Source organism: Erythrolamprus reginae, chromosome 4, assembly GCF_031021105.1.
Source record: "Erythrolamprus reginae isolate rEryReg1 chromosome 4, rEryReg1.hap1, whole genome shotgun sequence".
Taxonomy (NCBI): domain Eukaryota; kingdom Metazoa; phylum Chordata; class Lepidosauria; order Squamata; family Dipsadidae; genus Erythrolamprus; species Erythrolamprus reginae.
In genome coordinates, this window is record NC_091953.1 from 59,163,335 (window position 1) to 59,234,936 (window position 71,602).

Sequence of the window (71,602 nt, forward strand, 5' to 3'; positions counted from 1 at the left end):
AACCATACATTAAAAAAAACACTCCTGCATGAACCATTGCTGTGGAAGATAATCTTCTAAATGAGCAATTATTACTTCCCAACATTTCCAGTGAGGAAATAGTAAGTTAGACATCCATGAAGGAATGGCGATGGCATTATGGCTGAAATTGCTGGCCAGGGGGCAGATCTTGGCTGCAAAATCAGGATAAAAAAGATGTTGTGAAATCACCCACTCCTATTCCAAGTACTGTAGCTGCTACTCACAAGGAAATGATAGCAACTGTCATTGTGGTCAGCTGATGAAATGGCTGGGAATTGAGAGATTACAATTACACCCATTCATAATGTGGTCTACCTGGATATAAAACTTGGCCGAGTCTCATTTCTTAATCACTTTCAAATTTACTTATTCACTACTTTTGAAATATTAAGCACTTTCGGAATGGCAAGTTTGATGGCATACACTGGGGGAGTTTCCTTTAATCCTTGATGAAAGACTTTTCAACTATGTTTAGAGAGTAAATTTGGGGAATAAATGGAAAAGGATGATTAGACTGTTGTTTCTGGAAAGATATAAGCATATTAAGGATCTAGATGGATTTGAAATAGGATTTTTATATTAATTGAAAGAATCTTACCCGTAGGAATTAGTTGGTGTTTTAATTTCTGGAAAATAAAGGTAGGTGGGATTTTGAAAGTTCGACACTAGAGGGAACCATAATGAAGTACATTTTTAATTAAAAAAGAAGAACACTTGTTCAATTTGTGAATACAAGATGGAGGAAAGTACTTCAACACTGGATGGACTGAAGGATATTTGTGAATCATTTTTTAAATTTTCTATTCTTTCTTTGTTATTTCCTTTTCCCCTACCTTTATTTTTATATTATTTATATTTCTTTATTTATACTTTTATTTTATAGTTTGGACAAATTATATATTATTAAAAATATATATTCAATATTAATATCATATCTACCCTCTTGCTCACCATCTCCTGCGCCACCTCACCATTACACCTTGCTACACCATTGACACGAAAGCCACAAACATTACACTCGTACCAAGCATCTCAACATCTCAGCTCGTATGGACCCTCTCTGCACCCTACACAGCTGCACCAATACCAACCCTACCCCTCACCTTACAGCCCTCATTGAGAGAGTCCAGAAATATTTCACAAAAAGAGTCCTCCATTCCTCTGCTCACTAGACTTGAAAATTTGGGCTTACATAGCTTCAAACTTTGTTGCCATCGATCTGATTTAAATGTAATTCATAAAAACTACAGAAAATATAGTTCATAAAAAATCCAAGAACCTTGGTGGTCCAGTGGCTAGCTGCCAGCAGTTTGGCAGATTGAATTTCAGTCAAGGTTGACTCAGCTTTCCATCCTTCCAAGGTCGACAGCGGAACGCTAAATTGCGCTCGCCACCGCGGCTCGTAAGTTCTTGCGGGACCAGTGGGATTTTGCTGCTGCACCTGTGGAGGTAGCAAAATTGTGCCCGTGTTTCGGTGAGGTTTTACATGCGGGTCCATGCGCAGCACAGGCGCAGCAGCAAAATTGCACTGGTCCCGCAAGAACTTACGAGCCACGGCGGGGAGCACAATTTAGCATTCCAGCTCGTAGCCCACCGCTGTCAAAACTGTATGTACTGACTAAAATTTGGACAAGTTTGTGATCAGACCTCCAAGTTTGAAGACCATCATAGAATCATAAACCCAATGGGTTGTAAAGCACCCATCCCATCATTATAAATGCAAGTCACCATTAAGCAACAAAAACTATGTATAAAGGTTGACTGCTTCCTTATTTGCAAGCAGGAAATTTCAGAGGTATGATGCAATGGAATCACAGCCTAGTCAAAAAGCTAGACTAACATAGGAGGAAGTAGAAGGCAGATATAGTTTAGCTGAGTGGTCAGGTCCAACATATAATAGGAATGTCTCTTGCAAAGCTGCACCAGGGCAAGATAAAAAAAAAAACTCTTGCTATAAATAAGCCTCAGCTCAGTGGCGCCAGATTAACATCATTGCTAATTTTTTGTAAATCCTGCAATCCTAATTCCATAAAAATTACTTGGCTTGCTGTATAATGTATGGGTTCCCTGGTGAAACCTTGTGCATGTAAGAATGCCTGGGCAATTTTCTATGGTTGGGGATTACAATTAACTATTTTCAGTGGCCTAAGGAACATGTGGCAACCAGCTATCAAAAAGAGTGAAGCGGATGCTATAAAATACCAGCTTCTGTGCCACGTAAATCTGCAAGAATGAAGTTAATTGGCTTTTGGGGGGAAATTTTATAAAAATTACTATTTTAGAAAACATGTATTTGTTTCTTCTACCTCCAATGATAGACAGCTGCATCACCAATTTTCAGCAATACAGATTCCTAACCTTTTAAAAAGAGTCTTATTTGAAAATGTTTGAGAATTTCTTATCCAAGATCCACTTTTTGTGTCCTAATGGTGTGGATTTTGTGCAATCTGTGAAATTAGATAGGATAATAATAATAAGGGTTTTTTAGTTACTTTAAATATTAGATTTGTCATACATTGTTTTATTATTGTTCTGAGCCGCCCCGAGTCTGCAAAGAGGGGCGGCATGCAAATCTAATAAATAAATAAATAAGTGAACAGGTAGTGATTTGGGTGGAGAGTATAGTCAAGAGCCATTAGGATGTACAGTGATACCTTGTCTTACAAACTTAATTGGTTCTGGGACGAGGTTCTTAAGGTGAAGAGTTTGTAAGACAAAACAATGTTTCCCATAGGAATCAATGGAAAAGCGATTAATGCATGCAAGCCCAAAATTCACCCCTTTTGCCAGCTGAAGCGCCCTTTTTTGTGCTGCTGGGATTCCCCTGAGGCTCCCCTCCATGGGAAACCCCACCCCCGGACTTCTGTGTTTTTGTGATGCTGCAGGGGAATCCCAGCATCGCAAAAACGAGTGCTTTGCTGGCAACGGAAATCCGGAGGTGGGGTTTCCCAGCGAAGGGAGCATCAGTGAAATCGCAGCATCGCAAAAACACCGACTCCTCGAAACCCCACCTCTGGACCTCTGTGTTTTTGCAATGCTGCGATTCCCCAGTGAAGTGCCCGTTTGTGCGCTGCTGGGATTCCCCTGCAGCATCACAAAACACGGAAATCCGGAGGTGGTGTTTCCCATGGAGGGGAGCCTCAGAGGAATCCCAGCAGTGCAAAAACAGGTGCTTCGCTGGCAATGGAAGTCCGAAGGCGGGGCATCCCAGCGGCGGCGGTGGGTTTGTAAGGTGAAAATAGTTTGTAAGAAGATCAAATTAGAGGAGATTCCATTGTCTCTTCATAGCACTAGGAGTTCAAATTTTGCTTACAAGCAAGCGGCCAAATAAGTATGTTTTCACAATCTATTCTCTACTCAATTTCTATTTTGGTGATTCATTTTAATGTATCATATTTCTATAATTTAGAATAAGAATAGAATAGAGCTGGAAGAGACCTTGGAGGTCTTCTAGTCCAGCCCCCTGCTCAAGCAGGAGATCCTACGTCATTTCAGACAAGTGACTGTCTAGTCTCTTCTTAAAAACCTCCAATGATGGAGCATCCACAATTTCCGAAGACAAGATGTTCCACTGGTTAATTGTCCTCAGTGTTAGGAAGTTTTGCCTTTGTTCCAGGTTGTTTCTCTCTTTGATTAGTTTCCAACCATTGTTTCTTGTCCTAACCACCAGTGCTTAGGGGAATAATTTGACCCCTCTTCTTTGTGGCAGTCCCTCAAATACTGGAATACTGCTATCATGTCACCCTTAATTTTTCTTTTCTTTAGTCTAGCCAAACCCAAAACTTGCAGCCATTCTTCATATGGTTTAGTCTCCAGGCCTTTGATCATCTTAGTTAGTTTGCTTGTTTGTTTGTTTGTTTGTTTATTTATTTATTAGATTTGTATGCCGCCCCTTTCCGTAGACTCGGGGCGGCTCACAACATAATAAAACAATTCATAACAAATCTAATAATTTAAAATTTAAAGTAGTTAAGAAAACCCCATTTTTAAGCAGACATACCTACAAATATACCATCCATAAATTATATAGGCCCGGGGGAGACATCTCAATTCCCCCATGCCTGACGACAAAGGTGGGTTTTTGAGGAGTTTACGAAAGGCAAGGAGGGTAGGGGCAGTTCTAATCTCTGGGAGGAGCTGGTTCCAGAGAGTTGGGGCCACCACAGAGAAGGCTCTTCCCCTGGGGCCCGCCAACTGACATTGTTTAGTTGACAGGAGCCGGAGAAGGCTGACTCTGTGGGACCTAATCGGTCGCTGGGATTCGTGCAGCAGAAGGCAGTCTCGGAGGTAATCTGGTCCAATGCCATGTAGGGCTTTAAAGGTCAGGACCAATACTTTGAATTGTGACCGGAAACTGATCAGCAGCCAATGCAAGCCACGGAGTGTTGAAGAAACGTGGGCGAATCTTGGATTCCCCACGATGGCTCTCGCGGCTGCGTTCTGCACGATCTGAAGTTTCCGAACACTTTTCAGAGGTAGCCCCATGTAGAGAGCATTGCAGTAATCGAACCTCGAGGTGATGAGGGCATGAGTGACTGTGAGCAATGACTCCCTGTCCAAATAGGGCCGCAACTGGTGCACCAGGCGAACCTGGGCAAACGCCCTCCTCGCCACAGCCGAAAGATGATGTTCCAATGTCAGCTGTGGATCGAGGAGGGCGCCCAAGTTGCGAACCCTCTCTGAGGGGGTCAGTAGTTCCCCCCCCCAGGGTAATGGATGGACAGATGGAATTGTCCTTGGGAGGCAAGACCCACAGTCACTCTGTCTTGTCTGGGTTGAGTTTGAGTTTGTTGACACCCAAACCCAAAACTTGCAGCCATTCTTCATATAGTTTAGTCTCCAGGCCTTTGATCATCTTAGTTGCTCTTATTTGAATTTTTTCCAGTCTCAACATTTTTTTGAGTAGTATGGTAAGCAAAATTGGCTGCAGTATTCTAGGTGCATCTGTTTATACAAACCAGGATTGTATTAGCCTTTTCTGGCTGCATACTGTTGGCTCATATTCAAGTGATCATCTACTAGAACTCCAAGGTCCCTCTCACAGTTACTGTTTTTGAGCCAGATCTTGCCTAATATGTACTTATACCTTTGATTTTTCCTAGTTAATGTAAAACGTTTTCTCCACATTAAAAATAATTTTTTTGGATAGGGCCTATTGTTCAAGTTTGTCCAGATCTTTTTGGATCCTAAGCTTGTCTTCTGGGGTGTTGGCTATTCCTGCCAGTTTAGTATCATCTGCAAATTTGATGAGTTCCCCTTCTATTCCCTCATGTAAGTCATTAATGAAGTTATTGAAGAGTACTGGGCCTAAGATGGAGCCTAGTGGTACCCCACTGCTCACTTCTCCCCATGTGGATGTAATACTAAATTCCTTATTGAAAACTAAATGTTTTGCCCAGGATTTTGCTGGTCTACTAATTTAGTGACTTTATCAAAGAATGAAGTAAGATTGGCTTGGCATGATGTTTTAAAAAAACTCATGCTGGCTACTAGTTAAAACTGTATTTGCTTCTAGTTGTTTGCAGATGTTTATTTTATTATTTTTTCCAGGCTCTTCCCAGGTATTGATGTTAGACTGATTGGTCTGAAGCTTCCAGGAATGGGACTTTTTGCCTCCGCCAGTTGGATGAAGCTCTTTCCTCCGCAGTAGCTAATCGGCTGCTGCCTTCACTCCCTCGCCCAAAGGCCCCTAGCTCTTGGCCCCAGCCCTTTGGCCACAAAAATCCAAATTCAGCCACAGCCTTTTGGCCACATGGGACACTTCGCCACCATCCAATCAGAATGGTTGTTACAAAATGCTACTTTTGGAAGGAAAGAATGGGACAGTTTGCTCTTTCATACACAAACACACACATTGAATGATAGAGAGGGAAGGGACCTCGGTGGCTATCTAGTCTGACCCCCTTCTCATTCAGGAGACTTACAGAATGATAGAAAGGGAAGGGACCTTGGTGGCCATCTAGTCTGACCTGACCCACCTTCTCATTCAGGAGACTTACAGAATGATAGAGAGGAAAGGGAACTCAGTGGCCATCTAGTCTGACCCACCTTCTCATTCAGGAGACTTGCAGAATGATAGAGAGGGAAGGGACCTCAGTGGCCATCTAGTCTGACCTGACCCACCTTCTCATTCAGGAGACTTACAGAATGATAGAGAGGGAAGGGACCTTGGTGGCCATCTAGTCTGACCCACTTTCTCATTCAGGAGACTCACAGAATGATAGAGAGGAAAGGGAACTCAGTGGCCATCATTTAGCGGAGGCTAAATGTCCTAAACCCGTAGCTTCCTGGGTCTGTTTCCTCGCCCCCTCCTTCTTGAAGATGGGAACCACATCAGCCTTTTTCCAAACCTCAAGTACTTCCCTGGTGCTCTAGGATTTTTGAAAGATGTGGTACTATGGCTCTGAGAGAACACCTGCCAGCTCCTTCACAACTTTAGGAAGTAATCTGTCAGGTCCCAGTGATTTATATTTGTCAGGGTCAGATAGGTGTTCTCTTACCATTTTCTTATTTTAATGGTTATTTCTGGATTGTCTTTAACTACAGTAGTGTTTCTGGTATGGTGGGCTATAATTTCTTTTTGTGTGAAGACTGATGCAACAAATCCGCCACTGGAAACAGAATACCCTATGAGACTAGACTTTCAATCCTGGGCCTAGAAAGTTTAGAACTAAGACGCCTTAAACAAGATCTAAGTATTGCCCACAAGATCATATGCTGCAACGTTCTGCCTGTCGGCGACTACTTCAGCTTCAACCACAACAACACAAGAGCACACAACAGATTTAAACTTAATATTAACCGCTCCAAACTTGACTGTAAAAAATATGACTTCAGTAACCGAGTTGTCGAAGCGTGGAACTCATTACCAGATTCCATAGTGTCATCCCCAAACCCCCAACGCTTTACCCTTAGATTATCTACGGTTGAGCTATCCAGATTCCTAAGAGGTCAGTAAGGGGCGAGTACAAGTGCACTAGAGTGCCTTCCGTCCCCTGTCCTATTGCTCTCCTATATCTCCTATACCTTTCTTCTATTCCTATATCTCTTCTTCTTTCATTGATATGTTCTATTACTATACCTTCTTTTCTATTCTTTCTTAGATATATTTTACTATGAGTATCTCCTCTATAACCTTCATCATGTATTTTACTATGTGTATATAGATATATACCCACTAAAACCCTCATTGTGTATTGGACAAAATAAATAAATAAGTTAAGGTGCTGTTTTCTCCATACTGCCAGTTACTTCCTTGCCATTCTCTCCCTTTAGTGAACCTACTATTTCCTTGACCTTTTTTTTTTTTTTTGCTATTAATATATTGAAATAAACTTTTTAAAATTATCTTTGACTTTTACAGGAAGCCTTAATTCGTTCTGAGCCTTTGCTTTCCTGACCTCATCTTTGTATGTTCTGACCATCTGCTGATAATCAGTCTTAGTTATGTATCCCTCTTCCCATTTTTTGTGGTTGCCCCTTTTGTCTTTTTTTGTGCAGCCATGCTGGTTTCTTCTCGAATTTCTCATTTCCTCTTTTTCAGTGGTATTGTTCTGCACTGGGCTTTTTTCAGAGTTTCCCACGCTTCTTGAGTTGTTTTCCTCTTTAGGATTTTCATCCATGGAATCTTTCCAATGTTCTCTCTGGAGTTTGTTAAAATCAGTTTAAGACAATGGTTGGATTATTTTCTATTGCTTGTGTTTGCATTATATTGAAGTCCAGTATGATGTGGTCACTTTCACCCAGAATTGCAGCAACTTCCACTCCCTCTATCACTTCTTCTCTATTAGTAAGAATTAGGTCCAGTATAGCTTTACTTCTAATTCTCTCCTCCACCCATTGGATAGAAATCTGTTCTCCCACTCGCTCCTAGTTAAAGTCTCCCATTACTACTCCAGTATGCTTCCTACATTCATTTGTTAACTGGTAGGCAAAGAGTTCATTTCTTCTGATTGGTTGGGTGGCCTGTATAATATACACCTATAGCAATGTCACTCCCCCCCCCCTTTTATATTGACCGATATACAGTCTGGAGAGGTTTTATCTTTGATCATATGCATTTCTGTAGATATATAGTGCAGGGATAAAATCCACTAACCTTCCCTACCGGTTCACAAATTTGTAAGTGCCACCCACCATTAACCACGCACGCACAAAGCCTTCTGTGAATGTGCAGAAAGTGAAAACCATCCCAAAAAAGGGGTGTCATGACATCAACGTGGGTGGGCAGAGCTTTGCTTGGTTGGCCATACCAGCCAGTGTGAGCTGGTTAGAGCCAGCTGCATTTCACCCTGGTGTAGTGGTATCTCACATACAGGTGAAACTCAAAAAATTAGAATAGTGTGCAAAAGTTAATTTAGTTATTCAACCTAAAAGGTGAAATGTAATATATGAGACACTCATGATATGCAAGATAGTTCAAGCCATGATGTGTCATCATTGTGATGCTTATGGCATACAGCTCAAAATCCACAATCTTAGAAAATTAGAATATTACATTCAATCGATAAAACGTGGGATTGTACATAGAACAGACTGTGGAAACTTCAAACTGGACTTCAAGAATCTTGCAGTGTGTTCTTCTATACTCTGGGACCTTGGTTTCAAAATGAAATGCAAAAGTTTCCACTGTGTTGATTTGGGGAGCCATGTCATCTGCTGGTGTTGGTCCACTGCGCTTCATTAAGTCCAGGGTCAATGCAGCCATTTATGGGAGATTTTGGAGCACTTTATGCTTCCTTCCAGAGATGAACTTTAAGGAGATGCTGTCTTCATTTTCCAGCAGGACTTGGCAACTGCCCACACTGCCAAAAGCACCAAACCTGGTTCAATGACTGTAGGATTACTATACTTGATCCCCCCCCCCCAAGGTAATGGACGGACAGATGGAATTGTCCCTGGAAGGCAATACCCACAGCCACTCCGTCTTATCAGGGTTCAGTTTGAGTCTGTTGACACCCATCCAGACCCCAACAGCCTCCAGGCACCGGCACATCACTTCCACTGCTTCGTTGACTGGACTTGGGGTGGAGATGTACAGCTGGGTATCATCAGCGTACAAAGCCCACTGCAACAATATAGCCAAGAAGGCTTCAAGAGTTGTAAACCTAATCCTATGTAGCTTCTGCTCTGGCAATCTCACACTACTTACCAGAGCTTACAAAACTTTTGCCAGACCCATCCTCGAATACAGCTCATCTGTTTGGAACCCATATCGCATCTCAGACATTAACACCCTTGAAAATGTCCAAAGATACTTCACCAGAAGAGCCCTTCACTCCTCCACTCGAAATAGAATACCCTACGAAACTAGACTTTCAATCCTGGGCCTAGAAAGTTTAGAACTAAGATGCCTTAAACAAGATCTAAGTATTGCCCACAAGATCATATGCTGCAACGTCCTGCCTGTCGGCGACTACTTCAACTTCAACCACAACAACACAAGAGCACACAACAGATTTAAACTTAATATTAACCACTCCAAACTTGACTGTAAAAAATATGACTTCAGTAACCGAGTTGTCGAAGCGTGGAACTCATTACCGGACTCCATAGTGTCATCCCCAAACCCCCAACACTTTACCCTTAGATTATCTACGGTTGACTTATCCAGATTCCTAAGAGGTCAGTAAGGGGCGAGTACAAGTGCACTAGAGTGCCTTCCATCCCCTGTCCTATTGCTCTCCTATATCTCCTATACCTTTCTTCTATTCCTATATCTCTTCTTCTATTCTTTCATTGATATGTTCTATTACTATATCTTCTTTTCTATTATTCCTTAGATATATTTTACTATGAGTATCTCCTCTATAACCTTCATCATGTATTTTACTATATGTATATAGATATATACCCACTAAAACCCTCATTGTGTATTGGACTAACTAACTAAACAAACAAACAAACAAACAAACAAATATGCGACAAGATAGGGAAAGAAGATCAAAGAATATAAGTTATTTGAAAATTGGTTACACTTATGTAATATTCACTGAAAACTAAGCTGTCAATGAGACAGCAGAGGTGGGGTGGGGTTATGTAGTCTCTTTTTGTTATGCCTGTGGTTTTTTCTTTCACTTCCCTTTCTGCTTGCTTTGATGGTGAACGTAAAGATGTAATGATTGAGAAAATGTCCTTTTAAATGTATATATTTGAAATATTTAAAAAAAAAAAATAAGAAAAAAGACATTTCTGCCTGCCTGTGGATATGGTTCCTGCATCTCCTAATTGCTGTTTGGGGTTTTTTTTTTCTCCCCCCCCCCCCCACTCCCTACCTCATTGTTTGATTTGTTTTCTTGGGGTTTGGTTTTATTTATTTATTTTATTTATTTATTTTGTCCAATACAAATTGAAAGTTAAAGAGAATAAAAACATGTAGTAGTAAATATCAGGGAAAGGATAGAAGACAAGATATGAGAATAGAATACATCAATGAAGAGTAGAGCAGTATTTCCCAACCTTGGCAACTTGAAGATATCTGGACTTCAACTCCCAGAAGTCCCCAGCCAGCATTCGCTGGCTGGGGAATTCTGGGAGTTGAAGTCCAAATATTTTCAAGTTGCCAAGGTTGTGAAACACTGGAGTAGAGGAAAGGAAATATGAATGGGAGAAGAGATATATCAAATATAGGAGAGACAAATTGGACAGGGAAAACCAAGCAATTGGTTCCAGCAGCTAAAAAACTCCTCGTGGCTGAAGGAGGAAAGCAGGTGAGAAGGGAAGGAGGGCCGGCGATCAACTCACACCACGCCACCCTTCCTGCTTTCCTAACCACGAAAAGCAGCGCTTCTCTGCCGCCCCAAGCCAGGCCCACGCAGCTGAGATGCGGCAGGATGTGGCATCCCCCGCCCTCCTCCCCCGAGTCCGCTTTCATTTTCGCAATCGCGGGCCCATCGAATGCTCTTCACCGAGCGGCCACCGAAGGCCTCGGGTTGATTTTGCCCCGACGGAGTCTGAGGCGGAGCAAAAGGGCCGCTCCTTTTGGGCAGGTAAGGCCGGGCGCGCGGCCAATTACCGTACGTTCTCCAGGGAAGGGAGCGAAGCCTTTGTGGGCGGGAGCCGTAGTGTCGCGGCGCACCCAAGAATGGTACTTTGGTGAGGACCAGGCCTAGCCCAAGCAGGTTGCGCCCGCCCCTCGTCAAGCCCCCGGAGTCGGGCGTTCCTTCTCCGCCGCTTCCCAAGACTGGCGGAGAGGGGAGGAAAAAAAACAGAGGCCGGGCTTTGCGCCGAAGCGGGAAGAAGAAACGGGCGAAAGAGCGCCGCCGCGTTTGGAGCCACTCCTTTCCTGTGGCGCGTAGCGGGGAGGCCACCCCGGGGTGCGGGAGGCTCCCCGCGCGCGTCTTCGGCCCTGAAAAAGGCCCCACGCGCTTTCGGCCTCAGGGACGCAGGGCTCGATGGTTTTATCCGGGCACCCTGTTTGAAAAGAGAGGCAGAGCAGCGGAGGAAGTGGGTGGAGAGGGCGGGAGGTTTCCGCAGCCTCACCGTCCGCTGCTCTGGCCGGCCGCAAGACGACAAGATAACAGGAAAAAAGAATCAAACCCGCCTCAGCCCTTAGCGTTGTTCATATAGGTCTCCTGCTTGAGCAGGGGGTTAGACTAGATGACCTCCAAGGTGCCTTCCAACTCTGTTACTCCTGATTGTAATTGCCACACAAATACACACAGATTCACACAGAAGTAGCTTGTGCAAGGACGTACCTGAACAGCTTTGTGCCTTCAAACAGAGCTGCTTTATGATAGAGTAGAATAGAACAGAATAGAATGAATAGAACACAATTTGTATTGGCCAAGTTCAGGGGTAGGCAAAGTTGGCTCTTCTATGACATGTGGACTTCATGTCATAGAAAAGCCGGCGTCCGGTTAGGTCCCACAGAGTTGGTCTTCTCAGGGTCCCATCAACCAGACAATGCCGTCTGGCGAAGCCTAGGGGAAGAGCCTTCTCTGTGGGAGCCCCGGCCCTCTGAAATCCGTAAAAATTTAAAAATGCACTTATGTTGTTAGGCTTGGGGTCATTAGACCCCAGCCTCTGCCCAATGAATGTATTCGATGTGATAGTATGTATGTGACAGTTTGATTTTAAATGTTTAGTTTTTAAGATAATTTTAAAATGGACTATTCACTAACTGGCTTTGAAATGTTTTATATACTGTATTGTATCTTTTTATCAAAATGTTGTAAGCTGCTCCGAGTCCACCGAGAGGGGCGGCATATAAGTCCAATTAATAAATAAATAAATAAAATAAAACTCCCAGAATTCCTTAGCTAGCATGATTGGCTCAGGAATTCTGGGAGTTGAAGTCCACAAGTCATAGAAGAGCCAACTTTACCTACCCCTGGCCAAGTGTGATTGGACATACAAGGAATTTGTCTTGGTGCACATGCTCTCAGTGTACATAAAAGAAAATATACATTTGTCAAGAATCATGAGATAGAACTAGTGGTGGGTTACTGGCCGGAACACTAAATTGGGCTTGCCGCCGTGGCTTGTAAGTGCTTGTGGGGCCAGTGTGGATTTGCTTCTGTACCTGTGGAGGTAGCAATATCATGCACGGAGCTGCAGGTGCGCCCATGTTTTGGCAAGGTTTTTTTGCTTTCGCACATGCCGAAACATGGACACACCTGTGGCTCCGTGTGCGATTTTGCTATTTCCACAGGTGCAGAAGCAAAATTGCGCTGGTCGAGCAAGCACTCACGAACCGTGGCGGCAAGCCCAATTTAGCTTTCCAGCTAGTAGCCCACTTCTGGGTACAACACGTAATGCTAGTCCAGGTACAAATAAGCAATCAAATCATATTAGGAACCTGTCAATATAAATTGTAAGGATACAAGCAACAAAGTTACAGTAATACAGTCACTAGTGGGAGGAGATGGCTGATGGGAACGATGAGAAGATTACGGTAATACAGTGTTCCCTCGATTTCGCGGGGGATGCGTTCCAAGACTGCCCGCGAAAGTTGAATTTCCGCGAAGTAGAGATGCGGAAGTAAATACACTATTTTTGGCTATGAACAGTATCACAAGCCTTCCCTTAACACTTTAAACCCCTAAAGTGCAATTTCCCATTCCCTTAGCAACCATTTAAATCATTACTCACCATGTTTATTTATTAAAGTTTATTAAAAAAATATTTATTAAAGTCGGATTAAAGTTTGGCGATGACATATGACATCATCGGGCGGGAAAAACCGTGGTATAGGGAAAAAACCCGCAAAGTATTTTTTAATTAATATTTTTGAAAAACCGTGGTACAGGCTTTTCGCGAAGTTCGAACCCGCGAAAATCGAGGGAACACTGTAGTAGTGCAGACTTAAATAATTTGACAGTGTTGAGGGAATTACTTATTTGCTAGAATGATGGCGTTCGGGAAAAACCTGTTCTTGTGTCTATTTGTTCTGTTTTCCGGTGCCTTATAGAATCGTTCTGAGGGTAGGAGCGGAAACAATTTGTGTCCAGGATGTGAGCGGTCTGTAAATATTTTCACCGCCCTCTTTTTGACTCGTGCAGTAGACAGGTCCTCAGTGGAAGGCAGGTTGGCAGCAATAGTTTTTTCTGCAGTTCTGATTATCCTCTGACGTTTGTGTCTGTTGTTGAGTTACGTGACTAATGCAGGTAAACCTCGACCTACAGCAGTTCATTTAGTGACTGTTCAAAATTACAACAGCACTGAAAACAGTGACTTACTGGCGTTTTTCATAGTTTACAGCCTTTGAAGCATCCCCATGCTCACGTGGTCAAACTTCAGATGCTTGGCAACTGACTCATACTCCTGAGCTTTGTTGTGTCCCAAGGTCACGTGATCACCTTTTGCAATCTAATGATGAGCAAAGTCAAATGGGGAAGCTAAATTCGCTTAATAAGCTAAGCAAGAAAGGTCATAAAATGGGGCAAAACTCCCTTAACGAATGTCTCACTTGACAATTTTTGGACTCAATTGTGATTGCAAACTACTTGTATAGGTTTTTATGACAACCTATGAAGAGACGGGGAAGAAGTTGCTGAAAAGTTTGCCTTTTGCCCCAGAAAGTTCCATCAAAGAAGGCAGATTTTGTTTACAGAATTAGAAAAAAACCCATTGTTTATTTGTAAAAGACATTCAGATTTTGAGGCAGTTAATTCCATAGCAAATGGTCTTACATTTGCCGGACTCTAATAATTTATTAGAAACGTAATTCCTGTTATGAAGGTTCTTAATATAAAATATGGTAAAATATCCACAGTATCTTTTTTAAAATAAAGGTGAGGACAGCAACAATACTTGTTTGTTCATTCTAAAAGTACTATTTCCTTCCAGACTAAGAAAATGCACAGATGCATTTTTTAAAAAAAAAAAAAAAAAAAGAGGAAGGCAATGCCAATGTTTAGGTGTGGTTTTGTGATCTGGTTTCAGTGTCAGTCACTTCATATTTTTGTGAGAATCAAATAGTTGTTTTCAAAAGCGTGTGTGCCTAAGTATGAAACTTCACCTAAAAAGCTTTCTAAGCCGGTCTTCTTGGAGATCTATTTAAATTAAAGTTTTTGTGTCTTTTGTTTGTCCATCGGATCTTGACATCTAACAGATTTTGAGCTGTCTGCAGGTGGCTGGTTAGGCCTATACAGACAGAAAATGCTCTGCCACATGTTGGGCAGACATGCGTGGGCACCACTGTTGCAACATTTGCAGCTCTGGCTTTGCGGAGTGCTCGCTTCTCTTCTGCTATGGTTGTTCTTCTGTCCTCACTCAGATGTCTGGCAGCCTTGGTGGATCAGCATGTGGCATGTTGGTCGATCTTGTGCCAGGGTTTCCCAGGAGGTGGTGTCGATATTGAGGGACTTGAAGGAGGCTGTCAAAGTGTCTTTGTATCGCTTCCCCCATGTGATCTCTTTCCTTTAGACCAGTGTTTCCCAACCTTTTTGGAGCCGCGGCACATTTTTCATATTTTCAAAATCCTGGGGAACATGGGGGGGGGCGCGCTAAAAAAAGTTTGGACAAAAAAAATATCTCTTCCTCCCTTTCGCTCTATTTCTCTCTCCCTCCCTCTTTCTCTCTCTTCCTTCCTTTCTCTCTCCATCCCTCTTTCTTTCTCTCTTCCTTCCTTCCTCTCTTTCTGTCTCCTCCTTCCTCTCTCATCTCTTTCCTTCCTCTCCCTCCCTTTCTCTCTTTCCTTTCTCTCCCTTTCTGTCTATCCTTTCTATCTCTCACCCCTTCTCCCTCTTTCATTCCCTTTCTCTCCCTCCCTTTCTCTCTCATTCCTTTCTCCCTCTTTCCTTCCTATCTCTCTTTCTTTTTCTCCCTCCTTCATATCTTCTTTCTCTCCCCCTTCCTCCCTCTTTCCCTTTCCCCCCTCCCTTTCTCTTCCTTTTTCTCTATCCTTTCTACTTCTTACTCTTTCTTTCTCTCCCTCCTTCATTCAGTTTTCTCTCCCTCCCTTTCTCTCCCTTTCTCTCTCTTTCCTTTCTCTCCCTCCCTTTCTATTCCTTTTTCTCTATCCTTTCTACTTCTTACTCTTTCTTTCTCTCCCTCCTTCATTCAATTTTCTCTCCCTCCCTTTCTCTCTCTTTCCTTTCTCTCCCTCCCTCTCTTCCTTTTTCTCTATCCTTTCTACTTCTTACTCTTTCTTTCTCTCCCTCCTTCATTCAATTTTCTCTCCCCCCCTTCCTCCCTCTTTCCTTTCTCCCCCTCCCTTTCTCTTCCTTTTTCTCTATCCTTTCTGCTTCTTACTCTTTCTTTCTCTCCCTCCTTCATTCAATTTTCTCTCCCCCCTTCCTCCCTCTTTCCTTTCTCTCCCTCCCTTTCTCTTCCTTTTTCTCTATCCTTTCTACTTCTTACTCTTTCTTTCTCTCCCTCCTTCATTCAATTTTCTCTCCCACCTTCCTCCCTCTTTCCTTTCTCCCCCTCTTTCTCTTCCTTTATCTCTATCCTTTCTACTTCTTACTCTTTCTTTCTTTCTCTCCCTCCTTCATTCAATTTTCTCTCCCTCCCTTACTCTCTCTTTCCTTTCTCTCCCTCCCTTGTTCTCCCCTGGGGCTGCCTGTGCCTGCCCTGCACCACCCAACACGGACGGACAGCCCCCGGTCGTCGGTTCGTCGCCCCCCACCCCCCCACGGAGGGAGATCAGGCTGGCGAGGGCGGTAGATCTACGTCACCAGCCACTGGAGGGAGATCGGGCTGGCGGGGGCGGCGAATCCACCTCCCCAGCCGCGCGGAGGGAAATCCGGTAGGCGGGCGGGTGGCCGCGGCTCCCTGCGTGCCCCTGGAAAAGCCTACAGGGAACGGTGCCCGGGGCCGCTTTAGCCGTCCCCCCGCTCCCCCCGCCATCTCCCCGCGACTGCCTGCGCCGCTGCAGCCGCGCCCCCCCCCCGCTCCCACTGCCAGTGCCCTCCCGCCGGGCCCCAAAGGACACTTGCCGATGATGACAGGGAAGCTTCAGCTGGGCGGGCGCTGCCGTGCCGGTGCCTCCGACCTCCCGGTTCCTGCTCGATGCCGCGGTTTCTGGCACTCTCCTGCTGGGCCCCAAAGAAGGAAGGCGGGAAAAAGGCGCGAAGAATGGAGCTCTCCTTCCTGCCTTCCTTCTTTGGGGCCCAGCAGGAGAGCGCCAGAAACCGCGGCATCGGGCAGGAGCGGAGAGGTCAGAGGCACCGCAGCGCCCCGCCCAGGCGGCACACCTGGCGGTGTGCCGCGGCACACCGGTTGGGAAACGCTGCTTTAGACAGCTCACCATAGAGGAGCTGTTTAGGGATGCGATAGTCTGGCATCTAGCAACATGGCCTTCACAGCATGTCTGGGCTTTCATCAACAGGGTGGGAATTGATGGCAGGCCTGCTCTGGAGAGGACCTCAGCATCAGGCACCTTATCCTGCCACCGGATCCTCAGAATTCTACGGAGGCAGGTCCTGTGGAAGTGGTTCAGTTGCCTAGCATGTCTCCTATACACAGTCCAAGTCTCACTGGCATACAACAGGGTAATTAGACTTTGAGCTTTGTCGCAAGGCTTACATGTTAGCCTTGTAATATGTCTTTACATATGTAGGGAATGTGCCTTTACATGTATCTTTGCATGTATAGGAAATACAGCATGTATATCATGTGTCCTGTTATCAGTTTTTGGAACTAATGTTATGTCCATCTGCTGTCATTGTCAACATTTGTGACTCCATCTCAGAGGTCTTCAAACGTGGCAACTTTAAGACTTGTGGACTTCAATTCGCAGAATTCTCCATAGCTGGAAAGTTGTCAAGTTTGAAGACCTCTTCTATATCTTCTAAGAAGCAGCAAAACAAAAATATTTGACTGTTTCAAAGCTGAAATTATCTCATCTCCAAATAACCCATTCTAGTCTCAGCAGAGCTGTTTCATTATCACCAAAGTATTCTAATGTGGTTTAACCATTGCCTGTGTTTTACACATCTTTCTATATTTTTAAATTATTCTTATTCTTATTGTTTTTGTCATTTGTCTTCATCTTCAAATGTGACAGATTGAAGACTAGTGGACTTCAATTCCCAGAATTCCTCCTCTAATCATGCTAGATGCGGTAATCAGAAGGTAAGAACAGCCCCATTTTTGTGAAAAACAGGCCATTTTTTGCCCATTTTTTTCACAAAAATTGGTTGAGCAAAGGGTCTGGGTGCTGTGGGGTGGCAAAAAATCCCCCAATTTTTGTTAAAAAAAGGGGGGGGCATTTCCCCTCTGGTTTTTCATGAAAATGGAGGCAATTTTGCCTTCCCCTAGAAGTGCTCTGCAGGCACCCCAGACCCTTTCTTCACCTCATTTTTGCAAATAAACGGGTATTTTTGCCATTCCCCAGCACCCAAGAGCTCTCCGCAGGTGGAGGGGGCAGGGCTTCGGGACAGCAAAAATGGCTGCATTTGGTGTATAAGACGCACCTACATTTCTACCCTCTTTTGGGGGGGAAGTTGCATCTTATAGTTCGAAAAATGCAGTATGTACAAGATCTGAGGGGGTCGGTAAACATTTTCATGGCCCTCTTTTTGACTCGTGCAGCATACGGGTCTTCTTCTTTTTTAAAAAATAATTTTTTAAAATAATTTTTAACAAATTTATATTACACACAACATAAAACAGTGCATATTGAAATGTGCCCACTACCCAGACACACACACATTCCCCACCACCAAATCGGGGGTGTTCTTGTATAGTCCACTTGACCCAAGAGCAATATATCTATTTACGTATTATAGAATGATTCCAATTTATTTCTTGCAGCTTGGTCTCGGATTCTGCTCGTCATATATCGTCTTACCTTGTCCCACCGTCCCATCAGTTGTCCCAACTCACTTTCATTTTCCGAATTTATCCTTTTATCCATAATTTCAAATTGAATATGGTCCACCATGTACCTATACCAATTTTGCATTGTCCATTTTGTCACATCCTTCCAACCAAAGACTATTACTCCCTGAGCGCTTTCTATTGCTGCTTTTTTAATTTTTCTAAATTCTCCTATCGCATTGCTTTTATCTAGTACTGCCATTTCCTTAGTGATTGTCCATTGTATATTTAGCATTCTATTGATATCCTCTTTCACTTTTTGCCAAAATTCCTGTGGTATGTACAGGATCTGAGGGGGTTGGTAAACATTTTCATGGCCCTCTTTTTGACTCGTGCAGCATACAGGTCCTCAATGGAAGGCAGGTTGGCAGCAATTGTTTTTTCAGCAGTTCTGATTATCCTCTGAAGTCTGTGTCAGTCTTGTTGGGTTGCAGAATTGAACCAGACAGTTATAGAGGTCCAGATGACAGACTCAATGATTCCTCTGTAGAACTGTATCAGCAGTTCCTTGGGCAGTTTGGCACAGAAAGAACATTCTTTGTTGTACTATTTATTCCAGTCAAATCCAAGCTTTTCTTCTTGATCTTCCTTCTAGGTAATTTTGCATATACATTACTCTAAATGAGAGAAATCTATATCTTATTTTTGTTCATAAAATATGTACAGCCACCAGCAATTGTCTGAGTAAGGGTTCCAGGAAAGAAAGGATTACAGTGAACCCTCGATCATCGCGAGGGTTCCGTTCCAGGACCCCACGCGATGATCGATTTTTAGCGAAGTAGCGGTGCGGAAGTAAAAACACCATCTGCGCTTGCGCAGATGGTGTTTTTGCTTCTACTGCCGCCCGCCCTTCGCCCGCCCACCCCGTTGCTCGCGCAACGGCTTCCCTGGGTGCCCGCTCGCTTGGGAACATCCCAGCTTCGCTCCCCAGCTGGGAAGCGGATCTAGGGAGTCCCCACCGCGCGCGCGTTGCTGGGGAAAGCGCGCGCGCTTGGGAACATCCCAGCTTCGCTCCCAGCTGGGGAGCGGATCTAGGGAGTCCCCACCGCGCGCGCGTTGCTGGGGAAAGCGCGCGCGCTTGGGAACATCCCAGCTTCGCTCCCCAGCTGGGAGCGAAGCTGGGATGTTCCCAAGCGCGCGCGCTTTCCCCAGCAACGCGCGCGCGGTGGGGACTCCCGAGATCCGCTTCCCAGCTGGGGAGCAGAGCTAGGCTGCCCCAAGCTCGCGCCGCCCGCCCGCCCACGCTGTTGCCGGCTCCGCTTCCCAGCTGGGAAGCGGAGCTAGGGTGCCCCAAGCTCTCGCTCCAGCCCACCGCCGCTGGGGTCTTACGGGGCAAGAGGGGGAAGACCCAGGGAAGCCTCTGCCCGGCGGGGAAACTCCACCATCTACGCATGCGTGGAAGGGCACGCATGCGCAGATGGTGGAGTTTACTTCCGGGTTGCAAACTAGCGAAATAGCCCTTTCGCGATCCTTGAGGACGCGAAACTCGAGGGTTCACTGTAGTTCATTTGGTTTCGTCTGTCTTTTAATTGCTCTGGTGCATTCTGGAAACTGTGGTTGAACAAATGGATTGCAGTTGTATCTCTGCTTGAATACTAAGTAACAGTGGGTGGTGAACTTTAAAAGTACTTAGAAACATAATTGTTTAAATGGAGCAAATAAATATCATGTATTTGAAGTGTCAATTTATTTGATAGGAACTGTAGTGCTGTAAGTTGCACTTTAGGCAGCTTATAGCATAACAGACAACTGGAAAAAATGTTGATTTCACAAATTTAACAAGGAGCTCTTAAATACAATCAGACTTCAAACTTGGGAGTGTTACATTGAGTTCTATTGCATTTTATCCTTTGGCAAAGGCTTCAATGGACAGAAGCTCTGTTTGTAGGTGTGTGTATATATATACATGCATACACATTGTTTCTTTGGTATGAAATCTCATACTATTCTGGAGGTCCTCCAGCTTTTTGGAACAGATAGCAGAGGCCTGCAGAGAGAAGAGAGATAACAGAAAATCATTTTCCTCTTCCACTTAAAAACACCCTACATCAAAAAAACCTTATTTGAATAGAAGGATATAGCAAAGCTTTAACATTACAATACATTAAAAAGCCAAGTTTATTATTATTTGAACAATGTTTCATTTGGTCCATTGCAGATGCACAACCAACATCAACACTTTAATCGCTAGGATGTGTTTTTAAACTACAATGGGATTTTTCATGAAACCATTGAATTTCTGCAAACTTGGTAAGTTAAATTTAATTAGAGAGAGTGCAGGGTGGGGTTATTACTTTTTTTGGCTGCCAGTTTCTTCTCTGTCACATGTTATTGTTGTGGGAGGAAATCTACCCTGGAAATGTTATGATCACCTCTTTCAACATACCTAAAACAAATTGTTTATTTGAAACGTAATATTGATAAATGGTCCTCAAGGTGATACATTAAATGAAGCAATAGCAATAGTAATTTAGAGAGTAAAATCATGCCCAATTTATTTTTAAGGTTTTTCATTAATTTTGAAAAATAATAATTCATTGTTCTTTCAATTAGCATTTGTTTTATTTGGACCTTTTTCTAAAACATGTGTAATATTTGGTTTTAAAAGAAGAAACACATTTTGCATTCAGAATAGAAAAATGTGTTATTACTATTTATAACTCTAAGCTGCAATCTTAAAATGGGCATCTGTATGAAATCAGAATTAGTACAACAAGGGGAAAGAAGTTAATATTTTGCTAATAACTGTTCACGTCCATGGGAACTTTCTTCAGATAAAATATTGTACCTTTGAAATGCCTGCCTCATTTTTTCAGACATTATGCAGTACAGATGACCACTGATAGGATGGTTAAGATTGCCCATGTCCCAGTGTAGACCTGAAAAGGTCTCTGATTTAGCCTTTGCTTTTTCTGGCTGGTTTCCCAAACTTCCTGGCTTATAGGCTATTGTTGCACTTTTTGACCTTATAGCCACTAGTTGTGTTGTTCTGCCCTGTGTGCTGCCAATTTTTGTTCTTACTATCAGTCACAGTTTATCTTTATTAGTTGATAAGAAAGCCAGTGCTCAAGGCAGACGCTATCCAAGTTAATATACTCACCAGGTATTAATCTTAGAGCATATAAAATGTACCATCTCTCAGAACGTATAACTAACTTCCCCTTTTCCTACTTCACTAACCTTTAGAAAATCTCTTTGCTTACTGGAACATGCAAGCAATTGTGTCACATGATAGAAAGTATCAGATGGTGTAAGATACTGTTGTAAGTTGCAAAATTAGATCATCATAATAAGGTCTTTTTTCCTGTTTAGGGTGTGATTTGCTTTTACTTTCTTCTCCTTTTCTGTATAAGGTCATATTGTCAATTATAACTTGTTATTGACAGATTGATGACACGCCTTGGTCATCCCAGATTTGTGTAGGGTATAAGAATCACTCCCCGGCCCTGGCTGTAACCGGGGTTCGGATTTTTCATATGAATACACTGACTGAACCTGTGTGCACAATAAACCACAATAAACCAATAAATAAATCTAGCTAGGATCTAATGCCAAAGCCCCAAAATTCCATGCCTGCAAAGCACAGTGGCTAGATTCAAAGATACTGACCTAAAACCCACTGATGGTTTTGTACAATATGTATCTTTCTAACGGATAGCTTTTGCATCTGCCCCTCTTTGATCTTATCATCATTCTATTTTTTAATCTCTTCCTGTTTGTGGTTATTTGGCCAAAAGAAAGTTTTTACAAATGAATAATAACATTATGTTAATGTTTTTTAGTTGACTTTTTAAATTTTAATATTAGATTTGTAATGTGAGCCGCCCCGAGTCTTCGGAGAGGAGCGGCATACAAATCTAATAAATAATAATAATAATGATAATAATAATAATAATAAGAAGAAGAAGAAGAATTTGTAATTCTATAAGTCTCCCAAAAGAACTGGTCTTAGGTGGCATAGAAGTCAAATAAATAAGTAAGTAAGTAAGTAATCCGCCCCAGTCCTCGAAGAGGGGCGGCATTCAAATCAAATCAAATCAAATCAAATAAATAAATAAATAAATAAATAAATAAATAAATAAATAAGGGAAAGCAAACTTCAGGGGGGTTTTTTGTGGTGAAAGAAAGCCAAATGCCTGATTGTTAATACAACTACTCCTCAACTTACAACCATAAAGGAGCTTGACCATCATGGTCATAAAATGGGCTGGCCGTATGTCCAATCCGATTTTAAAATATTTTTTGTGGGGGTCATTAAGCAAATCAAAGATTCACCATGGCAGCTATTTTGCAAAACAAAGCAAAACGAAACAAAACCAGAACTAAATGCTGGGTTGTGGCAAAACCATCATAAAACATAGTCACATGACTGCAGGATACCAGTTATTCCAACACTCTAGAAGCATGATGGTGAACCTATGCCACGCATGCCACAGGTGACACACAGAACCCCCTCTGTGGACATATGAGCCATCACACCAGCTCAGTTCTCTAGCCAGCCACCTGGTTTTCGGGACTCTGCCGCACATGTGCAGGGGCGGGGCAAATGTGCGGGTGCATCACGTGCGCATGCGGTGGGAGAGGTGGTGGTCACGTGTTCATGCAGGGGTAATGCACACCTGCACAGAGGGGGATCAGACGCATGTGTATGGCATTATGGGTGCCTGCATGCGCTTTCATCATTCAGTGCCAAAAAGGTTAGCCATCACTGTTTTAGAAGAATGCAAAGAGTGCTATAATTTTTCTCTTGTTTACTCCATTGTACAGACGATAAACAAGAAATTTATTATTATAGGAATTAAATAGTGCACAGAAACTGTTTTTTGTATACAAAAAATATTTAAGCACTCCCAGTTTGGACTTCCAAAGCTGACAAGGAAGTGAAGGCTCTGGAAGGGCTGAAGACTGACTTTCAAGTGGTTACATGAGAGGAGCAGCTTTGCTGTGACCATTTCTTGCCTTCTGTTGATCTTTGTTTTAAAATTTATTTTACTAGAATTTACAATAATAAATGATTATATGTCTGAAAGAAAAAGAAGATAATAAAGAAGCAATAATCCAATATTTAAATAAATCTAAATATTACCTTTACTACTTAAAAAGTATATCATGGTTATTTTAACTTTTTACAAATAGCAACTTCTAAATAAACTTAAATGTTTTGGAAAGATTTGGAGATAAAAAGTCATGAAGAAGAGAAAAGCAGATTTATTTTGGGTTGAAAGGACAAACAGTAAATGAAACTCAAGGATTTTGAGTACATTTTACCATGGAAAACTATGGGGGGGAAAATAGGGATAATACACCTGTAACCATCCTTGAAGATAATAGCTGCATTTGAATTGTTTTATGAAACTACTCAGTAGCAAAATACCCACCCACTCTTGTCTGGAAGGAAGTCATGGATCTCTTATGCTAAGTTCTATTTTATATTAACGTTCCAACCATCTATTTATAAAATGATTGTAGCATTTTTCCTAATATTTATTTTGTTTAATTTACAGTATACATCAGTGCAATAACTTTGACTTTTAGCAGCTTTCTTGGTAAGTATTTTTCATGTAGTATAGAGATCTTCCTAGAGATGAGGTTTTATTAACAGCAACATCCCTGTAGTGACATAAATCCAGTCCATCGATGTGTATAACGTTACGTTCAGTTTTGGAGACCTCACCTACAAAAAGATATTGATAAAATTGAATGGGTCCAAAGAGGGGCTACAAAAATGGTGGAAGGTCTTAAGCATAAAACTTATCAGGAAAGATTTAATGAATTCAATCTGTATAGTCTAGAGGACAGAAGAGAAAGGGGGGACATGATCGAAACCTTTAAATATGTTAAAGGGTTAAATAAGGTTCAGGAGGGAAGTGTTTTTAATAGGAAAGTGAACACAAGAACAAGGGGGCAGAATCTGAGGTTAGTTGGGGGAAAGATCAGAAGCAATGTGAGAAAATATTATTTTACTGAAAGAGTAGTAGATGCTTGGAACAAACTTCCAGCAGACGTGGTTGGTAATTGAATTTAAACATGCCTGGGATAAACTTATATCCATCCTAAGATAAAATACAGGAAATTGTGTAAGGGCAGACTAGATGGACCATGAGGTCTTTTTCTGCCGTCAATCTTCTATGTTTCCATGTTATGCCAAAGCATGATTTAGTGTGACATATCTAGAGATCAAGCAATCATCTGCTTAACACACACACACCTACTTTATTATATCCTTTCCTTGCATAGCTGGGAGGAAAATTTTGGAAGTTTGTATTTTTAGTTGTTTTCTTTTAAAGGCTGCTGATGTTAAAATGAGCCCACTTTAAATAATAGATTATAAAGTTATATTACTTAAATTCATCAAGTTTAATATAACCATAATATCGTGGTTGAGGAGGCACAATATCATACGAGGGGGAAAGATTAGAAGCAATGTGAGAAAATATTATTTTACAGAAAGTAGTAGATGCTTGGAACAAACTTCTAGCAGACAGTAACTGAATTTAAACATGCCTGGGATAAACATATATCCATCCCAAGATAAAATACAGGAAATAGTATAAGGGCAGACTAGATGGACCATGAGGTCTTTTTCTGCCATCAATCTTCTATGTTTCTATGTTTCTATGTTTCTATTGCATGTAACAATCTATTTTTTTTTTAAAAAAATGCTGATAGAGAGGAGGGAATACACAAAGCTGATGCTTAACTGAACCCTTCAAACTTGGGTCTGTCTGGGATTTCTGTTCCATTCATTAAAATTACATCAACGTTTTCAGCATCACCGCCACCAACAACAGTGTGATGTTGGGAGGCTGCAAAGCAAATCCAGCCTCTAATATTATCCTTATCACCAAGAGTTACTTGGTCCCCATATAGGCAGTAGATATTCTTAGAAATAAACATGCTGATTGATTGCAATCTGATCCTTGATGTAAATTATATGCAGCAAAATGAAATGTGTTCCCTTGATTTTCGCAGGGGATGTGTTCCCTCGATTTTCGCAGGGGATGCGTTCCGAGACCGCCTGCAAAAGTCGAATTTCCGCAAAGTAGAGATGCGGAAGTAAATACACTATTTTTGGCTATGAACAGTATCACAAGCTTTCCCGTAACACTTTAAAACCCTAAATTGCAATTTCCCATTCCCTTAGAAACCATTTAGATTATTACTCACCTTGTTTATTTATTAAAGTTTATTTAAAAAAAATATTTATTAAAGGCGGACAAAAGTTTGGCGATGACACATGACGTCATCGGGCAAGAAAAACCATGGTATAGGGGGAAAACCCGCAAAGTATTTTTTAATTAATATTTTTGAAAAACTGTGGTATAGACTTTTCGCGAAGTTCGAACCCGCGAAAATCGAGGGAACACTGTATACTGTTCAAAGAATAAACACATCCTAGATCTGAATGAATGAAATATTCTCATTGAATACTTTGTTCTGTACAAAGTTGAATGTGCACAACAGCATGTGAAATTAATTGTCAATCAGTGTGGCTTCCTAAGTTTGATTTCACAGAAGTTTGATTTACTTGGAGTTATATTGTGTTGTTTAAAGGTTCCCTTTATTTTTTTTGAGCAGTGCACATTAAACAGGACTAGGATGGATGATTAAACTGAATGGGAGAAAACACCAATTTGCTTTATGGTCAATGCAACATTTTGCAACTATTTATATCTATTATTGATTCAATCGGTGTTCTTGATCACAGAAACCTAAGGAAATCTCATTCGGTTTGAAACCAGCTATGCACTGTGCTGATTTCTCCTATTTTCCAAAATTACTTTCTTTACTATTTAAAAGATAGCTCTCATGCCGTCTTCTTCCTTCTTCCTCCTTTCCTTTTTGCTGTAAATATAAAGGGTGTGTTCCAAAAGTAATGCAGTTTTTAAAAAAAAGTAATTTATTGAACAGATTTGCACAAACACTTAAAATTCTTCAAAGTACTGTCCTTGGGCCTCTACACATTTTTTCCAGTGACTCTGCCATGACCGGTACGTGCCCTGGAAGGCGTCTTCAGGGACTTCTCGCAAGGTCTTCGTCACGGCTGATTGTATCTCTTCTATGGACGTAAAATGCGCCTTGCCACAATGCGTTACGACTCTGCGGTTTCCTGGCCAAACACCAGGTGCCAACGCTGCCTCACCCCACCCCCCCTATAGTCCTGACGTAACCCCAGCAGACCTCTTTTTGTTCCCAGCCCTGAAAGGAACCTGTTTTTCATCCATAGAAGAGATCCAATCAGCCGTGATGAAGACCTTGCAAGAGGTCCCCGAAGACGCCTTCCAGGGCACATACCGGTCATGGCAGAGTCACTGGAAAAAATGTGTAGAGGCCCAAGGACAGTATTTTGAAGAATTTTAAGTGTTTGTGCAAATCTGTTCAATAAATTACTTTAAAAATAATAATTGCATTACTATTGGAACATACCCTGTATATAATGGTGGCAAACAATCTCCTTGTTGCATAAAGTAAGGGGCAAGATGTAGAACTAATTTTGGATTTCTTGGTGGAAACATCAAATAGTAAAGGAGGACAAAGGGAAGAAAAATCTAGGCTTAAGCCATGAGAGAAATAGACATGGCATATTGTAATACATTTGTACATTCTGCTTGATGCATATGAATATACAGTGAAAGGGCTTTTTTTCCTCCCCACAAGAAACATCTGGAACATTACTCCCGGAAATGAAATCAGAGGATTTGGAGTACATTCTATCTTGGAAAGCTGGAAATAGTTCAAGGATGCCAGCATGCTACACAGTGAAGTACAGAAGGGAAAGGTTTCTATCTGGTTTTTTTTACATATTTATATTTAGTTTTGTAACTGTTTACAAGTAATCATGATGGTCATAGTATTATTTTAACACAGTATTATTTTAACACATTACTTTAACTTGCTTTAAGAAAAGTTAAAATAATGTAAAGGTTTAAAGGTCAATAGCAGTGGTGAAATCTATTTTTTTTACTACCAGTTCTGTGGGCGTGGCTTGGTGGGCATGGCTTGGTGGGCGTGGCAGGGAAAGGATACTGCAAAAGCCCTATTACCTCCCCACTCTGTGGCTAGCTAGAGTTGATATTTGCTGATTCTTCAAACTGCTCAAAATTTCTGCTACTAGTTCTCCGAAATTCTTAAAATTTCTGCTACCAATTCTCTAGAACAGTGTTTCCCAACCTTGGCAACTTGAAGATATTTGGACTTCAACTCCCAGAATTCCCCAGCCAGCGAATGCTGGCTGGGGAATTCTTGGAGTTGAAGTCCAGATATCTTCAAGTTGCCAAGGTTGGGAAACACTGTTCTAGAACCTGTCAGAACCTGTTGGGTTTCACCCCTGCTCAGTAGATTATAATTGATACATCTTTTGTGGATTGAATGCAATTTGATCAAATGCATTGGATATTGTTTCTTATAAATATCTAGTAAAGTTGGGGAGTGATCATCATTTTATGCCACCTTAATATTTTTAGGAATGACAAAGGTCACAGAGGATGGGTTGATAAAGCAAAATAACCAAGCTAATGGCTCTAGATTTTTCTGTATTTTCCTGAATTTAACGTAGAATTTTAAGAGGCTTCTTTCTTTAATTCTAAAAAGCCTATTATTGGAAATACAATTCAGCATTATCAATTTCCAATCTGAAAATGATAGAAAACAATTTACAGCAAATGGAATCAGAAAGGATCCTGGGTGCTGCCTATATTTGGAGTATGTGCTATTTCACATGAACCTAAAGCCAATTGAAAATCTTAAGGCAATATAGCATTGCCTCAATCTTTGGTGTATTCAGAAGGCCAAAGGAAAGTAAGTGAGAAAAAGTGCATTATGAGATACAGTAATAGATAATATATTTGACCACAATATATATTTGCATCCAACGCTGAAGACAAACATGACTTATCATTTTACTAGGTATCTATAAATAAAAGAACATCATTCTATTATATTCAGTTGAAGTATACAGTGGTACCTCAAGATACGAACCCCTCATCTTACGAACAACTCGTGATACGAACCCGGGGTTCAGAAAAATTTTGCCTCTTCCTACGAACTTTTTTTGAGTTACGAACCGGCGTTCGGGAGACTGCTGGGAAGCCGCGCGGCTGTTTTAAAAGGTGACAGCCGGGCGGCGGGGCTTCCCAGCAACCTCCCGAACGCCGGTTCGTAACTCGAAAAAAGTTCATAAGAAGAGGCAAAATTTTTCTGAACCCCGGGTTCGGTTCGGGAGGTTGCTGGGAAGCCCCCCAGCCCAGCTGTGACCTTTTAAAACAGCCACGCGGCTTCCCAGCTGTCTCCGAACGCCGAACGCAGAAGTTCGGGTTTGGCGTTCGGCTTCGGGAGACAGCTGGGAAGCCGCGCGGCTGTTTTAAAAGGTCACAGCCGGGCTGGGGGGCTTCCCAGCACCTCCCCGAACCCAGAACTTTTGCCGAACTTCCGGGTTCAGGGTTCGGGGAGGTGCTGGGAAGCCCCCCAGCCCGGCTGTCACCTTTTAAAATAGCCGTGCGGCTTCCCAGCAGTCGCCGAACGCCGTTTTTTGCGGGGGGGGGGGGGTTTGGTTGCACGGATTAATTGACTTTACATTGTTTTCTATGGGAAACAATGTTTCGTCTTACGAACCTTTCATCTTACGAACCTCCCCCTGGAACCAATTAGGTTCGTAAGACGAGGTATGACTGTATTTGCAAAAATCTATAATTACTCAATTGGCAATATGTCCTCATTTTATATAAATAAAATGAACATCAATTATTACTCTCAATGACAGTAATTAGCACTTTTTTCTATTTGACGGAGATAAACCTAGAGCAAAAGGGCTACATTTATTGAATGGGGCATTCCACAGAAAATGGAAGGGAAAATGTTTCTTTTCTTTATTTTATTTTCTCTAGTAATGTTGGCTGTAATTTACATACCATGAGAACTAAGGCGAAATCAGCAGTGAAAGGACAGGAACAAGCGAATCCTTACAATTTCAGGCAAGTAAAACACTTTTGAGAAGTTGATGCTCCTATCTATATTTGTCCTCCTTCATTTTACTTCAAGATGATCCCTGGCATAATTTTTGTGTTCCTGCTTTCTGCATTGTGAAAGACAAGTATTTTATATCAATATACAATAGGCTAATGAATGACAGTTTAAAGATTATAATGTGTCTTAATATTTCCACAATGTTTGCTTTGGAGTGAATTTGAGACTCAGAATTATTATTTTTGTTTTCAATAAATTTTATTAATTATCTTAAAATAGACAAAACTGACAAACATACATTTAACATAGAGATGGGGTTGTATCTTCCCCGCTTATTCTAGAAGTAAAATTTCAATACAAAAAAAGAATACATTCAAAAAATGCTTAAAGTCAAATAATTACTTTAAATGAAAAGAAGAAATTTGTTTAACTTTTTATGATAAATCTTCATACATAAACTAATTCTAGCATAACTCTTAAATCTTATCCCTACTAATTCTAACATAACACTTAAATCATATCTCTACTAATATAATTCTCTTATTTATTTATTTATTTTTACTTTTAATATTTCTTCTTGTTTATCCATATATACACTTTGTTCCATATCTCATAAAATTCTGTTTCCTCTTGATCTTTTAACTGTCTTGTCATCATATCCATTTCAGCGCATTCTAATATTTTTTTGATAACTTCCTCTTCTTTGGGGATATTTTCCCCTTTCCAATTTTGCACATATATTATCCTGGCCGCGGTCAAAATATGAATAACTAAATGTAAAGTTTCTTTCTTATATTTCTGATTGGTTATACCCAGTAAATAGAATTCCGGGGTTATTTCTATCTCCTGTTTTACTATTTCTTTTATTATTCTTTCTATCATTTTCCAATAAAGCTTAACTTTACTACACGTCCACCATTGATGGTAATAGGACCCTATTTCCTTCTTACACTTCCAACATAATGGAGAAATCTTTGGGAGACTCAGAATTAAATCAGGAACATATGTAATATAGATCTTGAACTAAGCTGGAAAACCCAAGTCTGTATCCTCAGATGACCATGGAAATTCATGGCTGATATAAAGCTGGATGAAGAATTCTGGGAGTTGAAGTCCACAAGTCTTAAAAGTTGCCATGATTGAAGACGCCTGTCCTAGAATATCTCCTTGCTTTAATATCTGATGCTCCCTGCATGTGTACAGCAATTGCATAGGAGGCGGAATGACCATACGGACACCAGAGCTGGGTTATAATGGGTCACTTTTTATTGATTATGATAAAGACCTGCAGAGGTCGCTACATGGGCAGAATTCCCTGTTAAAACATACTTGGGCAACTAATGGCGAAGCTCCTTGCCAAGTAGTGTGAAGCTATTACTCACCTTCACCCCACTTTCAGCCACGCCCCAGGCATGTGGGAGGGCTCACAAGCCATGACCCGGAACCGGAAGTTGTGTATAACCATAGGGCCCTGTACCGGAAATGACGTGTGTGAGCCCCAGGGGCAGCCCCCCCCCATCCCCTGATCAGGTTGAAACTTTCTGGTGAGGGGCTGTCCATCATCTTCCCAAAAAGATGCCCACAGGAGAACACGCAGTTGCATCTGGCATCCCCTTTTCCACCCATTCCTGCTAACCCCGTGACCATAGGGAAAATTAAGAATTAATTGGCATTCTACTATTTACACTCATAACACCCCCTAACCAAATCCACTCCTGCCTTTCCAGTGTGGAGTAGGCGAAAAAACAGCCATGACATAAGGTGCCCCAGCTGCAAAAAAATCCTACTCGGCCGCCATGTGGGTGACCCTTTCATAGCACACTGGGCGTAGCAGAGGGCGGGTAGGTGTCCGACTTGAGGGGTGATGCAAAAGGGGAAAAGGACTGGCATGGTGGTGTGCTACCCCTTAAATAGGTCTCTTAGCACCGACCCCCACCCCCTTGCTTACGAAGGACTCCATAGAGTAGACCTGGGCAAAGTGCAGCCCGGGGGGCCAGATGCGGCCTGCCCGCTATCTGTAACCAGCCCGCGGAGGTTGGTAGGAAGGAGGGAAGGAAGGAAGGAAGGAGAAATGGAGGGAGGAAGGAAAGAGAAATGGAGGGAGGAAGGAAGGAAGGAGAAATTCTCTTTCCATGCCCATTTGCAAACGTCCAATAAATGCTCATTTTTAAATTGTTCATTGGTTTCATTGCCCTTTCCAAGAAATTTAAAGCAACCCCCACCACCACTCCACCTCTCAGGGGGGGGAGGGAGGAGGAGGAAGAAGAGGAATCCAAAGCTACTTTCAGGCAAAGCCTCCACTATATTCTCTCAACTGACAATGTAGGTCAGTTGAAGAGAGGCACCCGAAAGGAATATTTTGAAAAAGAAGTAAAGAACTGCCCAAAAGCAGAAATAAAAGGCAGAGAAAATCAGAGAGACAGAAGCTTCTCTCCATCTGGAGAAGGAAGGAAGGAGAAATGGAGGGAGGGAGGAAGGAAGGAAGGAAGGGTGGGCAATTTATAATTATAATATATAATTATATATACTGTATATATAATATATATAATTATAATTTATAATTATAATATAATTAACTCAGTTCTACCCAATAATAAACAGTTAAATAATATACAGTTAATTAAAACCATCCCAATTTCTCATGCAGCCCCCTGGCAAAATTAATTGCCCACCCCTGCCATAGAGGTAACTGGAAGGTGCCCAAGCAGCTGTAAAGGATCACCATTGCCCCTCACCTGAATAACTGGTGTCCTGTTCATCCAACCCCTTCGGCAAATGTCAGCCAGCTGCTAAGGCATGCCGGCCTTTCAATTCTCAGAAGGAGTGTACCAGTTTGAGAAAAAACTGTGTTAGGCTGTAAGAACTCTAAGGAAGATTCTCAGAAGTGTCTGATGTCTTTATAGACACTAGAAAAAGAGATGATTTATGGTTCTTTCTTTCTGATACTTGCATCTCTATTACAGGCGTTCTCTTTTTTCCCCCTACCAGGTCTCAGGAAAACCACAATTCAGACCATCATGTTCTGGGACCTGGAGAACTGGAGGCTTGTCCAGCTTTGTCAGAAACAGCAATGAAGCAGAATCTAAGGTGGAAGATAGAGATACATTCTTAGCAGAAACCCAGTAAAGGCATCTGAGGTTTTAAAGGACCTTAAACATTTTCACTGAAATCATGAAAAATTATGAGACCAATTTTTTTTAAAAAAATACTGACTTGTTAGCTCTAATCACCCAAATACCACCCCCCATTATAAGTTCCAATGAACCTCAAGTGAACAAAAGTTGATATACAGTGTTCCCTCGATTTTTGCAGGGGATGCATTCCAAGACCGCCCGCGAAAGTTGAATTTCCGCAAAGTAGAGATGCAGAAGTAAATACACTATTTTTGGCTATGAACAGTATCACAAGCCTTCCCTTAACACTTTAAACCCCTAAATTGCAATTTCCCATTCCCTTAGCAACCATTTAGATTATTATTCACCATGTTTCTTTATTAAAGTTTATTTAAAAAAATATTTATTAGAGGTGGACGAAAGTTTGGTGATGACATATGACGTCATCGGGTGGGAAAAACTGGTATAGGGGAAAAAACCGCAAAGTATTTTTTAATTAATATTTTTGAAAAACCGTGGTATAGACTTTTCGCGAAGTTCAAACCCGCGAAAATCGAGGGAACACTGTACCTCTTATATGGTACATAAACATGATATATTTTTGTAAATTGCAATGCATATTTATTATTTATGTGCATGTGTTTAAATTTTTAAAATAAAAAAAACAATAAATATAGCAGGTTCAGACAACCTTCTAGTCAATATTTTATAATACCTCCTTTCAAATGGTTCCTACATTTAATTAAGAGAAACTTTTGAAATCTTCTCCCATTCTTCCTTTCAGAACTTTCCTAGCACAGAAATATTCTTGCCTGATTGGTCTGATGGTGTATTTCAGACTGTTTTCTTGGTTTTACATGTATGTGTACATACTTGCCAGATGTCACATTAAAAAAAATATCAGGCAAAGGATAAAAGTGTTATCAAAATCTGCAATATTATAACTCGTACTCGATGCATGTGTGTGATAGAAACATAGAAACATAGAAGACTGACAGCAGAAAAAGACCTCATGGTCCATCTAGTCTGCCCTTATACTATTTCCTGTATTTTATCTTACAATGGATATATGTTTATCCCAGGCATGTTTAAATTCAGTTACTGTGGATTTACCAACCACGTCTGCTGGAAGTTTGTTCCAAGGATCTACTACTCTTTCATTGAAATAATATTTTCTCACATTGCTTTTGATCTTTCCCCCAACTAACTTCAGATTGTGTCCCCTTGTTCTTGTGTTCACTTTCCTATTAAAAACACTTCCCTCCTGAACCTTATTTAACCCTTTAACATATTTAAATGTTTCGATCATGTCCCCTCTTTTCCTTCTGTCCTCCAGACTATACAGATTGAGTTCATTAAGTCTTTCCTAATACGTTTTATGCTTAAGACCTTCCACCATTCTTGTAGCCCGTCTTTGGACCCGTTCAATTTTGTCAATATCTTTTTGTAGGTGAGGTCTCCAGAACTGAACACAGTATTCCAAATGTGGTCTCACCAGCGCTCTATATAAGGGGATCACAATCTCCCTCTTCCTGCTTGTTATACCTCTAGCTATGCAGCCAGGCATCCTACTTGCTTTTCCTACTGCCCGACCACACTGCTCACCCATTTTGAGACTGTCAGAAATCACTACCCCTAAATCCTTCTCTTCTGAAGTTTTTGTTAACACAGAACTGCCAATGCAATACTCAGATTGAGGATTCCTTTTCCCCAAGTGCATTATTTTACATTTGGAAACATTAAACTGCAGTTTCCATTGCTTTGACCATTAGTAAAGCTAAATCATTTACCATATTACAGACCCCTCCAGGAATATCAACCCTATTGCACACTTTATACTCCCCCAAATTTGAGAGGTCGGGTGATTCTCACCGGGCCAACATTTGCAGTGGCAGGGAGGGGCAAGAACACCACCTCCCAGCTGGGCGTGGCCGTGCGGGGCGCGGGCACGCCCACATGCTGCTAAGGCAGCAAATAAGTTAATTTGCCAGGCCGGGTGGAAACGCCACCAGCCCAACATTCCCAACAGCTGGGAGGGGCAAGGCACCTCCTCCCAGCTGATCACTGTTTCGCCCAGTGCGGGAGCACCCTTGAGCCGTAATCAGCTCGCAAGGGCTGCCGGGAGCGAGGGGAGGGGTTTACAGGCCTATTTTAGGGCCTGCACTTCTCATCCTCTCCCCTTCACTCCCTGCATACCTCCCGATCGGTCTCCCACCCACCCTTTGCTCTATCCAGGGTGTCTTTCAGAGGTTGCCCGTTGGGGGCCGAGAAGGATTTTTTTGCAATCTGGTAATTTTATTGCAGATTGTTTTTTCGCCTTCTCCATCCTGGTCATGTGTGAGGTTTGAAGGGCTAGGGGGTGTATCGGTTTGTAAATATGTTCATTTGGAATTTACTTTATTATTGGTCACTATTTGGCAGAAACGGGGCGAAAAGGGTGTCAGTAGCAACTGTGTGTTCTCCCTTGGGCATCTTTTGAAAGATGATGGGCTCCTTCGTCACACAACTCATGCTTCCTCCCCGGATGGAGCGGTGGGAAGGAGGAGCACTTGGGGCTCATCAACGTCACTTCCGGTTCCGGGTCATGGAGGTGAGCCCTCCCACACGCTGGGCGTGGCTGTCACGTTTGGGTGAATGCGTGGCATGCTTCACCCTTACCAAGCAAGGAGTTCGCCCATTAGTTGCCCAGGTATGTTGTGTTCAGGTATTCCGCCCCATTTAGCTCCCTCTGCAGGTCTCTTTCTGTAATCAATAAAGTGACCCATTATCATCCAGCTCTTTTGTTCGAGTGTTGATTCCCTGTCCAACCCAAAAAAAATTTATGTAATGTCAAAGAAACAAATGAAACTGTTGCGATTCATTAATATTTTGGTAAATAGTTAAACACAGGGGTTGAATCGTCTCTTGAAATTTTCTCTGGGTTTTGCTCCCCATTTTCTCTTAGGAAACCTGCTGTAGGTTCATCCAGACCAAATATAGATGAGTTTGGACAGGACACCCATTATGCCTCATCATCTTTAAAAAGCCAATTGCTCTTTAAATTGATACCAATCTTCCAGAAGTCATGACCAATGTTTTGGCAACACCCAGGTCAATGTTGGGGAACCTTTTAACACCGAAGTCAGTGTTGGGGAACCTGAAACAGGATGCATGTGCCAGAAACAGGAAGAGCACACAGTGTGCATACATGTGCTGGGAAGCTGCTCTTCTGGTTTCTGGCATGCCTGCACATGTTAAGACCAGCTGGAAACCATGCACTGGAAACTGGAAGATGAGCCACCAGGTGCGCATGTGCACGCTGGGAAGATGATCTTCCTGTTTCCGGCTTACACATACACGCCGGCTAGCTGGTCTTTGTGTGCACCTGTGTACCAGAAACCAGAAGACCAGATGGCCTATGTACATGTGTGCATGTGTGTATGTGTGCGGCGCTCACGGTCCTAAGTTAATGAATAGAATAGAGTAGAATTTTATTGGCCAAGTGTGATTGGACACACAAGGAATTTGTCTTGGTGCATTTGCTCTCAGCGTACATGAAAGAAAAAGATACATTTGTCAAGAATCATGTGGTACAACACTTAATGATTGTCATAGGGGTCAAATAAGCAATGAAGAAACAATCAATATTAATAAAAATCTTAGGATACAAGCAACAAGTTACAGTTATACAGTCCTAAGAAGGAGGAAAAGGATGATAGGAATGATGAGAAAAACTAGTAGAATAGAAGTGCAGATTTAGTAAAAAGTCTGACAGTGTTGAGGGAATTATTTTTTTAGTAGAGTGATGGCGTTCGGGAAAAAATTGTTCTTGTGTCTAGTTGTCTTGGTGTGCAGTGCTCTGTAGCAATGTTTTGAGGGTAGGAGTTGAAACAGTTTGTGTCCAGGATGCGAGGGGTCAGTAAATATTTTCCCCGTCCTCTTTTTGACTCGTGCAGTATACAGGTCCTCAAGGGAAGGCAGATTGGCAGCAATTGTTTTCTCTACAGTTCTGATTATCCTCTGAAATCTGTGTCAGTCCTATTGGGTTGCAGCACCAAACCAGACAGTTATAGAGGTGCAGATGACAGACTCAGTGATTCCTCTGTAGAACTGTATCAGCAACTCCTTGGGCAGTTTGAGTTTCCTGAGCTGGCGCAGAAAGAACATTCTTCGTTGTGCTTTTTTGATGATGTTTTTGATGTTAGGTGACCATTTTAGGTCTTGAGATATGATAGAACCTAGAAATTTGAAGGTCTCTACTGTTGATACTGTGTTGTCTAGTATTGTGAGAGGTGGAAGGGAAAAGAATAGTTGGAATAGAGAGATAAGTGAAGAATAGGGATAAAAATGGATGCCCTTTGAGCTGAAGGGAACCAATCACTAATTCAGGAAGAAAGAAAACAGAGATGACCTAAGTACATATTGCAAAAATCATTAGATTAATCAAGCAGGCCTCCCAAATAAGAGTTAAACTTTCAGGCTTTCCAGGAGCAGTGCACCCCTTGCTTATTTCTTTGGTTTTTTATAGCATATGTTATTCTCACCAAGGAGATCAGGAATATTTTTGAGCAAGGAGGGTTCTATTAGGAAGAATGGGAAAAGAAAAGAATCTCAAAGTGAAAACATAATCTTTCTCTATTATATAGTTGTTATTTCTGCCAAAGGAAGTGTTACAAAATCGGAAGGGTCAAAATTGGAAGCTGCCATATTTATTGCTGTATCCCTTTGAATCTATGCACATAAGCAATAAAAGTGCATTGAAATTGCAGGGGGAAAACCCATATTTAACCAGGCACCATTTCATTACTATGAATTCATTGAAACTTACAGTTTTGCAAGGGTGCCTAATTTTGCACAGACAATGTCATATACATCTAATTTGGGTCCAACATTTTGGCCAATTGTCATATATTTCTTTGAAATCACTGTTTTCTTCCTGGAAAATATTGTATTCTTTCTTGTTTTTATATAGTGATATAACAGCAAACTTCAAGACAGTCCAGGAATGTACTAATATTACAAGACAATTCTGTAATGTAACAAATGAATTTGCAGATTTTTGCCATGGACAGGCATATATTATAGTACAGCAAGACACCAGCAATGGGAGAAATTATTCAAATATTCTAATATTCAATCCATATTTGCAACGTAAGTAATTTCTTCCTTCCTTTTGTTTGAATCATGTGTTAATTTTCACTATCTCAAATCAGGTCGTTTTCCCTTTGGGGAAATAAATACCTTTTATTCATTTGTCAAATTAGTTGGCCTTGATGACCTTTATATCCAGTTATAATGTACATTTATGGAGAATTTTAAAAGCTATGCTACAAGTTAAGAGTAGCACAAAGAATCAACTTCCGTATTCAGGGCTTACTTTCAGAATCAAAATTAACATTAATGATTAAAGCAAACCAATAATTAAAAATTAAAAAATTAAAGTATGTATCTTTCTATTGAAAATATTATTTATAAGAATTCATTAGGTTTGATTTAAAATCCTACAGAATTTCCAAGGTGCTTATTGTTATAAGTCTATTACATTTGCTAAGATTTAAAAAATCTGGCTTGCCAGCAAATAATATTGATACTTTCTTTTATTTATGTTTTAATTAGGATGCTTGAGACCACCTAAGTTTAATATATCTGTTTGTCAAAACTGTGTCAATGTCACAGTGAAACTTCCATCTCAGTTGTTTAATATTTATCAAACACTTGATTATAGAATCACAGTGAAAACAGATGATCTCAAGGAAAATGTAAGTAATTGATTATTAAAGTCTTAAAAATATCAAAGGGAATTCACTTTATAAATAAGAAATGTGCTACGTTTTTTGCTTTTATAATATTGCATCTCTCAGCTTCAGATGTGTTGAGCTCACATCATTTTCAGCCATTGGGACCTTGGTTTCTTTCCAGTTCATTGTTTATATTCACTGGTTCTAAATGGAATGATGGAATCCAGATGGACAAGTTTGCTTTGTATGGGTTGAGAGTGAACTTGATGGGTGGAGTTGCTAGAAAATCAATTGCCATACTAGCATAAAAACCTATTCCTCCACCCGAAACAGAATAACCTACGAAACTCACTATCCTGGGTCTAGAAAGCTTACAACTACGATGCCTTAAACATGATCTAAGTATTGCCCACAAGATCATGTGCTGCAGTGTCCTGCTTGTCAATGACTACTTCAACTTCAACCACAACAACACAAGAGCACAAAACAGATACAAGCTTAATATTAACAGCTCTAAAATGGACTGTAAAAAATATGACTTTAGTAATCGAGTTGTCGAAGCATGGAACTCATTACTGGACGCCGTAGTATCTTCCCCTAACCCACAACATTTTATCCTTAGACTATCCACAGTTGACCTCTCCAGATTCCTAAGAGGTCAGTAAAGGGCGTGCATAAGTGCACTAGCGTGCCTCCTGTCCCCTGTCCTATTGTCTCTCCTATATCTCATATATCATATCTACTACTGTATTCTTCTATTCTATTCTTCTTATACTACTCTCATAATATCCTTCTATTCTCTAATTGATATATTCTATTCCTAAATTTTCACTTCTATTCTTTCTCTAATATATTTTACTCGAGTATAACCTCTATAACCTTCATTGTGTATTATTGTGCATTGGACAAAATAAATAAATAAATAAAGAAGAATATAAAAAAGCACTTTGGTATACTGGCATTGCAATGTCATCCAATTCAGAACACAAATTACAAAAATAAAACTATTGTTGATATTGCTGTTTTGATTGTTGTTATTATATATAGTGGTATAGTAATAGTACTGGTATTTAGAGGACTTCCCAAAATATCTCACTATTTTTCTAACCCCATATAGAAAATGAATTCTTAAATAGAAAGTACAGTACTTCAGCACTCGTTGTTAATGGGTTCCAGGAGGCACAATAAGTACCCAAAACAGATTTCCCCCATAAAGAATAATGTAGTGAGTCACAAGGCAGCCAACACCAACCAGTTCTAGCTTGTGTATTGAGTACTAAACAAAAAATGAGTATCAGGACAAAACTTTTGTATCAAAGTGTGTTGAGTACCAGTTTCATGAGTTTCAAAGAAGCTGAGTTACTGCTTTGAGTTATGGTTGATGAACCGCTGTAAGTGCAAAGCCATGCCTTGATTCCGAGTTAAAGTAGAGTTTCACCAATTCACATCATTTAGTTTTATTGTTACAGTGCATTTTAAAACAATTTACTTTTTTTTGTCTTTTGCAGCGTATTGGTAATACAACCAAACAGGATAGTTTCTTCGCTATTCTGGAAGATTTGCATCCAAATAAAAATTATTGCATTGCTGTTGAGGTGTCTACAAGTCTTAATAAGCAGTGCACTTCCACCATTCCAAAATGTATTATGCTTGACTCCAACAATAGAGAAGGTACAATGAATTATGAAGCAAGGAAATGGAATGGGTCAGAACCAGTGAAGGGCTGTAAAAAAATTTACTACCACACTATGGGCGTGGCTTATTCTATGGGTGTGGCTTGCCAGCCATGTGGCCGCGTGGGAATGGCTTGGCGATCATGTGACCGGGGGATGGCTTAAAGGTCATGTGACTGGCTTAAAGGTGGCCAACTTGACATCACTCACGTCAAGGGTTTAGGTTAGGGTTAGGGTACTTGGCCTCTCCTCTCCTCAAAGAGATATAATTTCCCTACCTATTTACTATTATTGAACATCCAAACTATACTATTTAATTCTATGTACAGTGGTACCTCTACCTAAGAATGCCTCTACTTACTAACTTTTCTAGATAAGAACCGGTGTTCAAGAATTTTTTTGCCTCTTCTCAAGAACCATTTTCCACTTACAAACCCGAGCCTCCAAAACTGTAACCAGAAAAGGCAGGAAGAAGCCTCCGTGGGACCTCTCTAGCAATCTCCTGGGAGGAAACAGGGCCAGAAAAGGCAGGGAGAAGCCTCCATGGGGCCTTTCTAGGAATCTCCTGGGAGGAACTGGGCCTCCACTCTCCCTGTGGTTTCCCGAATCGCACACGTTATTTGCCTTTACATTGATTCCTATGGGAAAAATTGCTTCTTCTTACAAACTTTTCTACTTAAGAACCTGGTCACGGAATGAATTAAGTTCGTAAGTAGAGGTACCACTGTATATATGTCATATGTGTACATACATATTACACACAGGCACACAAAAATATACATTACTATATAAAATGTATGTGTATGTACACACACATACACGTACAGCTCTTGTAAAATTATACACATTCAATCTCATTTACTGCAATAGGAAAAATATACCCAGAGCCCAGAAGGGAAATAAAGAAAAGAAAAATCAAATTTTTTCTATTGGTTCGGTGTACCTGACCATACCCGTAGGAGCCCATCACTGGTCAAAACCTGTTGTACTTTGTGACTGTTCTGTCTGGGTTCCCCCAGACCTCAACACCAACTGGAAAAAACAGCCAGACACTCTGGTAAAAGCCAAAAGTATTTTATAACTGGAAAAAATAAGCACAGAGGAAAACCTGTTCTTCCCAACAGACAGGCTATAATACGGTACAGCAGGGTCCTGATGTCCAGACAATACAGCAAGCTTCTTGCTGGCACACACCCCCATGGTTTCAATAGTCAAAGGCACAAACCAGGATTCCAAGACGCCAAAGTTCACAGTCAGGTCCCACGACTCTCAAAGATAAAACTCCACAAGCCAGGAAGGGTGGGTCTGCCTTTTAGCCTTTCCCAAGAGCACCGCACCCAAACACAGCTGTTGCCACTTTAATGCTGAAAGTATTTAGCCAATTGATTCCGTCTCTGAGTAGCTCTTCGTTGTCGCAGATCAATTATGGCTTGTGCACTTTCCTCTAAGGAATCCAGGCTGCTTGCTGGGGAGAGCTCCCCCTGGTGGGACTCTGGCTGTCCTCCCTCTTCTTCAGCCTGGGATTCCTCCTCCTCGTCTGTCTGCACCTCCTGTTCCTCAGCCTCTCCCTCTGAGCTGGAAACCGACAGAAGGTCAGCCGTTCCCGGAGGGGCCTCAGACGGAACCACAACAGTGACTAAAAGACTTAACATTAGTTTAGCATTTCAGTGTCTTTTATATGATTATGATTCTTTGTCTTGCTGTCAAAACAAGGTAGCTTTGAAATAATCTCCAAATGCATTGTTGCTAATTGAAATATATTTTTAATCTGCAGATTCTATTGTACTTTCAGTCTTGGCTCCGTTTATATTATTGGTCACGGTGATCATTCCAGTTTTCTTGTATAAGACTGCCTTTATTTCCTTTAAAAGAAGGAAATCACCAAGTGTCCTGGTAAGTAGTGTGGCAAAATACATTCAGTTTATGATTTGTATGTGTTAGGGCAGTTCAACCAAAGATGGTGAAATGGATTTCCAGAAAAACTACATGTCCCTTAGCTTAGGTTCATTGAATATTGCCCCTCTTCCTTCTTTTATAGACTTATAAACTTTATAGACTTGGGGTGATGTAGCTTCTTCATTAGTTTAAAGACTGCCCTAATGGCTGTGAGACTGCTCTTCATTTTAGTCTCCTATGTTTACATACAGTGGTAGGATTCAGCTGGTTCAGGCCAGTTTGTGCAAACCGGTAGTAGTGGGATTAAGCCCCGCCCCTTGCCTTTCAGCAATTCCTTGCATGGCTGGCTTCTCCCACTGTTCTGTTTTGTGGGCTTCCGATAAATTCCAATCTCCGGAAAAATCACTTCTTTATTAATAAAACTCACTCTTTACTCAAACTCAAGCAACTACATCAGCGGTCCCCAAACTATGGCCCGCGGGCCACATGCGGCCCGCTGAGGCTATTTATCCGGCCCGTGGGTGAGTGACAGGAGCACATCTAATTTTCCATGAATAAAATGCGGTATTTTGTTAGTAACTAATATCAAGTTGCAAAAGTTTTTTTTTCTAATTTTGTCATCCAGTTACATTCATTTTCTTTTAATTAAATTCCCTCCTCAAAAAAGTACACCACCAATTATATTTCTAACTTATTAACCATTATGCCAAAGTGCTTCCTTCTTTCTTTATACATTTTTCTATAAGCCAAGAAAACCTTGTATAGCCAATCAGATGTTAACAAAAGAAAATTAAAAACAAAACATAAACATATATGAATTTCAGACTTCTTTCCCCCCCCCTCTAAATAGTGCGTTCCCATTTTGTTTTTTACTTTAAAATAAGGTATGTGCAGTGTGCATAGGGATTTGTTCATAGTTTTTTTTAATAGTCCGGCCCTCCAACAGTCCAAAGGACAGTGAACTGGCCCCCTGTGTAAAAAGTTTGGGGACCCCTGAACTACATGAATGCAAACGCAGGATGAAAAGTAGCATAGAAGTAGATTCTATCTCATTTAGAGCCAGCTTTGATCTGGGTCAGGGAAATGGGCCAAACTCAGTCTTTATCTACATTCCATAGATAACACCCGTTCATTTACTCAAAACATATGCATTAGCTCACCAAAAACTTTTCCTAGCACAGCATCCAGCACAGATTGTCTTTTTGAGGCAGAAATCATGATTTTAAAACTTCTTTTCAAGAGCACCCCTGGTTTCTCATCTCTTCCATAGAACGATGTTGAGGTTCCACACGCCATTTCCCACAACCCCATTCCTTTATATTGCCCGGAAGTGACATCACCCCTCAAAGAGCTAAGGCTGTGAATTAATACCTTTTTTCTCTGGATCTCCTCTCGCCTTCTGCCCATTCTTCTATAGCGAGGATTTATCCAATTGTTTTCCACTAACATGTCTTCCCCACTGTCTGACTGAAACCATTCTCCCAATGTCACATCAGCCCCCTCAGGCTTTCCCCAGTCACTTTCTGCCTCACTCTCACTCTCAGCCTCCTCTGGCAGCCCCCCCCCCCCAGCCCAGGGTACCCACAAGGGCCTGGCTGATCCTCTTCAAAATCAGACATGACCTGAGGTGGACAAGGAGCACTCACAATACCTGCCATCCTCATCCAACCATTGGCCTTATCTTTGCAGAAGATTAGTTGCACTTCTGGGTATTTCTGTTCATTGCTGAAGGCCCAAAGGCGTGGGCTGGAGGGTGAGCTGGTGGCAGTTGGGCCAATGTATGTGGGAAGGGGGAGCATGCCTGAGACCGTGACATTGGAGCCCTTCTCAGGTGTTTCCTGAAGCTGGTCTGGCCTGTGAGGGAAGCACACAGGAGACCATAGCATTGGAGCCCTTCCTGAGTGTTTCCCAAAGCCTTCCTGGCCTGCAAGGTGAGGACATGGGAGATTGCGGCATTGCAGCCCTTCACAGGTGTTTCCTGAAGCCAGCCTGACCTGCAAAGGAAACGTGCAGGAGTTTGGCAGCCAGACTAGCCTGGAAGCAGTGCGTCACCCAATTGCAGGTTGGACACAGGGCCCAAGGTTGGAGGGTGTTCTGGTTTCTGGTAGAAATTCAGCAAGTGCAAATAACTTTTATCAAACACATTATTTCATAAACAAAGAAACTCCATTTTATTCTCTTCTCTTCTGGTTATACACACATTTCATACTGGCGTATCTCTCCTGGCTCTGTTATCTCTCTTAATTGCATTCCTTACATTCCTTCTCCTGCTCTGCTAGTCAAGATTTATTTTGTAAAAGCATGATCACTAAAAAACAGCAGACAGTCAGTTAATCACATAGAATACTTGGCTTACTTGGAGAGCGGCATAAAAAATCAACATCTTTTTGTTCGGCAACGTTGAAACTCCACTTCTTTACTAGTCCCATGACGTGCCAATTACCTCACTCAATTATTTAACCCATTCATCTCCTTAATATCTTCTTCATCCTCCAACTGATCAAGAGTATGTACAACAGAGGGGAGGGCAAGCAGATGGCCCTCAGAACACTGCTGTACTGGAGTGTTGTGTGCTCTTGGGCCTCTTGCCCAGCTCTGCTTCTGCAAGGCAGAAAGGTATAAAAGTCTTCACCCACACCTTTCGGGCCTGCTTCTTGGCTTCCACAGAGCCCTTGAGTGCCTGCCACATGCTTGCCCTACTCTCTGCGTCGGGCTCCACATCCAGCCCGTGACCGGATGATACGTCACCCAGTGCAGCGCTCTTTGATGGCCATCTGCTTGCCCACCCACCAGCTAGACTGGCTCAGAAGCAGCGTGTTACCTTGCACCCATCTTAGTGTCCTCCCAGCCAGCTGCCAGCTTTCCAACACAAGCAAAGGTGGCTGGTTGGAACGAGGGGAACCGCAGTGCTGGGCTTCCCCAGCTGCAAGTGCCAAAACATGGCTAGATTTGGAAGAAAAGGCTGCGCAGCTGTGGTGGAAAGAACTGGAACAGCATCCAGCAGTTTGCATGAGAAGGCACGAGCGAGGCAACTGGTAACTGAGCCCACTGCGCAGCGAGAGCAACGGCCACCATGCTCATACCTTCTCATGCAAGCTGTCAGGTATTGCGCTGGTTCTTTCAGCCACAGCCACATAGCCTTTTCTAGTTACAGTTTGGCACTCGCAGCCATGGGAACCCAGCACTGAGGTTCCACTGGAGGCCCAGCTACTGCAGCCTGCAAGAAAATCACCATGTACAGCACCGGTTTGGCATGTACCAGCCTGATAGGCCTGGCCACCATAGCATAAGCTTTTTTAAAAATATATATTTTTATTGATTTTACAATTTAAAATTCCACACACACAACATATAACAAGTGCTCAGTGATTATGCCCACCAACAGACAAACATTCGTACCCCACCACCAATCGGGGATGTTTCTTGTATGGACTATTTTAACACAAGAGCGAAATATTTGTTTACATATTATAAAGTGATTCCAACTTTTTCTTATAGCTTGGTCTCGGATCCTACTCGCCATATATCGTCTTACCTTGTCTCATCGTCCCATCAGTTGTCACAAATCAGTTTCATTAATCAAATTCATCCTTTTATCCATAGTCTAAAATTGAATGTGGTCCACCATGTACCTATACCAATTTTGCATTGTCCATTTTGTCGCGTCCTTCCAACCCAAGACTATCACCGCCTGAGCACTTACTATCGCTGCTTGTTTTATTTCTCTGAGTTCTCCCATCTCATTACTTTTAACTAATACTGCCATTTCCTTAGTAATTATCCATCTTATATTTATTAATATCCTCTTGCTCTTTTTGCCAAAAATTCTGCACTACTGGGCATTCCCAAAACATATGCATGAACACTCCTTTATCTTGCCACCCATGCCAACAAATGCCTTTAACATTCTGCTGAAAGTATACGAGTTGAACAGGTATGTAATACCACTTATGTAATATTTTCCTTCTCATTTCTCTAACTCTTGTATTTTTAGTTTTCCTTATATTCTCTACTATATTTTTCATCTCTTGCGCCTCTACCTGTATCTCATTTTGCCACCATTTAGTCAATCCTTGGATCACATCCCCGTCTGACTGCACTAACATCTTAGATATACAGTAGTACCTCTAGATACAAGCTGCTCTACATGCGAGTATTTCAAGATACGAGCCACAAGGGGAGAGACATTTCTGTTCTAGTCCCAAGCTCAAATTCGGGATACGAGCCGATCGTCCACTAGGTGGCGCATGAATCCTTGCTTTCGGTTATCTCGGAGGGGAAAAACAACGTCTAAAGTTATTTGTTCCAGATACGAGTTGCCTCGACATACAAGCTCCCTTCTGGAACGAATTATGCTCGTATCTATTGCTTGCTTGCGCCTTTATACCCTCACTTTTTTCTCTAACTCTATCTCCTTCCTAAATAGTGCTTCTTTATTCTTCCTTTCATTCAGATATTTACATATTGCATTTGTTTGTAGCCATCTTCCCCTACCCAACCACCATTCTATACGATTTCTACTTGGCCTCCCATCCTTCTCATATAACTGTTCTATCTTAATAAGCTCTGGAGGCAGGGGAAGGGGGGTCAGCCTGGAGGGACAGAAAAAGTGGGGGACCCGTGATGGGGCTGAAAAAGCACACACTTGGGATGCAGCTGCTGACAACTGGGGGGGTGAGTACCGAAGGGGCATCTCCTCATAACATCTCCAGCCCAGTGAACATAGGGCACCCTGTTATCATAACCAGGTCTTGCTTTGTCCATGACTTCTCTACCAGTGAACATCACACATCCAGTCACTATCACTCACCAATGAATCTCCCAACACCAATGACATTAGCTGGGCCTTTAAATATTGCCATGAGATCTGCGGAAAGCATGCCTTTCCTTTCCCAAGTATTGCCAACCTCTCCCCCCTGGTTAAAATGAGCCGGGGTGGCACAGCTGGTAGAGTGCTGTACTGCAGGCCACTGAAGCTGACTTGTAGATCTGAAAGTCAGCGGTTCAAATCACATCACCAGCTCAAGGTTGACTCAGCCTTCCATCCTTCCGAGGTGGGTAAAATGAGGACCCGGATTGTGGGGGCAATAGCCTAGCTCTGTTGAAAAAGTGCTATTGCTAACATGTTGTAAGCCACCCTGAGTCTAAGGAGAAGGGCGGCATAAAAATTGAATGAATGAATGAATGAATGAATGAATAGAAACATAGAAGACTGACGGCAGAAAAAGACCCCATGGTCCATCTAGTCTGCCCTTATACTATTTCCTGTATTTTATCTTACAATGGATATATGTTTATCCCAGGCATGTTTAAATTCGGTTACTGTGGATTTACCAACCACGTCTGCTGGAAGTTTGTTCCAAGGATCTACTACTCTTTCAGTAAAATAATACTTTCTCATGTTGCCTTTGATCTTTCCCCCAACTAACTTCAGATTGTGTCCCCTTGTTCTTGTGTTCACTTTCCTGTTAAAAACACTTCCCTCCTGAACCCTATTTAACCCTTTAACATATTTAAATGTTTCGATCATGTCCCCCCTTTTCCTTCTGTCTTCCAGACTATACAGATTGAGTTCATTAAGTCTTTCCTGATACGTTTTATACTTAAGACCTTCCACCATTCTTGTAGCCCGTCTTTGGACCCGTTCAATTTTGTCAATATCTTTTTGTAGGTGAGGTCTCCAGAACTGAACACAGTACTCCAAATGTGGTCTCACCAGCGCTCTATATAAGGGGATCACAATCTCCCTCTTCCTGCTTGTTATACCTCTAGCTATGCAGCCAAGCATCCTACTTGCCTTTCCTACCGCCCGACCACACTGCTCACCCATTTTGAGACTGTCAGAAATCACTACCCCTAAATCCTTCTCTTCTGAAGTTTTTGCTAACACAGAACTGCCAATGCAATACTCAGATTTAGGATTCCTTTTCCCCAAGTGCATTATTTTACATTTGGAAACATTAAACTGCAGTTTCCATTGCTTTGACCATTTATCTAGTAACGCTAAATCATTTACCATATTACAGACCCCTCCAGGAATATCAACCCTATTGTACACTTTAGAGTCATCGGCAAATAGGCAAACCTTCCCTACCAAACCTTCCCCTATGTCACTCACAAACATATTAAAAAGAATAGGACCCAGAACAGACCCTTGTGGCACACCGCTTGTAACCTGTCTCTGCTCAGAATACTCGCCATATGAATGGAATGAATGAATGAATGAATGAATGAATAAATAAATAAATAAATAAATAAATAAAAGCAACAACCCTGGAGCAAAAACGTCATACATAAAAAGAAAAGAAAGGGGGGCTGTTGTTGTATTGTTTAATGCATGCTAAATTGGCCATGCCCACCCAGTTACATGACGACTTAGCCATACCCACCCAGTCACATGTCCATCCAATCACATGATCACCAAACCGTGCCTACCTGGTCACATGGCCACCAAGCCACACCCACAGAACCTGTTGTTAAAAATTTCAACTCCCAGCACTATTTACACTATTTAAACATTCAGTTAATATGCCAAAAAGAAACAGGATTTAAGAAGGCTGCACAAGATTTAAGAAGGGTTCTTTTTTCTTTTTTTTACAGTATGTTAACTTTAGAGTTGATTTGGGGAACAAGATTAATTCACTGTAAACAGCCCTCTGGTTATCCAATGGAATCTTATTTTAAAATAAACAGATTATGTTGCTGAGGCTAAATGAATTCCCACTAATTATTAGGTACTGCCTCTGGTAATAGATATGGGGGGGGGGGGAGAAACCCTATATCAGACATGAAGAAATGTTTTCTGTTCAAGGGAAATCCTTTGAACAAGATTTGAAAAAGATTACAACAGTGTGGGGTTTGACGGTACCATTAACAGTGAAACTGAGGGTGGGTACCTCCCAGTTCGAACCGGATCACCTGAACTGGTAGTGACCTGCTGGTGACGTCACGATGGCATCACAGATCCGGTTTGGTTAATGCGGTCCATAGGCGCCACCATCTCTTCTTTAATTTTTTCCCAATTTATTTTACTATTTGGACATTTTTTCCCTCAGCTGCTGCTTGAAAAAGGCCCACCTGCACACCCATGGGTTTCTGCTTATTTTTATCCCTTTGCCCAAAGCACAGCTGATCAGCTCCTCAGCTGTGTTATGGGCTGATTATAGCTATTGAGCATGCGCAAAAGCAGAATTGCACCAGGGGACGTATATGAGCAACCTCCCAATGCAAACAGGTGGTGAATTTAAGTGGAACCCACCCCTGAAACAGAATTGAAAGCCCTGCTCTCTGTGCCAGAGAGCACAAGGTAGACCTGAGTGAAAAGCTGTATCTGTCACTTGCTTTCTTTCATTTATGAGCAATAATCAAAGAAGGCAACAAAAGCCATCCCTGCCTTCCTACTGAAAATATACTGCTAAAAAACTAAAGGGAACACTCAAAAAACACATCCTAGATCTGAATGAATGAAATATTCTCATTGAATACTTTGTTCTGTACAAAGTTGAATGTGCACAACAGCATGTGAAATTGATTGTCAATCAATGTTGCTTCCTGAGTGGACAGTTTGATTTAAAGGAAGTTTGATTTACCTGGAGTTATATTGTGTTGTTTAAGTGTTCCCTTTATTTTTTGAGCAGTGTATAAAGCCCCATTGAACTCTAGCATGTGGCACTTCATAGCTTTCTTGACACAATGGAAGAGTTGGGACTCTGCTTGCCAAGAGGTTTGCTGAGAGCTTTTATGTCCATTTATTTAAAGCCCCGGCCCTTTGGAACCAACTCCCCCCAGAGATTAGAATTGCCCCCACCCTCCTCGCCTTTCGTAAGCTTCTTAAAACCCACCTCTGCCGTCAGGCATGGAGGACCTGAGATATTCTTTCCCCCTAGGCCTTTACAATTTATGCATGGTATGTCTGTATGTATGTTTGGTTTTTATAATAAGGGGTTTTTTTAGTTATTTTAGTATTGGATTGGATTGTTACATGTTGTTTTTATCATTGTTGTTAGCCACCCCGAGTCTACGGAGAGGGGCGGCATACAAATCCAATAAATAAATAAATAAATAAATGATTTTCCTCATTAGGGAAGAGGGGAAATAAGAACCTACAAGGGAACTTGGGGTAGAATTTAAAAAGAAGAAAGCATTTGACATTCTCAGGAAGGAAAGTTTAATAAAGCCCCAGCATTAAAGATACAGAAAATGAAATAAATAATAGTGAAATGAATATATAGGTGTTTCAGGCATTTTTTAAAAATTACACAACTGTTTAGAGGGCATTTGTGAATGTGCATATCAACATTTTGTGTTGTTTTTTCCCTCTAGAACTTCATAACTAACTTGACTTATTCAGTCTTTGAAACTCAAGCTGAAGAAGTTTGTGATGTCCAGGTCCAGGAAAGTAAAGTACAAGAAGACAGTGATGATGACAACAGCGAAAGCGATGTTGAGAGCAGTTTTGATACTAAATGTGACATCTTTAACCAGATTGCACCATTCTCTGAGGTGGACATCAATCAGAGGTTGTTCACAGGTTGCTCAGCTACTACAAACGAAGTAATCAGAACTTTACCAGAAAAAAACCAGAATGATATTGACAAAGGCAGCCCAACATATCCCTCTGAAGTGAATTCTGGCCATGTGGCAGAATCAGAACGTACAAACTGTTTACATGTAAACTTAAAAACTGTGATGCTAGGAATGCCGGATATAAACCTGGATTTTTCTACATTTGACCATGAAGATATACTAGACTTGAACGAATCTCGTATTTCAGATGCATTTGAACCAAACCATTCCACTGAAATGCCAGATAACCAGAGCTTTGGTGCTCAAAGTCCTCTATGTTCGTGGGAAAATCTTAGCACATCTGGAGAAAGTGAATCATCTTATTCTGAAACAGAATGCACCAGTGGATATATGAGACGATGAATCCATGAAAAGTGACACGGCTTCCACTCTCCCACCCTCTGAAAGGCACTTTGGGGAAGCATTAATTTAGACCAGACAAACATTGAGCTCTTTCGCCCATTTCTTCATTCCAAATTAAGTCTAAAATGATCGTGAGACTCATTTAAACAAGAAACAGTGTTGGCACTTTACTATCTGCATCTATATTGCACATGGAACTTGGTTCCTATGGATACCAATATATACTAATTACCAGTACCTAGCTTGTTGTACAGAACTGGAGCTACAGTTTATATCAGGGGGGAAATACAGCTGGCTCAAAAATGTGTGCGCCATGCACACACACTGTCATTATGTCACAGTTTTGACCTTCTATACGCATGCACAGAAGGCTTTGCACATGCACAGAGAGTTCAAAATTCTATGCTGGGCGTTTGTAAGATGTGTTGGCTTCTAGTCTTTCTAGGTTTGGATAAAGCATTAATCAGAGATGGGTTACTCCCAGTTCATACTGGTTCTGTAGAACTGGTAGCAAACCACTGGTGATGTCACGGAGTCAGTTCTGTTGTTGTTGGTTTGTGGATGTCACCATCTTTTTTTCTTTGGAGTTTTTAAAAATACAGTGGTACCTCTACTCTACTTACAAAACTTTTCTAGATAAGAACCAGGTGTTCAAGATTTTTTTGCCTCTTCTCAAGAACTGTTTTCCACTTACAAAACCGAGCCTCCGAAACTGTAACCAGAAAAGGCAGGGAGAAGCCTCTGTGGGACCTCTCTAGGAATCTCCTGGGATGAAACAGGGCCAGAAAAGGCAGGGAGAAGCCTCCGTGGGGCCTCTCTAGGAATCTCCTGGGAGGAAACAGGACCAGAAAAGGCAGGGAGAAGCCTCCGTGGGGCCTCTCTAGGAATCTCCTGGGAGGAAACAGGACCAGAAAAGGCAGGGAGAAGCCTCCGTGGGACCTCTCTAGGAGTCTCCTGGGAGGAAACAGGGCCAGAAAAGGCAGAGAGAAGCCTCTGTGGGGCCTCTCTAGGAATCTCCTGGGAGGAAACAGGGCCAGAAAAGGCAGGGAGAAGCCTCCGTGGGGCCTCTCTAGGAATCTCCTGGGAGGAAACAGGGCCAGAAAAGGTGGGGAGAAGCCTCCGTGGAACCTCTCTAGGAATCTCCTGGGATGAAACAGGGCCAGAAAAGGCAGGGAGAACCCTCCGTGGGGCCTCTCTAGGAATCTCCTGGGATGAAACAGGGCCAGAAAAGGCAGGGAGAAGCCTCCGTGGGGCCTCTCTAGGAATGTTCTAGGAGGAAACAGCCAGAAAAGGCAGGGAGAAGCCTCCGTGGGGCCTCTCTAGGAAATTCTTGGGAGGAAACAGGGCCTTCACCCTCCCTGTGGTTTCCCCAATCGCACGCTTTATTTGCTTTTACATTGATTCCTATGGGAAAAATTACTGCTCCTTACCAACTTTTCTACTTAAGAACCTGGTCACGAAACGAATTAAGTTCGTAAGTTGAGGTACCACTGTATATATTTGGGGATTTTTTGCTGATTTCTTCTGCGCTGAAGCCAACTTTCCAGCACTGTGCATGTGCCTCCATCTAGTCTCTGTCTTTAAAAAATGTGCTAATTTTCAGTATTGTGCATGTGTGCGCGCGCAAAGTTTGCACCCACACAACGCAGCCATATGGCACAGGAGGAAGTGAACTGGTAGCGAGGTTAGTTAGAACCCACTCCTGGCGTTAATGACAATCTTGAAGATTTTAAACATTAATATTAAACCTTATGACAATATCTTAGGGATCCTTCCATTTATTCCTACCAGGATTTCATAGGCATTGTCAGAGGCTATTCTTTTAAATACCAAATGAAATTTGAAGTAAAAACAGGCATGTGTTAATCAATGCTAGCATCTATATTATTCATGAAAGTCCTATATTTGTTGCATAACCAACTTTTAATTACAATAAGAAATGTATAATTAAAATTATCGTGAAATTTTTACTTACATATTTATTTATTTATTTATTTATTTATTTATTTATTTATTTATTTATTTATTTAGATTTGTATGCCGCCCCTCTCCGCAGACTCGGGGCGGCTCACAACAAAGTGAAAAACAATTTATAACAAATCTAAATTTCTACAAAAAACATTTTAAAAAACCCATTTTCTAAACACACATACATACACACATACCATTCATAAATTGTATATGCCCGGGGGAGATGTCTCAGTTCCCCCATGCCTGACGACACAGGTGGGTCTTAAGGAGCTTACGAAAGGCAAGGAGAGTAGGGGCAGTTCTAATCTCCAGGGGGAGTTGGTTCCAGAGGGTCGGGGCCGCCACAGAGAAGGCTCTTCCCCTGGGGCCCACCAACCGACATTGTTTAGTTGACGGGACCCGGAGAAGGCCCACTCTGTGGGACCTAATCGGTCGCTGGGATTCGTGCGGCAGCAGGCGGTCTCGGAGATATTCTGGTCCAGTGCCATGAAGGGCTTTAAAGGTCATAACCAACACTTTGAATTGTGACCGGAAGTTGATCGGCAACCAATGCAGACTGCGGAGTGTTGGTGAAACATGGGCATACCTAGGTAGGCCCATGACTGCTCTCGCAGCTGCATTCTGCACGATCTGAAGTTTCCGAACACTTTTCAAAGGTAGCCCCATGTAGAGAGCATTACAGTAGTCGAACCTCGAGGTGATGAGGGCATGAGTGACTGTGAGCAGTGAGTCCCGGTCCAGACAGGGTCGCAACTGGTGCACCAGGCGAACCTGGGCAAACGCTTTAATCTCTCTCTCTCCCTCCCCCCTGTATTTTTTACTAAAGTCCTTTAGAAATTAACAAAACAGGAAATCTAGTAAAATAATAAAACAAAACAAAATGGACATAATTTATTATTTTTATATATAAATTTTTATTATTTTTTAAAAAACAAGACACAACACACATACATAAAAATACAAAATGGACACAATTTATTAAAGTGGTATTACAGTAGTAGCTTCGAATGTATCAGAACGTTTGGTATGGTTTCAGAAAATAATCCAAAGCCTTCCTTAAAGTACCAAGCTCAAGTATTTTCTTAATCACCACTAACCAAAAGCCCATTTTTCTAGCAAGTCATATCAGAAGAAAACGCTGTTAAAATAGACAATCTGTGAAAATCTAAAGCCAGCCTTGAAGCATTATGCTTTCTTCTGATACAGAGGTGTCAAACTCTATTTCATTGAGGGCCACCTCAGGGTTGTGTTTGACCTCAGGGGGCCAATGTGGGCATTGTCAGATCAACATTATTCATGTCACGGGCACCTGTGGTGGCCAAGTGCTAAGGCAGGACTTCCCTCAGACCCCCCCCCCCCATAATATTCCTTCCTTTTCTTCTTTTTCCTTCCCTATTCATTCTCCTTTCTTCTTCCTCCCTCTCCTATTTTTTCTTCCTTGCTCCATTCCCATCTTCCCTTCTTTTTCTTTAGAAACATAGAAGTCTGACGGCAGAAAAAGACCTCATGGTCCATCTATACATGGCCCTTATACTATTTTCTGTATTTTATCTTAGGATGGATATATGTTTATCCCAGGCGTGTTTAAATTCAGTTACTTTGGATTTATCTACCACGTCTGCTGGAAGTTTGTTCCAAGGATCTACTACTCTTTCAGTGAAATGATATTTTCTCACGTTGCTTTTGATCTTTCCCCCAACTAACTTCAGATTGTGTCCCCTTGTTCTTGTGTTCACTTTCCTATTAAAAACACTTCCCTCCTGGACCTTATTTAACCCTTTAATATATTTAAATGTTTCGATCATGTCCCCCCTTTTCCTTCTGTCCTCCAGACTATACAGATTGAATTCATTAAGTCTTCCCTGATACGTTTTATGCTTAAGACCTTCCACCATTCTTGTAGCCCATCTTTGGACCCGTTCAATTTTGTCAATATCTTTTTGTAGGTGAGGTCTCCAAAACTGAACACAGTATTCCAGATGTGGTCTCACCAGCACTCTATATAGTGGGATCATAATCTCCCTCTTCCTGCTTGTTATACCTCTAGCTATGCAGCCAAGCATCCTACTTGCTTTCCCTACCACCTGACTGCACTGTTCACCCATTTTGAGACTGTCAGAAATCTCCTTTTGTTTTGTTTTCAGTTTGTTTTGCTAGCCCCCTGCCAGTAAAAACAGAACTTGGGGGAATGTGCAGCCCTCTTGTGTTGTTGTTGTTGTTGTTGTTGTTGTTATTATTATTATTATTATTATTATTATTATTATTTATTTATTAGATTTGTATGCCGCCCCTCTCCGAAGACTCGGGGCAGCTCACAACAATAGTAAAAACTATGTCAAAGAACAAATCTAATATTAAAAAGAAACCCATATAAAACCCCTCATTTAAAACCAAACAACACATACATACCAATCATAAAATATAAAAGCCTAGGGAGGAGTCTCAGTTCCCCCATGTTCTGATCCAGTTGAAGCTGCTCCAAAAAACTCTGTTTTCAATGCTTGGATTTTCAAACTAAGAAGTCTTTATTTCTCTTCCACACTGGAAAAGTCGTCAAGGTTACAATGCTGTATGCTGAAGCACATTCCGATCTCATAGGCTGAGTTTTACAAAGCTATAAAGGTTACTTGGCAGTAGTTTATCTGTAAGTCATGTTAAATCAAATTTGGCACAGTTTATCACAAAACATCGAAAGCTTACTTCTCGGAAGCGACGACAGCTGTCCATCTTTCAACATGCAGTTTGCACAAAAGCGGCTTTCTTTTCCAGGCATTTCAGGATGTGACGTGTTAATTGATTTACACATTCTAAAATAGCAGATTCAAAACTTTTTTCCCCAACGTCTCCTCCTTTCTTTTTGCTAATCTCCTAAATCTGACATCCAGCCAGGGACTGTCAGCTATCCCTCGCCCCACATTCTCGGAAGAAGAACTGCTTTCCATGCTACGCTCTCATCTCCATTGCTCTCCCCCACTTCTCTTAAATCAGGGTACATTACAGCTTCTGTCTCTTCGTCCTCCTCTGAATCTGACATTTCCGGAGGCTGACAGGGAACACTCACAACAACCTGAGCCCCATTTTTGACCGCAACAGCCTCCTGCAAGCCTTTATCAATGAAAACGGAGCCCCATTTTCACTGGCTGATGGCTGCAGGAGGCTGTGGTGGCCGAAGAGTGCTAAAAAGAGTCATGTGCTATTTTGTCACAGACATTGGCAATCCAAGTTGCCAATCCAAGATAATATTGGTATTTTGGAATTGCAAGTTCTTAGGAAAGTATCCACTCCTTGTGTGTTGCAAACAGCCACTTCCAGTGGGGAAAATAGGATAAAGCAGAGTGGGGAAAATATTTTCCTTTGCTATGTGTCCAGTCTGAATTAGACCATGGCAGGCTCCCTACAGGGTTATGTATTAATAAAAAAGCAACTAACTTACTTCTATTCCTGAACGTTAAATACATAAAAAACTGAGGAGCTCTGATCAACTATCACAGCCAACGTTTTGACAGTTTTGCTGTTGTCCATGGACTCTCCCACTAAATGCGAGCACGGGATAAACTGAGCCTGGTTTGTTCTCAGTCTTTGCCCATAAGCTGCTTTCAAAAGTGGCATTTGATCACAAGGCAAGGACGCATGGAGAAAGGCTTCCCCTTTTGCCTTTGAGCATCCAAGAAGGGACAGGAAAGGCAAAGAAAAAGAAGGAAAGCGAGCAAGGCAGGGAAAACAAGGAAAGAGGGGAAGAAAGAAGAAAGGAAAGTGAAGAAGGAAGCAAAAAGAAGAGAAAAAAGAAGAAATAGGTAGATAGGAAGGAAAGAAAGAAGGAAGGACAAAGGAAGGGAGGGAGGAAAGAAGGAAGGAAGGACGAAGGGAGGGAGGAAAGAAGGAAGGAAGGAAAGAAGGAAGGGAGGGAGGAAAGAAGGAAGGAAGGATGAAGCAAGGGAGGGAGGAAAGAAGGAAGGAAGGATGGAATGAAGGTAGGAAAGAAAGAAAGAAAGAAGGAAGAACAAAGGAAAGGAGGGAGGAAAGAAGGAAGGAAGGACAAAGGAAGGGAGGGAGGAAAGAAGGAAGGAAGGACGGAGGGAGGAAGGAAGGAAGGTTATAATGAGATGGAGTCAGATTCTAAAGGAAGCCCTGCCTTAGCACTTGACCATCAGTAGCCCTGCTGTCCTTTCGCCAGCCCCTTGTCCCCTCCTCCTGAGCCGGGGTGGAGCAGCAGGTAGAGTGCTGTACTGCAGGCCACTGAAGCGGACTGTAGATCTGAAGGTCAGCAGTTCAAATCTCATCACCGACTCAAGGTTGACTCAGACTTCCATCCTTCCGAGGTGGGTAAATTGAGGACCCGGATTGTGGGGGCAATAGCCTAGCTCTCTTTTAAAAAAAGTGCTATTGCTAACATGTTGTAAGCCGCCCTGAGTCTAAGGAGAAGGGCGGCATAAAAATCGAATAAATAAAATAAATAAATAAAATAAAATAAATAAAGCCAGATCTCCTTGCATGGAGAGGGAGTGGGCTTCCCCCTGACCCACACACTGCCCTCCTGCATACACCATGAGCAACATGCCCAAGGAGAGTGAGAACAGTAGCAGTAGCAGCCTTGAGGAGGGAAGTGCAACCGGGCACCCCCTAAGGGAAGTGGGGCTGGGCTGTGGGGTCCCAGTGCCTGGGAGCTTGAGGGCCCAGCTGGGTGCTTTCCATCTTTTTTTAAAAAAAAATTTAAAAAAATGTATTTATTTTGTCCAATACACAATACATAGAAGAGAATAGACATGAGGTAATATATATAAAGAAAAATATAAAATAGAGGAGAAGATATATAAAAGGAAGAAAATATATATGATATATGAGATAAAGGAAAGACAATTGGACAAGGGATGAAAGGCACACTAGTGCACTTATATACGCCCCTTACTGACCTCTTAGGAACCTGGAGAGGTCAATCGTGGATAGTCTAAGGGAGAAATGTTGGGGGTTAGGGGTTGACACTATTGAGTCTGATAATGAGTTCCACGCTTCGACAACTCGATTGTTAAAGTCATATTTTTTACAGTCAAGTTTGTAGCGGTTAATATTAAGTTTGAATCTGTTGCGTGCTCTTGTGTTGCTGCGGTTGAAGCTTAAGTAGTCATTGACAGGTAGGACGTTGCAGCATATGATCTTGTGGGCAATACTTAAATCGTGTTTTAGGCGTCGTAGTTCTAAGCTTTTTAGACCCAGGATTGTTAGTCTATTTTCGTAGGGTATTCTGTTTCTAGTGGAGGAGTGAAGGGCTCTTCTGGTGAAGTATTTTTGGATGTTTTCAAGGGTGTTGATGTCCGAGATGTGGTATGGGCTCCAGACAGATGAGCTGTATTCTAGGATGGGTCTGGCAAAAGTTTTGTAGGCTCTGGTGAGTAGTGTAAGATTGCCGGAGCAGAAGCTACGTAGGATCAGGTTAACAACTCTAGATGCCTTTTTGGCGATATTGTTGCAGTGGGCTTTGGCACTTAGGTCATTTGATATTAGTATTCCAAGTGTGGGTTGGTTGTGAGAATTTGTTTATTCAGTTTATATATGAGGTTGCTGCTGCTCAGGGGTCTTGGCAGCCTGTGCTGCTGTCCAGGAGTCCTTTGCGTGGCCTGAGAGGGCCGGCAGTTGCTCCCCCTTCTTTGTGGCAGCCCCTCAAAAGCTGGTTTACCTGCCTATCACCATCTTGGGCAAAGCATGTGAGCCATTGCTTCCTTTCAGTGGCCCATGAAAGTACATCCATAGTATGTAGATGCAGATAATAAAGTCAAAAAAAAGTGAGCAACATTTTTGCAGAACTATAGATATGTTGAGGCGAGGTGTCCCTTGACATGAGTGACATTGGCCATGCACACCCAGCCAGTCATTAGGGCAGAAAACCTGTTTTTTAAAAAAATTGGAGCTCCACTGCCTCCCTGGCCTCTTTTTCGGCCACCACAGCTTCCTTTGAACTGGGGCATCTCCGACCAAGTTGCCTCTCCCTTCCTTCCTTCCTTCCTTCCTTCCTTCCTTCCTTCCTTCCTTCCTTCCTTCCTTCCTTCCTTCCCCTTCCCCTTTTCATTTTTAAGCTGCCAGAAGTCTCCCACAGAGACTTCTCATTTTGACCCCTCCATCATTGCTTCACCATAGTTTTTAGCTCACATCTCCCAGACTTGTGTATGTTTGTGTGTGTGTCAGAGGTGGGATTCAGCAGGTTCCGAGCAGTTCTCAGGGACCACCTTCTGCTGCACGAATCCCAGTGACCAGTTAGGTCCCACAGAGTGGGTCTTCTCCGAGTCCCGTCAACTAAACAATGTCGCTTGGCGGGACCCAGGGGAAGAGCCTTCTCTGTGGCGGCCCCGGCACTCTGGAACCAACTCCCCCCAGAGATTAGAATTGCCCCCACCCTCCTTGCCTTTCGTAAGCTGCTTAAAACCCACCTCTGCCGCCAGGCATGGGGGAATTGAGATACTCTTTCCCCCTAGGCCTTCACAATTTTATGCATGGTATATGTGTATGTATGTTTGGTTTTTATAATAATGGGTTTTTAACTGTTTTTAGTATTGGATTATTATTATATGCTGTTTTATTACTGTTGTTAGCCGCCCCGAGTCTGCGGAGAGGGGCGGCATATAAATCCAATAAATAAATAAAATAAATAAATAAAAGTTCTAGAGAACCAGTAGTGGAAAATTTGAAAATTCGGAGAACTAGGAAATACCACCTCTGGCTGATCCCGCCTGTTGAGTACTCTGTATATTTCTGTGTAAACTGTTACCGGGGGAAACTATGTAAATAGGTTGTGCCTGATTGGTTAAGGCGCTGACAGCTCGTTTTGAGCGGGAAAAAAATTGTATAAATAGAGCCGTTTTTTCCCTTGCCCAGCTGAGACGCGTTCCAGCTGACAGTCACTTCTTAAAGAGCTGATAATAAAGAGAACCGTCTCGTTCACTTGCTGTCTCGAGTTACTTCACCGCCCCCATCTATTCTCTGCCTCCCGAGTCTCAGCTGATAGGAGGAAATGGGAATTTTGCAGTAACCTTCCCCCTGGAGTGGGGAATGAATGGAGATTTTACATTATCCTCCCCCTGCCACGCCCACCAAGCCACGCCCACAGAACCAAATGTTAAAAAAAATTGAATCCCACCACTGGTGAATGTGCCCCTTGCAGCCCGGCATTGTGGAAAAAGGAAAAGATCGGGAGAGGCTGGGCTGAGAAAAACAAGCATTTTTTTTTAAATAGTTTTTGTTAGCTTGCAGGCTGCAATGAGTGAGACATCTCCCCTTGCCTCCCACACACATACACACTCATGGACACACTCAATCAAACTTCTGTGATGGCAGGCTGCAAAGTGCAAACTAATGAAAGTTCTTGTTTTTTCAAAGCTTATTTTTCTCAGCCCTCCAGCTTCTTCCGATGTTTTTTTCTCTGTAGTCGCTGGGCTGCAAAGGAGATAGATCTTAGGCACGTGTATGCATGCATGCACACACACAATTTATGATTTGATTTGATTTGATTTGATTTGATTTGATTTGATTTGATTTGATTTGATTTGATTTGATTTGATTTGATTTGATTTGATTTGATTTGATTTGATTTGATTTGATTTGATTTGATTTGATTTGATTTGATTTGAATGCCACCCCTCTCCGTGGACTCGGGGCGGCTCACAACAAACATAGTAAAGCAATTTGATCCAATTAATTAAAATTAAAAGACTTTAAAAGATCCTAAAAACTTTAAAACATTCAACTTATCATTCACTCAATAGGTCACTCTAAACACATTCGTTAATCGGGAGGGAGAGATCTAGTGGCCCCAGGCCTGGCGGCAAAGATGACTTTTCAAACATTTTCGGAAAGCAAGGAGAGTGGGAACAGTTCAAATCTCTGGAGGGAGCTGGTTCCAGAGGGCCGGGACCCCCACAGAGAAGGCTCTTCCCCTAGGCCCCACCAGCCGGCATTGTCTGGGTGACGGGACCCTGAGAAGACCCACTCTTTGGGACCTGACCGGATGCTGGGATTCATGCAGCAGAAGGCGGTCTCGGAGATAATCTAATCCTATGCCATGTAGGGCATTATAGGTCATAACCAACACTTTGAATTGTGTCCAGAAACCAATCAGCAGCCAGTGCAGTCCACGGAGTGATGTTGAGATATGGGGATGCCTCAGGGGGCCCAATACCACTCGCGCGGCTGCATTTTGGATGATTTGAAGTTTCTGAACACTCTTCAAAGGTAGCCCCATGTAGAGAGCATTGCAGTAGTTGAACCTCAAGGTGATAAGTGTTGGAGAGCTGAGCTGTGAGTCACACAGAGTTCCGTCAGTGGCGACAGCAGGGGAAGGGGACCAAAATGGGAAGTTCTGCCCATTTTTTTTAAAAAAAAAATCTATAGAGCTTCCCTTTTTGTCCATCCTCCATTCCATTGCCTCCATGCCTGATGCCAAAAGGGCAGCTCTGCTTCCTCCCACACAATGCCAGAAGCCACATGCCACTTCCCTTCACCTCCACGTGCCCCCCAGAACCCGTGCGATCTCCTACCACCCATGGTGGCTGGCAGGCAGAAGCCCCTTCCCTGGGTCCCATGCCCTCTCCTTCCCACCTCTTCCTTCCTCAATGCACAGGTAGGGACGTGGCTTTCCCCTCTGGGGGTGGGGTGGTCCCAGAGGAAAGCCAGAAAGCAGGCCATGGAGGCACCAGTGCCACCGGTGGTCAGCCTTAGAACTGCAATGCCACTTTAGCTCCTCCCCTCAGCTGTGTGCACAGGAGGCTCCAAGCACGAGAGGGCTAGCACCAGTGCTCTGTCCCGGTAGGAAATTTCAGGATGTATACGCAGCTGCGTGTATGATGTGTGCATACCCACATGCAAGATTTAGCTTCTGCGCATGCACAGCAAACAAAATCTCATGCGAAGACAGTCGCGCAAGTGAGATTTTGGCAATTTTCACCAATTTTTTGCTTCTGCACATGCACGAAAGCAAAAATATTGGCAAAAATCTCGCTCGTGCTTCCTCACACAATATTCCATTTGCTGTACATGCACAGAAACTGAATCTCATGCTGGGTTCGCGCACATCCGCCAGACGCACCGGTAGCGCTGAAGAGGAGCTGCCCATCACTGGCTAGCACCCTGGATGAAGGGCCGCGCTCAGCAAGCAGTCCTCAAGGACGGCAGTCGCCAGGCCCCGCACGCTCCCTACCTCTTATGTGCAAGCCCAGGGGGCTGGGCCAAGATGGCGCTGCAGATATAATAATAATAATAATAACAACAACAATAATAATAATAATAATAATGATTTGCTATTATAATAATGATTTGCTATTATAATAATGATTTGCTATTATAATAATGATTTGCTATTATTATTATGTCAATACAACACAGAAAACGAGATCACTATGCTGGATTTCGTATTTCATCACCAGTCGGCCGCTTCCCAAGCACCTAGGACTGCGTGATATAGCGGCGAATTATGTTTGCCGATCCCAGTATAGCGGCCTTTTGCAATTGACAGATGGAGATTTTGTCAATTCCGATGGTTTTCAAATGTCTGCTGAGATAATAATAATAATAATAATAATAATAATAATAATAATAATAATAATAATAATAATAATAATATAATATAATATAATATAATAATTAAAAATAATATAATAATTAAATTATTATTATTATTGTTATTTATTAGATTTGTATTATTATTATTACTATGCCGCCCCTTTCCGAGGACTCGGGGCAGATCTAAAGCTGGGCGGCCAAGGCAAGATAAGGAGTGGCTGGGAAAGGCCAGGTGAGGTGGGGTTGGGGTCAGCCAATGGTACTATCAACCAGTTCACCAAACTAGGCAAAAGGTTAACAATGGGTTCGCCCGAACCAGCTGGAGCCCATCTCTGCCAGGAGGACCCCATGCAGCCCCTCCACCCGAGCTCCATTTTTGCTTGGAGAGGCACCGTGGGCCACTTTCTTGTTTCCACTTTCTTGTTTCCAGGGTGGTCCAATGGGCCAGATCTAAGCATCCCACAGGCCTTGAGTTTGACAACCTTGCTCTAATAGGTTATTGGTGAATGCATCTTTCAGACAAGCATTCAATTTAAACAAGTCTCTTGCAGCAACAACCTATTGTCAGGTTCTGTAGGGTTTGGGAAAGGAAAAATCAGCAACCAAGTTTGTTTATCCCAACATTGGTACTAACTGACCACCTTGAAGTTTTACACAAAGGAATCTTTGTTGGAGCTAACACTCCGTGCACCCCATCCAACTTTTAAGTAGCATACAGTTCCATCCCAGTGCAATTATCCAATTACACAATTACCCTGTAGCCTCCATTTGTTTGTTTGTTTTGTCATGTACATATTAGTGGTATACAAAGATACAGTGGTACCTCTACTTATGAACTTAATTCATTCCGTGACCAGATTCTTAAGTAGAAAAGTTTGTAAGAAGAAGCAATTTTTCCCATAGGAATCAATGTAAAAGCAAATAATGCGTGCAATTGGGGAAACCACAGGGAGGGTGGAGGCCCTGTTTCCTCCCAGGAGATCCCTAGAGAGGCCCCACAGAGGCTTCTCCCCGCCTTGTCTGGCCCTGTTTCCTCCCAGGAAGTTCCTAGAAAGGCCCCACAGAGGCTTCTCCCCGCCTTCTCCTGCCCTGTTTCCTCCCAGGAGATTCCTAGAGAGGCCCCACGGAGGCTTCTCCCTGCCTTTTCTGGTTACAGTTTCAGAGGCTCGGGTTTGTAAGTGGAAAATGGTTCTTGAGAAGAGGCAAAAAAAATTTAAACACTCGGTCCTTATCTAGAAAAATTCTTAAGTAGAGGCGTTCTTAGGTAGAGGTACCACTGTATAACAATGTTTATATACATGATACTAGTAAAATAAAAACATTAGGATATTGGGACATCCCTTCCGCATTCATTGCAAGCCATTCTGGATGATTCTTGGCTGTTCCATGCTGCTCTGCTGTGTTTTATGATGTCTGGTGAGAAAACAGCTTCAGGCATCATGCAACAATGCTCAGCAATGGAACGGAACGGAGATTCCCACCACGAATGGCAGCCCCAGGGCTGGGGCTGAAACCTATTGTGTATTTTTGCCAAATCATAGACAAGCCTGGACGCTTTGCCCTATGGTAGACGTATACGCCTCCTCTCATCCTACATTTCCTTTGAAAGTATGAAGATAGAATCTAATAATGGGCACTTCCTCATAACTCTGTTAATTTGCTTTCCTTCCATCTTTGAGTCAGAAAGAAAACATGTAAATACAAATTGCCCTGCCTTACTTCCTGTTCTGGTTTCTGGTAGAAGTTTAGTAATTACAAATAACTCTCATTAAATGCATCATTTCATGAATAAAGCAACTCCGTTTATTTCTCTGCTCTCCTGTATTTTCAACACATTCCAGACATCCCTCGGTCCGTTATCTCTCTCTTCCGCATTTCTCACATTCCTTTTCCTGCTTCACTGAGACAAGATTTATTTCCTAACTACATAGCTTTAAAAATGACAGCAGCACTGACTAAATACAATACAAAATACTTTCATATTTCCTTTCAGCAACGTTGAAACTCCACCCTTCTTCTTCACTAGCCCCCTGACATGCCAAATACCTCACTACAATATTTAACCCATTCCTCTCCTTAATATCTTCTTCCAGACCTTTGCTCTCTACATTTCTGAATCCTTCTGAATTTAGGATTAACCCAGCGTGCATCTGATTCTCCCTCACTAGATCCTGAACTCATAGCCCCATCCTGTGGCTGGCCTCCCACCTGTTCTACTACCCGTAACCCTGGGGCCCCCATTACTTCATAAACACTATCTGAATCTGAATCATCAATATCTTCATCATCCTCCAACTGATCAAGAGTATATACAACACTTCCCATCTTTATATCCAGGTCATAGAGAGTTACTCTGCTCCCATACTTGAATGTTAGGTAGATAGAATATGAATTCCTTTCTTTTGCTGCCCACAATCATCTACTTGCAGAAAACCCTTAACACCCTTGAAAATGTTCAAAGATACTTCACAAGAAGAGCCCTTCATTCCTCCACTCGAAACAGAATACCCTACAAAACTAGATTTACAATCCTGGGTCTTGAACGCTTAGAACCATAACGCCTTAAACATGATCTAAGTATTGCCCACAAGATCATATGCTGCAATGTCCTGCCTGTCAAAGACTAGTTCAGCTTCAACCACAACAACACAAGAGCACACAACAGATTCAAGCTTAATATTAACCGCTCCAAACTTGACTGTAAAAAATATGACTTTAGTAATCGGGTTGTCGAAGCGTGGAACTCATTACCGGACTCTGTAGTATCATCCCCTAACCCCCAACATTTTACCCTTAGACTATCCATGGTTGACCTCTCCAGATTCCTAAGAGGTCAGTAAGGGGCATACATAAGTGCACCAGAGTGCCTTCCGTCCCCTGTCCTATAGTCTCTCCTATGTCTCATATTTCTTCTCTACTATATCCTCTACTATATATACATAGCAGATCATAATGAACTGTTAAATTGGCCACACCTACCTAGTCACATGACCTAGCCATGCCCACCGAGTCACATAACCGGTCTGGGCCGCCAACAGTCTGAGGGACCATGAATTGGCTCCCCTGTTAGAGGACCTCTGATTCAGGAGGTACACAATTTCTATTGTTGGGTTGGAAATCACATAATAATTTCTAAAAAAAGTTCTACATATAAAGTCACTTTTTTATCTCCTGGAAGAGATCAAAGTTCAGTATAAAAGGTACTGCTTCCCCTGTTCTGCATATCCTCCAAGCGATCACATAATCCAAGCTAATATGCCAAGCAACACAGAAGACCAGCATGCAAGAAGAATTGGAGGGAAAACCGCCAAGGTTAATGTTTATCCCGCCTATAGCATCAAAGAACTGGAGAACGATGGTAATAAAAAGCCATGAGCTTCTAGCATTAAATGGGAGGAAATCCATGCCTGTCTTGGTAATGTAGGGCAGTGTTTCCCAACCTTGGCAACTTGAATATATTTGGACTTCAACTCCCAGAATTCCCCAGCCAGCAAATGCTGGCTGGGGAATTCTGGGAGTTGAAGTCCAGATATATTCAAGTTGCCAAGGTTGGGAAACACTGGTGTAGGGTGACCAACATGCGGGGACTTATGGCTTAGTGAGAAGGAACCATAGAAACAGTAACTGAATCTTTTTATCAAAAGTGTCAAATGTTAATTCTTTTTTAAAATGTATTTTTATTGATTTTTATAGTAATGATAAAACATTCACACAACAAATAGCAATGTGCTCAGTACTCAAAGTGCCCACCACCAAACATCATTCATACCCCTCCACCAAAATGAGGGTCTATTTTCTATGTAAAATTTTAACTTAAGAACAATATGTGATGGAAGTGATGTGCCGGTGTCTGGAGGCTGTTGGGGCCTGGATGGGTGTCAACAGACTCAAACTCAACCCTGATAAGACGGAGTGGCTGTGGGTTTTGCCTCCCGAGGACAATTCCATCTGTCCGTCCATCACCCTGGGGGGGAATTATTGACCCCCTCGGAGAGGGTCCGCAACTTGGGCATCCTCCTCGATCCACAGCTCACATTAGAGAAACAACTTTCAGCTGCGGCGAGGGGGGCATTTGCCCAGGTTCGCCTGGTGCACCAGTTGCGGCTCTATTTGGACCGGGAGTCACTGCTCACAGTCACTCATGCTCTCATCACCTCGAGGCTCGACTACTGCAATGCTCTCTACATGGGGCTACCTTTGAAAAGTGTTCGGAAAGTTCAGATCGTGCAGAATGCAGCTGCGAGAGCTATCATGGGCTTTCCCAAAAATGCCCATGTAACACCAACACTCCGCAGTCTGCATTGGTTGCCGATCAGTTTCCGGTCACAATTCAAAGTGTTGGTCATCACCTATAAAGCCCTTCATGACACCGGACCAGGGTATCTATGAGACCGCCTTCTGCCGCATGAATCCCAGTGACCGGTTAGGTCCCACAGAGTGGGCCTTCTCCGAGTCCCGTCAACAAAACAATGTCGTTTGGCGGGGCCCAAGGGAAAAGCCTTTTCTGTGGCGGCCCCGGCCCTCTGGAACCAACTCCCCCCCGGAGATTAGAATTGCCCCCACCCTCCTTGCCTTTCGTAAGCTCCTTAAAACCCACCTCTGCCATCAGGCATGGTGGAACTGAGATATTCTTTCCCCCTAGGCCTTTACAATTCATGTATGGTATGTTTGTTTGTATGGATGTTTGGTTTTCTAGTTGTTTTAGTATTGGATTTATATGATGTTTTTTTATTACTGTTGTTAGCCGCCCCGAGTCTACGGAGAGAGGCGGCATACAAATAAACAAACAAACAAACAAACAAACAAATAAATAAATAAATAAACCTATTTACAGATTATATTCTAATTTATTCTTTGTACCTTGGTCTCGAATTCTACTAACCAGATATCCTCTTACCTTGTCCTATCATCCCACCAGGCAAATGTTAATTCTTGAACTTAATGAATACCAAGAATCACATAAAGAGACTAGTGAACTTACTAATGGGACATAGCAGTTCCATTTCTAGCTAGGTTGTTATTCCCCTAATCAGAAAAATAGAAAGATATAGCCTGCACAAAATAGTCATAGAATTAGAGGGTCTGGCCCTAGACAGCCATGGTCCCACTGGAGACCTACCAAGCTAATAAGACTTCAGCATATTGCCAGATTCCAAGTCCTCCTTTTCAGTGTGCTTTAAAATGTCCACATTGATGATCTTCTATTAAAATATGAGTGAAAATATTATTTTTATGCCTGAACGCTTTAGTTCAAATTCAGAGTGAAAATGAGATGGAGGAAATGTAATGAAGATACACCCTCTACAAATAGTTTGCGGGATTTCTTTGTGCTATAGCAAGCAGATATGCCTAATATCACCCAACACCCTCTGATCTTTCATGAAATAGAGAAAAATCATGTACAATTCACAGTTAATTCAACAGTAGCAGAGAAGAATGCTCAAGACTGAAGTTCACTGAAGCATGACCTTTGTGGTCATCTCAACTTGATTTTGTTCTCCTGACCTTTAAATATATTAATATTTTGCATGAATGCATTATAACAAAGTCTTCTATTCAATCTGTCATTGTTCGATTTACTTTTAATGTTCATATACTATATTTTAAATAAGACTTCTATTTTTAAATTTCAAATTACCGTATATTTTTAAAGTGTAGAAAAAATGTTTAGTGCTTGAAGCAGATTTGCTTGCAATAAAATACATTCAGCCCTTGCTTTTTTTTTAACCTTTTAGCTTCCAAGTAGTAATAAAACATGTTATAGCTTTTAATCTTTTAAAAACATAAGCAATTTCTTATCTCACCTTTTGGCTAAATAAAACTCCTATGTAATTACTTTCTAAAGTATGCTGCACATGTATTATATGTTTAACAGGTTGTAATCTATATACTGTATATTTCTAAAGATTTTATTCTGGGCTCTTGACCCCCTAATATATTGATGAACAGTGTTCCCTCTAATTTTTTGGGGGGTGGGCGGAAAAGTATAGTGTCTGAGCGGCAGTCCCTTCAGGACTGGGCGGCACAGAAATAATAAATAAATAAATAAATAAACAAACAAACAAACAAAAAACCCACCCTGTTTTGCCTCAGAGAATTTCAAAATAAAATACTGTACTGTGTGTCTATAACAGTGAGCTCATAATAGGGCAACTCTATCAATATCAAAATGCCACTTAAATAGTTGAGCTAGTTTCAAACTAGATTTTGATTTTCTTTCTCTCTTCCTTACTCCCATTCTTTTTCTTTCTCTTTTCCTTCCTCTCTTTTTTCGATCTGTTTCTCTCTCTTCCTCTCTTCCTCTCTCTCTCCTTCCCTCTCACTCTTTCCCTCTCGGCTTCTGGGCAGGTTTGGAAAACTCTGAGTTGATGATGATTTTTAAGTGAGCGATTGCTCACTGCTCAGCTTAGAGGGAACTATGTCGATGAATATAACTATCATTTGGATCCTCTTCAATCGAGATTGCTGGATGCTGTTCCTATCACAAACATGTTACAAAACGTTCTACATCTCAAGAATAGCAGCACAAGGCTCAACTTGGATTCCTGGATAAGATAAGATAATTTGGACCTGGTTAGTACTTGGATGGAAGCAGTGAAGGGCTACCAATTTTTTTTACTACCACACTGTGGGCATGACTTATACAGGACACCCTGAATTTTCTTTCAACATCTTTCAGTGCAAATTGGGTACTCTGGGGTGGAGCTTAATTTTTGTGTCGTCCCCCACCCCTGGATGGAAGACTACTAGAGAGTACTTTTAGACTGTATTGAGAATTTTTTTCGGGGGAACATTATAAAAGAAAGCATACAGTTGCCATGAAATCTGTACTGGTAATTAATTGAGAATCAAATTTGATTCAAAGAGCTTTTGAAGTCAACCCACCTCTATTTTATACAGGCATCCAGAGTCACCTCATAGGTGACAGAGCCATATATATGCAATTACTCTTAAGTGTGGCAATCATCAACTTAAGGTCATTTGGGCATACAGTGTTCCCTCGATTTTCGCGGGGGATGTGTTCCGAGACCGACCGCGAAAGTCGAATTTCCGCGAAGTAGAGATGTGGCAGTAAATATACTATTTTTGGCTATGAACAGTATCACAAGCCTTCCCTTAAAACCTTAAACCCCTAAATTGCAATTTCCCATCCCCTTAGCAACCATTTAGATTATTACTTACCAGGGTTATTTATTAAAGTTTATTTTTAAAAAAATTATTAAAGGTGGACAAAAGTTTGGCGATGACATATCATATGACGTCATCGGGCAGGAAGAACCATGGTATAGGGACAAAAACCACGAAATATTTTTTAATTAATATTTTTGAAAAACTGTGGTATAGACTTTTCGCGAAGTTCGAACCCGCGAAAATCGAGGGAACACTGTATTCTCAGATTAGTGGAACAATTTATAATAGCTTGTTTACAAGTCAAAGATTCAGCTTGAAACTGCCACAGCTGGGACACCTGTGTGATACAAAGAGCATCTGATTTTCTTTAATAGGGATAATGACATTTGAGATCAGGAAAAAGAATAGTTGGTCAAACAGTTAAAGAACCACTGAGTTATTAAAAACAACCCCCTTCATGTACTATGGCTTGAAATTTGATCATCACCAACCTCAATTAAGCAAATTACAGCTTGTTTGGGTTTGGGGGTCATAAGTTATGATTACTTCAGAACCCGTTTAATGTAGTAGTTAAAGTGACGGCCTACAAACCAGGAGACTTTGAAGTGAAGTCCCATTTTAAGCATGGAAGTCGGCTGGCTAGCCAGTCGCTCCCTCTGAGCCCAAGTCACTTCCCATGGCTGTTGTTATGGGGAAAGTGGAAGGAGGAAAGAGTATTATGTATGCTCTCTTGGTTATTTATAAACATAGTAAAGCAGGATAAAAATCAAGCTAATTAATTAATCCAAACAAGTGAAAGTTCCTGAACTCCTCATGTAGGCTGTTGGTGAAGGAAGAACAGCAATCCCTAAACTGTCCCTCCTGAGCCCTTTGTGGCATTTGTATCTCTAACCGACCTGGTCAAAATCATATAAGATGGCAGATCATATTCCCTCCCAGTATAAAATTAAGATATTGTTTCAGGCAGTAATATGTTTGAGGCTTGCTACAGTGTAATGCAAAATCAAGCATTAAGAAGCATTGACATGGCAAATCACTGGCAATCTTGGATTTTCCAGCAGGGAATTTTTATCTTTAATTTTCCAACATGATATTATGCATATTTGCATTTCACAAGGGGATTTCTAACCACATGCATCATCTGTGAAGTTGGTTTCAACTGCGAAATGTTCCATTTTGGAACTTATATTGCAATACTAGTTCCTATTTCTATTTTTTAACTATCTCAAGCGAGAAAAAATGTTCGGGTTTCCTCTATCCCTTCTGTTTAACAAAATAAAAAGATGATAAATCAAGAAACAAACCAAAGTTTATTGATGCTATTGTTGATATCACCCCAGGGCTATTCAATAAATATTGAGATGGATGCTATTGTACAGATGTATTGTATAAAACAACAATTCAAACAATAATCCGCCCCAGTCCTCAAAGAGGGGCGGCATACAAATCCAACAAATAAATAAATAAATAAATAAACAAATAAACAAACAAACAAACAACCATACTGCTCAGATGCACTGAATACTTTTTTATATGTATTTCCTTTATATGTATTTCCTTAAATATAAAGCAAGCAATGCATTATATTTGTTATATGCAGAATCATTTATGGAGTTCCAGGTTCCAGGACTAAAATTGACCCTGGTTAGGCAGCTGGCCAAGTTCAGTTATGAACCTCAATAAATACTTTATTAAGCATTCCTTCAGTTTAATCTATCCTTTACCCTAAAGCCAAAGGGTAAACTCTTTTCTCTCTGTGCGTGTCTATCTTTGAGTACTAGGTGTTAGTTCTGGAGACTGCCCAGAGAGGTCCCTGTAGTTTTCTTGGCAAGATTTTGGAAGTCCTTTGCCTTCTGATAAAAAACAACTGGCTCAAGGTCACACAGCTCTCACTTTGTGCCTAATCTGGAACTAGAACCTTAGACCAGTGTTTCCCAACCTTGGCAACTTGAAGATATTTGGACTTCAACTCCCAGAATTCCCCAGCCAGAAAATGCTGGCTGGGGAATTCTGGGAGTTGAAGTCCAGATATCTTCAAGTTGCCAAGGTTGGGAAACACTGCCTTAGACTATCTACAGTTGACCTCACCCCATTCCTAAGAGGTCTGAAAGGGGTGTGCATAAGTGCACCTTTGTGCCTACCATCCCTGTCTTACTGTACTATTGCCTAATTTACCTGTACCTACTTTGCTAATGTTTATGTTTATACCGATGCCCACTATATGGTACATGTTTGACAAACAAACAAATAGAACCTATACTCTTCTGATTTCTACACCAGTGCCTCAACCAATTAGATGCTTTCAATAAAACATAGATATACTGTATTAAATATATATTTAGTGCAAGTGAGTTGCACAAGGTATTGTCCCCTCCTGCAA

The 71,602-nt window shown here is 41.8% G+C and overlaps 1 protein-coding gene across 5 annotated transcripts; it reads left to right on the top strand.

Annotated features, from left to right (window-relative positions):
* Positions 1-10,886: 10,886 nt before the first annotated feature.
* Positions 10,887-52,545, top strand: IFNAR2 (interferon alpha and beta receptor subunit 2). 5 transcript variants are annotated; one of them, XR_011558987.1, is made up of 12 exons: positions 10,887-11,009; positions 20,447-20,538; positions 23,793-23,834; positions 26,947-27,067; positions 29,172-29,258; positions 32,239-32,337; positions 37,315-37,493; positions 37,959-38,101; positions 39,589-39,751; positions 41,528-41,646; positions 49,972-51,556; positions 51,870-52,545. XR_011558987.1 is itself a non-coding variant. In XM_070750347.1 (12 exons), exons 3-12 carry the CDS (start codon positions 20,499-20,501, stop codon positions 50,575-50,577), a joined length of 1,599 nt encoding a protein of 532 aa, XP_070606448.1. In that variant the 5' UTR covers positions 10,887-11,009; positions 17,474-17,541; positions 20,447-20,498; the 3' UTR covers positions 50,578-52,545. The 5 variants fall into 5 exon arrangements, 4 of the variants coding, with proteins under 4 accessions (XP_070606448.1, XP_070606447.1, XP_070606449.1 ...); XM_070750347.1 differs by adding an exon at positions 17,474-17,541 and having other exon boundaries at positions 49,972-52,545; XM_070750348.1 differs by lacking the exon at positions 10,887-11,009 and adding exons at positions 16,804-16,958; positions 17,474-17,541 and having other exon boundaries at positions 49,972-52,545.
* The last annotated feature ends 19,057 nt before the right edge of the window (positions 52,546-71,602 follow it).

Excerpts from the sequence above, each read along its gene's own strand:
- IFNAR2 (XM_070750347.1), top strand. The coding sequence starts at position 20,499 with ATGGGATTTTTCATGAAACCATTGAATTTCTGCAAACTTG. Across the intron at positions 27,068-29,171 it reads GTGAAGTACAGAAGGGAAAG|TAATGTTGGCTGTAATTTAC; the intron begins GTTTCTATCTGG and ends TATTTTCTCTAG. Across the intron at positions 37,494-37,958 it reads ATTCAATCCATATTTGCAAC|GATGCTTGAGACCACCTAAG; the intron begins GTAAGTAATTTC and ends TGTTTTAATTAG.